This window comes from Malania oleifera, chromosome 2 (genome assembly GCF_029873635.1).
Source record: "Malania oleifera isolate guangnan ecotype guangnan chromosome 2, ASM2987363v1, whole genome shotgun sequence".
In the NCBI taxonomy this organism is placed as follows: domain Eukaryota; kingdom Viridiplantae; phylum Streptophyta; class Magnoliopsida; order Santalales; family Ximeniaceae; genus Malania; species Malania oleifera.
In genome coordinates this window covers 101,862,451-101,934,539 of record NC_080418.1, presented here as the reverse complement: position 1 = coordinate 101,934,539, position 72,089 = coordinate 101,862,451, and the positions used below count along the sequence as shown (strand labels likewise).

The window sequence follows — 72,089 nt, the reverse complement described above, 5'->3', positions numbered from 1 at the left end:
AACTTTACTTTGTTATCATCAAAACCAAGAGTTTGTAAGCCTAACTAGGCCAACACTGGTCTATAAAATATTTGTAATATCTGTCTAATAAAAATATGTCTGGTAAATATATCTGTCTATATATATACACTATAAATCATGATATTCTAAAAAACTACTTAGATTCTGTATCAAGCAAATATCTACTCAGACCACACAAATAATACAACTCATATTCTGGAAAAACTGAACAATAATATATATATATATATATATATACACATACATACATAATTTTTTGGTAAACATTCTAAAATTTCTAACATAGCATATTTCTCTTACCTAATTTGTAGTAACCCGAAGAATAATAGTATTTTAATAATAAGAGAGAGAAAATAGATACAGAAACAGAAGGAGGCCGTATACTTCATCGACGAACGCGGAGCATTCGTCGATGACATTGCATTCTGGAGATAATATTAAATAATAATAATTTTAAGAAAATTGCTCAGCTTCGTCGACGAACACAGGGTCTCATTGACGAAGGTCTTTAGAATTTAGTCGACGAACACAGGGCTTCGTCGACGAGAAAATACTAAGAGGCAGTTCGGGCCTCTCTGAATTTCGTCGACTAACACAGGGTCTCGTCGAAGAATTTTGTGAAGGGCTCGTCGACGAACACAGGGTCTCGTCGATGAACCTAGCCCTATAAATAGTGGAAAGACGAGATTTTTATTCATTTCTCTCACCACTCTCTCTCTCCTACGACTCTCTCTCCCTTCTCTCTTCATTTTCAGCCCCACCAATCGCCGGATCTACGATCCGAAGCCACCACGACGCTCCTGGCGGAGTTCTCTACGCATCTACTGGAGCGGATCGTCGGGAAATCAAAGTTGGAAATCATCCCAAATTCAGGGTAAAGCCTTTTAGTCCCCTTTTGGCCTTATGGAAGTTAGAGAAAATGTTATAGACGGAAAAATACTGATGTTTAGTTCTGGAAAATATTGGTTTTAGGGTGTTTTGTAGGAGGTCCTGCGGGTATCAGGCTAGAATACAATAGGGGCTTTTCAGAGTTAAGGTGAGGGAAATATGCTATGCTAGAAAAGTTCTGAATATTATGCAATTTATTTATTTACGAAAATTATGTATTTTAGTATGGTGTGGATTATGATTATGTATATGGTACAGGGATATGTTTATGAATTTAGTTTAATGATTTTACGAATTTCAGTATTATGATTATACGCATTTCAGTACCATGATTATACGAATTTCAATACCATGATTTTACGATATTTCAGCACCATGATCTTATGAATTTAAGTACCATGATAATACGAATTCCAGTATTACGTTATGCAGTATCATGGTTATTTCATTACTTCAGAATCATGGTAAATCAGATAGACATGTATATAGAAATATATTATACGATATTAGACCATGTTGGACTTACAGCTACAGAGCACGGTGCCGTTGCTATAGATACTATGTTACTTTATGAGTGCAACCACCTATTCAGATATACGTGGTACGGTCGACCACCTAGGCCCTTGAAGAGGTTAGGCTCCCCATCCAGATATGGGTTAAGGTGGGCAGGTCGACTGACGGAGTTCAGTGATTTATTCCTGGTTGGCCAGTCAGGGTAAATCCAGCCTACGGGCCGCACAACCTTGTCATGAGGGGCATGTCATGACACAGATAGCCACAGGGAACAGTTTCAGTTACTATTACTTACGTATTGATTTACAGAAATAGGGATCCTACTATATACACTAGAAGTATTTTGAATTATAACCATAATACTGATATGTTAAGCAATAGGGAAAAAGGGGTGTTGAGCTTTATTATTTATATTGTACTCTTGTACTCAGTTATTCATGTTTATATGAAACAGATTTCATAATATATAGTAGCTCATTCGCCACACACTAGTAATAGCATATTTTCTCTTACTGAGCATTGACTCACCCCAGTGTTGATATATTTTTCAGGTGATCTAGGTAGGTGAGCAGATCAGGCTCGCAAATAGAGGGCGTCTGTAGTGCCCCATCAGAGAGTGAGTATCATTTTTGGGAGTGATTTTGTGTAGCCCTAACTAGTTGAGGGCATTTTTGGGGATACAATTATGTTGTATATATATATATTGCAAACATTTCAGAATTCTAGTATTGAATGTAATGGTTCAGGTTATGTTTACATGATTATGCTTCTCGCTGCTTAGGATAATGTTATGGTATCAGAGTATGGTAATTATTACAGTGGAAAAAAAATCAATTAATTAAGTAGGTCATTACAGTTTGGTATCAGAGCAAAGTTTTGCTAGGTTCTGTAGACTTTAGAATGCAACAGAAGTCATACCAGAGTATAGGAAAAGGATTTGAGGTTTGTTCTGTGTCTGGGTACAGGATTACCGTAGTGGTTTCTGTGCTTTTCTTGGGGTGACGATTTCAGGAAAACCATAGTAAACTATGGTCGGGTCGTGTGTCTAGGTGACAGAACTAAATATTAGGTAGAGACAGGGAAGATAGTTAATTGTGAGTTGGTATAGGATAGGTCCTTATAGGGGCTAAGATGCTTAAGTGTGTTTCTTGTTTTCAGGATGGATTTAGCGGTATGAACGCTGGGAGGGATGGAGCAGGTCCTTCCAGTATGGATGGAGGAGACTCAGATGCTGTGCTACGCAATGTCACTCAGTAGGTGATGGCTCAGATGGCTAGGAGCTCTGGGGAGCGTGGCTGTTCGATAGAGCAGTTTACACGTATGAAGCCCCCATCCTTTGCTGGAGATGATGAGCCGATCATAGCTGAGAATTGGGTCCAGGATATTGAGGAGACATTGGTGGTGCTTCCATGTATGAACGAGCAGAAGGTAGCATTTGCCACATTTAAGCTGACAGGGGAGGCAAAGCACTGGTGGAGAGCAGCGCATTTGATAGAGGAGCAGAGACCGGTTCCAGTTCCAGTGACGTGGGATCGATTCAAGGAGTTGTTCTTCGACCGATATTTTCCTACTATCGTTCTGAGTGCGAATGCTGCAGAGTTTCTGCATTTGGTACAGGGGCAAATGACTGTATCCCAGTACGCGGCTTGGTTTGTCGAGTTGTCGCATTTCGCTCCACATTTAGCGCCTGATGAAGAGAAGAAGGCGAGGAAGTTTGAAGAAGGGCTAAGACAGAATTTGTTTGAGCAAGTGATTGGTTTCAGGGCTCAGACATTTACAGAGGTTGTAGACAGAGCTGCGGTCATTGAAAGTGGTATTCAGAGGGGTGTGGTAGCTCAGAGCCAGAGGAAGAGGCCTGCGCCTCAAGGTTTCCAGGCTGGCACTAGTAGAGGTCCATGGAGAGGTGGTCGTGATAGGGGTGACCAGAGGCAGATGGCAGGACCTCGTGCGAACCAGGGTGCGCAGACTTACCCAGTTTGTCAGACATGTGGGAGACATCATTTGGGAGAGTGTCGGGCAGGCAGAGGCGTATGTTATCACTGTGGGAGACCAGGTCACGTGATGCGTGATTGCCCAGGACAGCAGGACCAGGTCTCAACACCCAGGCCTTATCAAGGAGGACATCAGGCAGCTCGTGGAGGATACCAGGCGCCTCGGGGTGGCCAGCAGAGGAATGTGGCCCCAGCACGGGTATATGCTTTAACGCCAGGAGATGCAGAGGCTGCTATGGATGTGGTGACAGGTACGTTTACTGATTCATCATACCCAGTTATTGTTCTCTTTGACTCGGGTGCTACTCATTCTTTTATCTCTGCATCTTATGTTAAATTATGTGAGAGTGAGACCTAGTCATTAGATATAGCACTATTGGTAGCTACACCATCAGGATCAGTGATCAGATGTTAGAGGGTACTTAGAGGCTATCCGATAGAAATTCAGGAGAAAGTGCTACCGGAAAATCTAATTGTATTTGATATGTGTGGGTTCGATATAATGCTGGGTATGGACTGGTTGGCTGCCAATCATGCTAGCATTGATTGTTTCCAGAAAGAAGTAATTTTCAGACCTCTTGGAGAGCAGGAATTCAGATTCATTGGTTCACGGGTACGTGCTCCAACACAGCTGGTGTCCGCTGTGCAGGCGGGCAGATTACTCTTGGATGGAGGTCAGGGGTTTATCGCATTTGTGAAAGAAGCATCTGAAAATGAATTGAAAATTGATAGCACTCCAGTGGTACGAGAATTTCCAAATGTTTTCCCAGAGGAGCTCCAAGGTTACCTCCTGTGCGTGAGGTAGATTTTCCTATAGATTTACCTCCAGGTACGGCGCCGATCTCTAAGGTCCCGTATCATATGGCTCCAGCTAAATTGGGGGAATTAAAGGAGCAGCTGCAGGATTTGTTGAACAAGGGGTTTATACGACCCAGTGTATTTCCATGGGGAACTCCAGTACTGTTTGTAAAGAAGAAAGACGGGTCCATGAGGATGTGCATTGACTACAGAGAGATAAATAAAGTTACTATCAAAAATGAATATCCTCTACCCCGTATAGATGATTTGTTTGATCAGCTCCAGGGTACGTGGTTATATTCCAAGATTGACCTCAGATCTGGGTATCATCAAGTGAGAGTAAAAGCGGAGGATGTCGCGAAGACAGCCTTCAGGGCCAGGTATAGACACTACGAATTCCTCGTTATGCCGTTTGGTCTGACGAATGCCCCGGATGTGTTCATGGACTTGATGAACAGAGTTTTTCACCAGTATCTAGATCAGTTTGTAGTAGTTTTCATCGATGATATACTGGTGTACTCGAAGAGTTTTGAGGATCATGAGGTACATTTGAGGCAGGTGCTGCAGACTCTCAGGGAGGAGAAGTTTTATGCTAAATTTAGCAAGTGTGAGTTCTGGCTCCAGAAGGTGACATTTTTAGGCCATGTGATCTCAGGGGATGGTATTGCAGTGGATCCCAACAAGATTGATGTAGTGGTAATTTGGGCTAGGCCTAGAAATGTGCAGGAAATCAGAAGTTTCTTAGGACTGGCAGGTTATTACCGTCGTTTTGTTGAGGGTTTTTCAGCCTTGTCAGGTCCTCTGACACGGTTGACTAGGAAAAATGCTAGATTTGTGTGGGATGAAGAGTGCGAGCAGAGCTTTCAGGAATTAAAGCAGTGGCTTGTCACTGCACCAGTTCTTATGATTCCATCTAGTGGCGATGGTTATGTTATTTACAGTGACTCGTCCTTGAAAGGACTCGGTTGTGTGCTGATGCAGCACGGTAGGGTGGTAGCATATGCATCCCTACAGTTGAAAGAATATGAGAAGAACTACCCTACTCACGATTTAGAATTGGCTGCGGTGGTGCATGCATTGAAGATCTGGAGGCATTATTTATATGGTGAGAGGTGTGAATATTTTCTGATCATAAAAGCTTGAAATACATTTTTACGCAGAAGGAGCTGAACATGCAACAAAGGAGGTGGTTGGAACTCATCAAGGATTACAACTGCACCATCAATTACCACCCGGATAAAGCAAATGTGGTAGTTGATGCACTGAGCCATAAATCAGGAGACACAACACAGTTAGCAGCAGTAGTTCAGCATCAGATTCGGATGGACTTCAAGAGACTCAGTTTGGAGCTAGTGGAGGATGATCCTCAGGCATTTATGGCCAGTTTGGTTGTACAGCCCACGTTGTATAAGAAGATTAAAGCTGCTTAGAGAGATGATCCAGAGTTAGTGGAGGTATAGCCAGAGTTCAGGATGGTCAGGGGGAGGAGTTTAGTATTTCTAATGATAGGGCTCTGAGATTTCGCACCAGATTGTGTGCGCCTGCAGAATATGGCCTCAGGAGAACGATTTTAGAGGAGGCACACAGGTCCCTATACATTGTTCATCCTGACAGTACGAAAATGTATAGGGATTTGCGAGATTCTTTCTAGTAGAGTGGCATGAAGAGGGGAATAGCAGAGTTTGTGGAGCAGTGTTTGACGTGCCAGCAAGTTAAGGCTGAGCACCAGAGGCCGGCTGGTCAGTTGCAGCCACTTTTCATCCCTGAGTGGAAGTGGGACCATGTGTCCATGGATTTTGTTACTGGGCTGCCGCCGGCGTTGCATGGTCAGAATGACATTTGGGTGATAGTTGATAGATTGACGAAGATAGCGCATTTTCTGTCTACTAAGGTCAGCTACCCTATGAACAGGTTAGTAGAGATATATATACAGGAGATTGTTCGATCCCATGGAGTGCCGGTATCCATAGTCTCGGACCGTGATCCACGGTTTACATCACAGTTCTGGAGGAGTTTGCAGGAGGCACTAGGGACTCAGTTAGCATTCAGTACAGCTTTCCACCCTCAGACCGATGGTCAAAATGAGAGAACCATCAAGGTATTAGAAGATATGCCTTGTGCTTGTGTGCTAAACTTTGGAGGTAGCTGGATTCAGTTCTTGCCGCTAGTTGAATTTGCTTATAATAATAGTTATCATGCTAGCATCGGCATGGCACCCTATGAGGCCTTATATGGTAGGAGATGTAGATCTCCTCTTTTTTGGGATGAGGTAGGAGAAAGGCGAGTTTTGGGTCCAGAGATAATTCAGCAGGCATGTGATAAAGTTCGACTTATTCGTGATAGGATCAGTGCAGCGCAGAGTCAGCAGAAAAGTTATGCAGATACTCGCCGCCGGGAACTGGAATTTGGAGTAGGTGATCATGTTTTTCTAAAGATAGCTCCTCTGAAAGGAGTTATGAGATTTGGAAAGAAGGGCAAGTTGAGCCCTAGGTATATTGGCCCTTTTGAGATACTTGAGAGAATAGGGTCAGTTGCCTACAGGTTAGCTTTGCCGCCAGCTTTGGCTCGTATTCATGACGTGTTTCATGTTGCCATGTCACAGAAATACGTCCCAGACCCATTCCACGTCATTAGCTATGTAGAGATAGAGCTTAAGGATTCATTGGCATACGAAGAAGCTCCAGTACAGATTTTAGACAGAAAGGTTCAGATTTTACGTACTAAAGAGATACCATTAGTTAAAGTTCTGTGAGGAATCACGACATAGAGGAAGCCTCTTGGGAGCTCAAGGAGCAGATTAGACAGGGATACCCACCATTGTTCCATGAGGTATAGTAGTTAGATAAGTTTTTTGTTGCAGGTACATGTATTGATTATGGTTAGTAGATGGGATTTTGTTTTGGGAGAGATTTTATTTTATGGCTGTATTCTCCCAGATCCACTCATGTAACCACGATATTCCTCCGCCATAAGTGAGGGTAGGTAATAAAATAAGTAGCCCCTTTTTCATTACAGAATGATGGAGAGTATAGATAGAGATTCAGATAGTAAATTTCGAGGACGAAATTTTATAAGGAGGGGAGAATGTAGTAACCCAAAGAATAATAGTATTTTAATAATAAGAGAGAGAGAAAATAGATACAGAAACAGAAGGAGGTCGTAGACTTCGACGACGAACACAGGGTCTCGTCGAAGAAGGTCTTCAGAATTTCGTCGACCAACACAGGGCTTCGTCGACGAGAAAATACTGAGAGGTGGTTCGGGCTGCTTTGAATTTCGTCAACGAACACAAGGTTTCGTCGACGAATTTTGTGAAGGGCTCGTCGACAAACACAGGGTCTCGTCGACGAACCTAGCCCTATAAAGAGTGGAAAGACGGGATTTTTATTCATTTCTCTCGCCACTTTCTCTCTCCTCTCTCTCTCTTACGACTCTCTCTCCCTTCTCTCTTCATTTTTGGCCCCACCAGTCGTCGGATCAATCATCCGAAGCTACCACGACGCTCCTGGCAGAGTTCTCTACGCATCTACCGGAGCGGATCGTCGGGAAATCAGAGTTGGAAATCATCCCAAATTCAGGGTAAGGCCTTTTAGTCCCCTTTTGGCCTTGTGGCAGTTAGAGAAAATGTTATAGACGGAAAAATACTGATGTTTAGTTCTGGAAAATATTGGTTTCAGGGTGTTTTGTAGGAGGCCCTGCGGGTATCAGACTAGAATACAGTAGGGGTTTTTCAGAGTTAAGGTGAGGAAAATATACTATGATAGAAAAGTTCTGAATATTATGCAGTTTATTTATTTACGAAAATTATGTATTTTAGTATGGTGTGGCTTATGATTATGTATATGGTACGGGGATATGTTTATGAATTTAGTTTCATGATTTTACAAATTTCAGTATTATGATTATACACATTTCAGTACCATGATTATACGAATTTCAATACCATGATTTTACGATATTTCAGTACCATGATCTTATGAATTTCAGTACCATGATAACACGAATTTCAGTATTACGTTATGCAGTATCATGATTATTTCAGTACTTCAGAATCATGGTAAATCAAATAGACATGTATATAGAAATATATTATACGATATTAGACCTTATTGGACTTGCAGCTACAGAGCACAGTACCGTTGCTACAGATACTATGTTACTTTATGAGTGCAACCACCTATTCATATGTACGTGGTACGGTCGACCACCTAGGCCTTTGAAGAGGTTAGGCTCCCCATCCAGATATGGGTTGAGGTGGGCAGGTCGACTGACGAAGTTTAGTGATTTATTCCTAGTTGGCCAATCAGGGTAAATCCAGCCTACGGGCCGCACAACCTCGTCATGAGGGGTATGTCATGACACAGATAGCCACAGGGAACAGTTTCAATTACTATTACTTACATATTGATTTACATAAATAGGGATCCTACTATATACACTAGAAGTATTTTGAATTATAACCATAATACTAATATGTTAAGCAATAGGAAAAAAGGGGTGTTGAGCTTTATTATTTATACTATACTCTTGTACTCAGTTATTCATATTTATATGAAACAAATTTCATAATATATAGTAGCTCATTCGCCACACACTAGTATTATTTCTCTTACTGAGTGTTGGCTCACCCCAGTGTTGATATATTTTTCAAGTGATCCAGGTAGGCGAGCAGATCAGGCTCGCAAATAGAGGGTGTCTATAGTGCCCCATCAGAGAGTGAGTATCATTTTTAGGAGTGATTTTGTGTAGCCCTAACTAGTTGAGGGCATTTTTGGGGATACAGTTATGTTGTATATATATATATTGCAAAACATTTCAGAACTCTAGTATTGAATGTAATGGTTCAGGTTATGTTTACATGATTATGCTTCTCGTTGCTTAGGATAATGTTATGGTATCAGAGTATGGTAATTATTATAGTGGGAAAAAAATCAATTAATTAAGCAGGTCGTTACATAATTGGCTAGGAGGCTTGCCTCCAACTTAGTTCTCACGGCATACTATTCCCCAAAATCCTAAAATAATACACATATGCATATTTCCAATAAATCAACTAGATTTCATCGAGCCTACATACTCGTAAATTTATGAATTATAATTTACCTAAGCATCTAAAAATACTCACTGGGGTCCCCGACCCTTATCTGCAGGGTCCCGAAATACCCTATTCTTGAAAATATAATACTTAAATTTTACTTCACAAAACTCCATTATATACCCATATAACTTAAAATCTAAACTCAAATAAGCTTGATACAACTGAAAATACTTGATTATTCAACTTACCCAAATTTTGGGATGGTACCCAAGTTGGCCTAACCAATGATCTACTCCAGTAGACTTGAAAAGAATCTTCCCAGGAGTAGCGTGGCGGCTTCCGATCGTCGAATTGGCGAAAAACGAAGCCGAAATTGTAGAGAGAAAGGGATAGGGTCAGTTTTGAGAGAGAGAGAAAAAAAAAAAAAAAAAGAGTTTCCTGTGTGACTTCTTGCTGAAATTTTTGATTTAGGCCTACTTATAGACCTCGATTCGTCGATGAGATACGTCACCTCGTTGATGAGTCTATGAAGGGAGTTCGTCGCCGAACACGAATCCCTCGTTGACGAAATTCAAGCTCTACAAAACCCCCTCTCAGTAAATTCTCATCGACGAGACACGTGTCCACGTCCACGATCCCTAGAAGAATACTCGTCAACGAAATCCTTGTATTCGTCGACGAGACCCTATGAATCCTCTTTGAAATTTTCCTTTCCTTCTTATTTTTTATTTTTTAATTACTATAAATTCTCCGAGTCTTTACATTCTCTCCTTCTTATAAAATTTCATCCTCAAAATTTATTATCTATACTGAACAACATCCATTAAAGAAAATAGACTACTTATTTTATTAATTACCCTCACTTGTGGCGGAAGAATATCGTGGTTACATTCAAGGTCCTGAGAGATTACAGATATCTACTCAAGCCACACAAATAATACAACTCATATTCTGGAAAAACTGAACAATAAACTGATATATATATATATATATATATATAGTAAACTTGCTAAAATTCCTAGCATAGCACGGTAGGGGGTGCTAATACCTTCCCCTTGCACAAATGTACTCCCAAACTCGTTTTTTGATTTTGTAGACCTTTTATGGGATTTTTATTTATTTTCCTTGTGTTTTCAAGAAAATAAGGTGGCGACTCCATTTTTAACTATTTTACCCCCTTTTCATCGAAAATTCATTCTTTCTTCTTTGGAGACCACCATTCCCTTTTCGTCGGCACCACGAGCAAAACCCAGTGTCGACAAAGCTAAAAAAATACTCTAAACCCAAAATATTTTTGCTAAAACCCCAAAAAGGTTGGGGACCCTATTTGATTGCTTTCAATTCACTTTTTCTTAATAATTGATTAATTATTCTAAGAATGAGCTCAAAATTTGATCTTGAAGACTCACAAAAGCATTCTAACTCCCTAGAATTTAGAAATTGGCGTTCATAATTAACATAGACAAAAATAGGTATCAACAATGGTTATAAATCACACATTCAGGGCATAAACCCTAGTCATAAAAAACATTAATCATAAATTCAAAAAATTTCCAAACATTAAGGAGCCTAAATGTTATAATTGACTTCTCCTTTTTGGTTTTGCTTAGCTCGCCCTTTTTAACTCCTTAGATGTTTGGACAATAAGTGATTTGCTTCGCCTAGGCAACCTTCCTTTTAGTCCATCAGGCGACAAGGTGAAAAGTGGTCCACCTTGCTTGGGTGACCTTTCCTTTCAATTACGTAGACGATTGGTCGACAAACAATTTGCCACGCTCAGGCAACTACCTTGTGCCCTATGCAGTGTTTTTCTTAGCCTACATCATTACACCTTTAGGGTATGGATAAGTGATTCATCCTCCTAATTTTCTTTCTACCACGTGGCCAATAACTGAGGGTCTTTATCATCATATTCTAAGGAAGTGCGCAAAGATAGCACAAACAAAAGTAAATTAAATTTCAATTACCAAATTGAACCCAATATACAAGTTTAGGGACCAATTAGAAAATTTACTCATGGATTATAACTAGTTTTAGTCATACATATCATGTAGGATCCAATTTCAATTAAAAACCCAAGATTATAAAGCTTGCCTAAACAACGTTGATAAATTATTGGCCTTGCAGTTTTAATGCATGTTCATCTGAGTTAAAGATGATGCATTTGCCCTCTACAATTGTTAATAAAAATTGCTTTTCTTTAGGTCCATCAAAGGCCCAATGGGCTTGACTTTTATAGCGAGTGATGGTCATGTCCCATCCAATACTTATCCTCACCAATTCTCAAAACTCAAACCTGAAACCTCTAAAATAAAAATCTCAAACTCTAGCAACATCATTTAACAGAAAAAATTATTATACTTTTAATTATTTTATGTATAATTTATTTAGTTTATTTAAAATTATCTTCTAAAGCTCACAATTTTGATAAGCAACATGGAAGGGAACACTTGCTCCACACTTGTATAGGGAATTTTTAACAAAGGGGTGTCAAAAAAATAAATAAATAAGAAGAAGAAGAAGAAGAAATGAATTAGACATGCCTAATTTTTAACTCCTCTTTGTCGGGACGTGCTAATTATTAGATTCCCATAATCTTGTTGGGAGACATAGGAACACATGTGAATATTCTCAAGGGTATCTATGTCCCCATGCTTTAAGTTCTTACTCATGGACATTCTGCATGTACGAAGGAGTAGGTCAAACTGCAAATCATTTACTAGGGCTTTCTGGACAGCTCCTTAATTTTAAGAGCATCATATATATATATATATATATATATATATATATATATATATATATATATATATATAACACTAGTTTTCGATGTGACTCACAAATACAGTTGTTGTTCAAGTCGTTAGGAATCAGCTCAATTCAACACAAGCGCAAAAGTTGAGGCTTGCTTTCTAGTCAAAAAATAGTTTTATTTTTAAATTTTTTTAAATAATTTTACAATATCATTTTATTTTTAACTTTTAAAAAAAATTATAAAAGAGTAGCAAAAAAATCTTTCTATTCTTTGTGATTTTTTAAAATTTTTTGTTCATTTTATAGGATTTATGTTTTTCCAATTATTCTCTAATAATTAAAAAAACTATTATATTATTTATTCATACATAGCATTGGACTACTAATCAAAATAAAAATAAAATAAATAAAAAACACACACACACACACACAAACACACACCTTTCAATTGTTCTCGAATTGAAAATTTCTCTTTCAATATAAGTAACTGAACAGTCTTTCATCCAATATTTTAGGATTCAATATGAAAAATGACAATTCAGAATTCACTTCAAATTAGGTCTAATAATAATAATAATAATAATAACTCAACATTCTGAAGTATTTTATAGAATTTTTAGAAAATATTGAGTGAAATCTAGAAACCTAATTTTGTTATTTGAATTTGCCCCCAAATTTTTTTTTTTTAAAAAAAAAAGAAATTTTGATTAGATCTCAAATCTTGTTTATTTGGACTTCTTCTTTGTCCCACATCATAAAATTAAGTGGAGGCTAGACAACTTATATGCATGGATGGGCCCAAACCTAATAGCTTAAACTTTTGATTTAAGTTGGTGCTCACTCATATACACCAAACATGCATTGTATCTTTTTTATTCTAATAAATGTATCAGAACTGATGGTTCGTAGCTCCAAATGGGAAAACAAATCATAAATTGTAAACGATTTAGAATTTTTTTTTTCTAAGGTGTAAGAGAAAAATGCTCCTCGTGTGCTAACAATTGGAGGAACTAGCATGTGACCAATGCCAACAAGGGTCATCTCAACTAGGCAAATGGATTTGAATAGGGTGAAAACATTGGTTTGAAAGCACATGGAATGAATCCAAAGCACGTAAGTTATGGTGGTAAGGCCTACTTTAACAACTATTAGCGAATTGAATTGGTTCCCAAAGGAGACGATTCCCACTCAAGAGAGAGTTATAGAAACTCATAAGGGAGAGTATGTTGGAAATACACCTGTGAGAGTTGTCCCATGTCGAAAAATTAAGTGAAGTTAGATAGTTTATATACATGGATGGTTCCAAGACCTAATAACTTAAACTTTTGGGTCAAGTTGGTGCTTACGCATGTATATTAAGCTCATGTTTAGAGTTTCGATTCTAACACACATGAATATAGATCCACCCATGTTTTAGGCTTATAGGCCCATGACCGCTATATTCATTGCTGCTACTTACTTCGCTATTTAAAATGGGAAAGAAAAAATAATGCAATGTTATTGTTCAGTATTACTAGAATGAAGTAAATTATGATATCTTTCTTATCATAAGAACATTGAAGTAGTTAAAGTTTGATATTTTCATGTTTAAAGTTTTATGTTCAAATCAAAGAAAAAGTAAGAATGAATATGAAATGAGAAATAGACGGCCTTTTATTATGTATCCCCTGTCAAATCTGAGCTTTTAATAGACTAGGAAAAAAGAAAAAAGAAAATAAATTAGAAGTAAAATGAAGAAAAAATCATATGAGGAACATATAACCAATTTCATTCTATTTATGTGCATTGAACATTATAAAGGGCTATTCAATTGCAAGGAAATATTTTATTTTAACTTTTAATTTAAATAATTACAATACTATCCCTCTATTTTTAAAATAAAAAATAATATTTTTTAATTTTTAAAAATTACAAAAATAAAATTATTTTTATAATTAAACATGTCTTAGGATGAAATGAAATGGAAAGATGTGTACACTAAATATATGCATAACTTGTAAAAGAAGTCAAATGATAACGATGAGTTTTGAAGTAAGTTGGCAACTCAAATATCCCATGTTCAATTTTTTGTGACATGAAAGCTAAATTTATGTACACTTGTGAGAAGAAGCTGTCGTACTAACGCTGTATTTGGTAGCATAAATTTCAAACTTTGAATTTGGATTTTGATTGATTTGGACAAATTTTAATACATTTTTATATTACATTTTATCTAAATCCAAGGTCTATTCAGACATAGGCTAAGGATACGTTAAGGAACATGGATTTTAGACCTTAAATTTATATTTGAGTATATTTGAACAAGTTTCATATAATTTTGTACTATATCTTATTCAAATTTACATAAATTTAAATCCAAAAACTATCCCAAATATAGAGTAAGTGTCCGAGAGATGGTCGTTTGAAACCCTCCACCACCATCAACAACAACAATAATAACATAAGTTGTATGTTTCAAATCTTGGAGTCCATATATTGAATTTCAATTTGTGTAAATTTAGATAAAATGTAATACAAAATTATACTAACCTCATATTTGTGTGCTTAGATTTCAAACTATAAATTTAAACATATTTGAGTTTGAATGAAATGGAATATAAAACTGTGCTAAATTTCATTGAGATCCAAAAAAAAACCCAATTCAAAGTGTGACATACATGCTCTCAAACACAATCTAAGTTTCTGCCAAAATTACAAAAATCAAATCTGAAATCTAGAATTTAAACTCTCAAACAAAACCTAATGTTGTGCTTTAGGAATATGACTTTTAAGTCTTGGATTTAAATATATTTGAATTTGGATAAACTCATTATAATTTTGTAATATATTTTATCCAAATTTAGACAAATTCAAATTCAAGATCTAAGCTCCAAGCTCACAGAGAAAATGTAAATAATAAATTCCTTTCTGTTTCCATTCTTATTAATTCTGGTATATTCTCATGTCTATTTAGATTGTTGGTCTGTGGAATGCCTATTCTTTATAATATATTAGTTATGCAAAAAAAAAAAAACTATATTATTATCATAAAACAAATAACACTAGAAAACTTTTTATGAGTCCATGATGAGGAATGGATAAGAAATAGTTATTTTCAAATTTGACCATTGAAACGTTTATTCCTTTCTTATTCCATCAAAAAAGTTGCTCAAAGAAATAAATATACCACATCTATATAGCATAGGATAAGCAAAAGGCAATAAAAAAAATGAAAAGAACTAATGTTCAGGAGAAAAATTAAATATACTAGCTCTATATAGCATAGGATGAGAGGGGGAAAACACGATAGAAAAGAACTAATGCTTAGTAAAATGTTAGGATATGAATCCCGCCCAAGATCAAATAAGACACATACAAATAACACACAAGATTTATGTGGTTCGACCAATTTAGCCTACGTCAACAGAAGAGGAGTAACTTCACTATATATATAGAGGTATACAGCGAAGGAGGATGAGGATTACAATACACTCAACTCACTCACCTTAATACACACTCACAGTCTACTCACACTTATTATGTCTTCACTCATTCTCACTCAAATTTTTCTGTGTTTGTCTATCATTTTTACAATGGAGGAGATGTACTCCTTTCATAGGAGAAAGGGAGGAGATCATTGCAGCAGAAACAAACGTCACCATATCTTTCTTCCTTGGGGTGTGAGCCAACTCATAGCCAAATCTGACAACCTGAAAGTCTTTGCCTCCCTTTGATTTGTTATTTATTTAAGTGGCTACAACAACCTGCTACCATATCTGACCACCATGTGCAGCCTCACTCTCCTCTCCTTTTTATTATATGAGGTGGGCCCAACAAATCTCCCCTGCCCGACCCATGTAGAGAGTTACACCAAACCTGTCGTGGTTCTACAAGTTTCGAGATTTGACTGGGACATTGTCTTAATCAACATGTCTGATGTATTGTCATCAGTATAGATCTTCTCTATACTTAACTGCTTTGACTCCAACACTTCACAAATCCAATGATATAGAATATCAAAAAACTTTGACTTTGAATGAAAACTTGGATTCTTAGTGAGATGAATAGCACTTTAACTATCACAGTAGAGAACATACTTCTCTTGCTTGAGGCCAAGTTTCTCTAGGAACTTGTTCATCCATAGAAGCTCTGTGTTTGCTTCAGTGATGGTGATGTACTCTACCTCAGAAGTGGATAATGCAACAATTTTTTGTAGCTTTGATTGTCATAACACTGCTCCCCCTGGAAATGTCATTAGGTATCCTAAAGTAGACTTTCTAAAATCAACGTCACCAGCCATATCAGCTTCTGTGTAACCTTCCAACATAGGTTTGTCATGACCAAAACATAAACATAAATGAGAAGTACCTTTGAGATGCCTGACAATCCACTTGACGGCTCCCAATGTTCTATACTAGGATTTGAAAGGAATCGACTGACTACTCCAACTGCATGAGCGATATCAGGTCTTGTGCATACCATGGTGTACATTAAGCAACCCATGGCTAAAGCGTAAGGCACTTTCTTCATTTCTTCTTTGTCATTTTCACTTGTAGGATATTGCTTGGAAGTAAGTTTGAAGAGTCCTGCAAGTGGGGCAACTGATTGGTTTTGCTTTGCTCATGTTAAATCTTTAGCACCTTCTCAATATACTTTTCTTGAAATAACCACAACTTTTTATTTTTCCTATCTCAAAAAATATTCATTCCAAGAATCTGTTTTGTTGGACCCAAATCCTTCATAAGGATTTGCTTAGTTCTTTCTTCAACTTTCCTATCGTCTTAGTATTATGACCAACAATAAGCATATCATCCACATAAAGCATGAGAATAATAAAACCATTACTAGAAAATCTCTTAATAAAAACACAATGATCAGATGTGAACCTGTTATACCTGTGCTCCATCATGAATGAATCAAACTTCTTGTACCACTGTCTCGGTGACTACTTGAGGCCATGCAAACTCGTTGTCATTTTGCACACCAATCGTTCTTTTCCCTTGACCTCAAATCCTTTAGGTTGTTTCATGTAGATTTCTTCTTTCAAATCACCATGGAGAAATGCAGTTTTTACATCAAGGTGCCCAATCTCCAAATTCAGGTAGGCAGCCAATCTGAGAATAATTCGAATAGATGACATCTTCACCATGGGCAAGAAAATCTCTTCAAAATCAATGCTTTTTCTTTTACCAAAGCCTTTCACAACTAGTCAGGCCTTGTACCTTGGTTGTGAGTTTCCTTCTTCATTTTTCAATTTAAACACCCATTTGTTGTTGAGTGCTTTCATTCCCTTCGGTAATTCTACCAAATCATAAGTGTGGTTCTCATGCAAGGATATCATCTCTTCTTGCATGGCCTTCAACCACTCATTCTTGTGCTCATGTGACATGACAATAACATTTTGGTTCTCCCCCGTCAGTTAGCAACATATACTTATCTGATGAGTATCTACTAAAAGGTTGACACTCCCTAGTGGATCTTCTTATATAGGATTCTACTGCTGGAGCTTCTTGATCACCTTCAGCTATTGGTTCATCACTCGCATCAACTTCCCTATTATCATCATGCTCTTCTTGTGGTTGTGATGGTGAATCTAAAATCAGCTCGATTGGATTCCTAAGAGCATGCTTTGGATTATCGGCCTTCTCACAATCGTCAATAGTTTGATCTTCAAAGAGCACTACATCTTTGCTTCGGATAACTTTTCTATTCTTTAGATCCCATAATCTGTAGCTAAATTCATCAATACCATAACCGATGAAGTCGCACTCTTTTGTCTTTGCATCAAGTTTGGTCCTTTCATCCCAAGGAATATGGACAAAAGCTTTACAACCAAACACCTTTAAGTGTTTATAGGATACATCTTTCCCAGTCCAGATCCTTTCAAGAATGTCACTTCCTAAAGGAACTGAAGGAGAAAGGTTAATGAGGTTAAATGCTGTCATTAACGCCTCACCCCAGAAGGATTTTGGTAGTCTTGAATGAGAGAGCATGCAAATAATCTTGTTGCAAATTTCTATACATTCAATTTGTAGTGCCATTGTGTTGAGGAGTCTTGGGAACAAACTTCTCAAGCCTAATACCATGAACTCTACAATGCTCTTCAAATCACCCAATGTATTCACCACCATTGTCTGAACAAACATATTTGAGTTTTCTTCCACTTTGCCTTTCAACTTTGGCCTAAAACTTCTTGAACATATCTGACACCTAGTTTTTACTTTTCAAAGGATAAGCCCACACTTTTCTAGAGTGGTCATCAATGAGAATAACAAAATATAATGATCCACAAATACTTTTATCATTCATAAAGCACACATCAGTATGAACTAGATCTAGAATATGTTTTCTCCTAAATGGGGTGTTTTTTTCAAAATGCAACTCTATGTTGTTTACCAACTAAACAATGAGTACAATTCTTTAAAAATTACTTGAGAAATTTGAGAGGAGCTTTTTCCATGCAAGAATCTGGAGTCTCTTCTTGCTCATGGGCCAAGTGTGTTGTGCCATAACTCACCGGTGACTTCATGTTATGTAGCATTCACATCTCTTGCACGGAGTTTCTTAACTCGAGTGTAGTATAAGCTAGCATCCTTCCACCACCAAATTTCCTTTTCTTGAGCTTCCAGACTCCATTACTAAAATAGCTTTCATAACCCAAGTCATCAAGTTGACCTGTGGATATCAAGTTAAGGAGAATTTCTGGGACATGCCGAACATCCTTCAGTAGTAGCTTGCATCCAACATTTGTTTCTATCAACACACCTCCTTTACTAGCAACTTTGCATTTGAATTCATTTCCCATCTTAACAAATCCATAACCACCACATTTGTAAGAGAAGAAGTCCCTTCGTGTTGATACATGGAATGATACTGCAATGTCAATCGTCCATGTTGTGTCTTGGCAAAAGAGGTTAACGCATCCTTCCTCACACACCAAGTAAGTTTCACCTTCATCAAAAGTCACAGCTGCACTACTTTTGTCCTCCTCTTTCTTGTCTTCACTAGTTTGTTTTGCCTTCCATTTTCAAAAGTCCTTTTTTATATGTCCAAACTTATTACAATAATAGCATGTGAAAGTGAGTGGGCAAGCCTTGCTCAGCTCTTCTCTTGCCTTCTCTAGTGATGCTATCCTTCACCATACTCAAGGTTAACTTTCCGTCTGGTGCTGAATTACTGAGAGCTACCACCAGTGTCTCCTAGCTATTTGGCAATGAACTCAATAGGATCAATGCTTGTATTTCATCTGCAATAGACAACTCCATATTTGTCAGATTATCAAGAATTTAATTGAATTTATCCAAGTGATCTGAAACATTTTGTCCATGACTTAATTTTAAATTCACAAGCTTCTTATCATAAAGGCATTGTTCTGCGCATACTTTGGTTCATACATCACTCCCAAATGTTGCCAAAGTTTGTAGGAATCTGTTTCTTTGGCTGTATCACGGATTGCCCTCGGCTCAACCCCCTATCTTATAACACTGATAGCTTTTCTGTTGAACTTCTTCCAATCGGACTCATTATTTCCACTTGGTATGATCCCTTTGCATTTAATAGGATCAAAAAGATCTTTACAATATAACAAATCTTCCATTATTGTTTTCAAGATGGAATAATTTGTCTTTGTAAGTTTGATCATGGAACTGCGGCCAAGGCTTGTACTTTTCTCCATTTAATATGCTCTAGTATTGTACGTGGACAAATGCAGTGAACAATGTTGTTATAGTATAATCTCAAAAATTAAGAACAAATCCAGTCATGAAGACAGTTTTAATACACATCAATAAAACCTGTCATCATGGCGGCATTAATACACAACAATAAAACCTGCCATTTAGGTGGTATTAATACATAGCAAGCCATCAAGGCGGTATTAATACACAAAAATAAAACCTGCCACTAAGGCAATAAATTAGTAGTTCTGATACCAATTGTTGGGATATGAATCCCGCCCAAGATCAAATAACACACACAAATAAAAAACAAGATTTACGTGGTTAGGCCAATTTAACCTATGTCCACGGGAGAGGAGTAACTTTACTATATAAATATATATGGGTATACAGTAAAGGAGGAGGAGGATTACAATACACTCAACTCACTCACCTTAATACACACTCATAGTATACTAACACATATTGTGTCTTCACCCACTCTCACTCAAATTTTTCTATGTCTGTCTATCAATCTTACAATAGAGGAGATGTACTCCTTTTATAGGAGAAAGGGAGGAGATCATTGCAGCAAAAACAAACATCACCATATCTTTCTTCCTTGGAGTGTGTGCCAAGTCATAGCCAAATCTAACAACCAGCAAGTCTTTGCCTCCCCTTGATTTAATATTTATTTAAGTGGCTACAACAACCTACTACCATATCTGACTAATATGTGCAGCCTCACTCTCTTTTATATTATATGAGGCTAGCCCAACACAGAAGAAGTATATTCACATACCAATGTAGGAAATAATTCAAGTTTTCTATCATTAATTATATGGATTTCATCTACTTTTGTTAGTTAGGGATGCTCAAGAGTCACTTGATTCATAGCATTTTTTAATATTTTTGAGAATATTTTTTTATGATCAATTGAAAACCCATAATGGATTTGAACTACAAAATAGGAGGAAATTCATTTCCCATCTATATCCTTTTTTATCCCTTTCAAGATTCAAATCCGAGACCTCCAAAACTTTAACATCTAATTTCGATCCTCTCCATGAGTAAGTTTTTTGGGAATCTATTTCTATGGAAATCTAACTCTTGGACCAAATTACCTTTGTTATTATGCTGAGTTAGACAATAATGCCTCTATAATCTAATATTTTTACGCTCTATTATTATATTTTAAATAATAAATTATTAATAAATTTTAATATTATTATTGTATTTTAATAATATAATTCTATTATTAATATTTAGACCCCATATCACTTCATTTGTTTCGATTAATTGAATAACTTAAGCGATAATTTTTAAAAAAAATTATGATTTTTGGGAATTTTATGACATGGATATAATTAGGTAGATACTCATAGTAGTTATTTGTGTTAAAATTTAATTATTCTTCATATATTGGGTATACACATATCAAGGGTATAACTATCATCTTCTTGAAATGCTTGCTAGGAGTTTTATACTCAATATAATATTGACATTAGAGTTTTGTGTACCATTCTTGTGAATCTTACAATGCAAAATAAACAAAAATATTCTCACTCCTGGGAATGAGATCGCCAAAAATGTTATTTCACAAGAATAATTTTAATGTCACAAACCAAACACCCCCTACAAGTCTTTTTTTTTTTTTAAATGGGTTTTTTGTAGTTAGTCCGGTGTACGTAGGAAATTGTAGGTATTTAAGAAGTGTTACGTATGTGCCTCCGTAACACTTGACGGCCATTATTTGTATAATGACGGAACTGCTCCTAAGTATTCTAATGAAATATTCCTCCTCAATGAATTAATTTCCTAAATCCACATCTTGTATGAGAGCCTGTTAATCAAAATGGCGATTCAATGTCTATTTTCTAGATGCAATGAAAAAATAAATTTTAAGCATTGGAGATATCAGCGCAAGTATCAAACAGTTAATCCACAATATTTGAGAAGGTTGTTCACAAAAAAATTGCAAAGGAGGCACAGAACAGAATGCATTTTTGAAGTCATACCAAGATATTGAAAAAACTAGAAAGGTAAAGGTGTGGTTACAAAGTCTACAATGGTAGTACAAGATTTTACCTATGGATAAACTAAAAAGAATTTCTTACTATTTCTTTTTTGTGGACATTAACTATGGTCAATCAGATGGGAGCTGATGACAAGGAGGTAAAGGAGATTATGATTGTAGATAAAATTCTTCGAACTCTTACAATCTACTGTGAGTATACTGTGCCCGCAATTGAGGAGTCTTAACAATTTGAACATAATGATGTCAGAAGAGTTATCGGCATCACAAACCCATGAACAATATTAAATGAAAAACTACAAGTTAAAGTAGGGAAAAACTACAAAGTAAGTCACCAGAACAGTCGCAATCATACTAAAGAAAACCAATTGCTCGAATGAAGAGAGGGAAAATTATATTTCAAGTTTCGAAAAAGAATGCAACGATGATACCACACGAGCAGGATAACATTAAAGTACACTAATGTAATTGCAATATATATGATCATTACAAATTAGAGTGCTGGTATTATGAAAGTAATCACAAGAAACATCAGGTGAAGATTGCCAAAAAAAAAATGAAGAAAAATTGAAAACTTCATTATTGGTGTGCTATGGAGCAAAAGAGGAATGTCAGAACCCATAGATTCTTGATACGTGTTGCGACAATCACATGTGGGTAAGAATGATATGTTTTTGAGTTAAATGAATCAATCTGATCAGGGTTAAAATTCATAATAATGCAATAGTGTCAATTTTAGTAAAGGAAGAATATCCAAAACTGGAAGAATGGATCTTGAGAATCAATCTTAGATGTATTTTATGTTCTTGGACTTCATCATAATTTGTTGAGTATAGAACAACTGTCGAGACAAGGTTATGACATGCACATCTACAACCGGATGCAGACTAATATGAAAGTAAATATGACTCGAAATCAATTGTTTCTGCCTAATACTAATTGTGAAAATTTACCTTACTTTAATTACGTTATTTCTTATGATAATCGGTTGTGGCATAGGTGCTTTCGACACTTGAATTTTGCCCAATTGAAATTTCTTGCTAGAAAAAAGAAATAGTTTTAGTTTGCCATTTGTTGATTATTTGGGAAAAGTTTGTGAGTCATATGTTTTAGGAAAGAAACATATACATTACTTTCCTAAATATAATTTTTGGAGAGCAAAGAAATTGTTAAGAGTTGATTCATTCAAATTTTTGTTCTGTGAAAATTCCTTCTCAATTGAAGGTATTTTGTTGCACTTTTTATTGATGATTACTATTGGAAGGCATATGTTTATTGAAAAATAAATCTAATTCTTGTGATGCATTTAAAATATTTAAATTTTATGTCAAGAAACAAAATGGGAAATCAATTAACATTTTGAGTATTGATAGAGGCATTGAGTATACTATTTGTGATGATTTATTTTATATATAAAAATAGCATTAAACACCAATGGACAGCTTGTTACTCTCCATAGCAAAATAGAGAAGTGGAGAAGATGAATAGGAGATTCATTGATATGGTTAGATCTATGATGCACTCAAAAAAATTGTCTAAAGGTTTTTAGGCAAAAGTCTATGTTTATGCTATTTATTTTTTAAATAGGTGTTCTACTAGAAGCATTTATAGGAAGACACCACAAAAAGCGTAGAAGCCAAATATTCCACGTCTTAGGGTGTTTGATGCATTGCTTATGCTCATGTGCCTAATGCTTAGGAAGAAGCTGAATGATAAGGAAGAAAATATATTTTTATTGGCTACCGTCATGAAACAAAAGAGTATGAGCCGTTCATCCACTTATCCGAAAGGGAATATTTAGTCAAGATGCCATTTTTATGAGCAAGCTACTTGGAATTGGTCTATTGAAGAGTTGAAATTGTTGCCAAAGCCTTTAGTTATTTTTTTATAGAAATTTAAATAAGTAGGAAGAATGCTATGCTAGTAACTCTTTACCTTCTACAAATTTGTTCACTCTAGCATAGTCATCTAGTCATCTGCAACATCAACATCACTTGTCCGACCAAATTGTAGGATTATGTTATTAATAATAATACTGATTTAACTTACAAAGATGCCATGAATTTTTCCTTATTTGCAAATTGTGAGTCATTACCTTTTGAAGAAGCTACTAGAGATGATCAATGGGTTCAACCTATAAACGAAGAAATTCAAACAGTTGAGAAAAATAATGCTTAGGAGCTCACTACTCATGAGAAGAAGTCCATTAATGTAAATGGGTGTATAAGACAAAGTACAAGCCTAATGGAGAGGTAAATCATTTCAAACGTATTTGGTGCTGAAAGGCTATAAAACAAAAGGTAGGCATTGATTTTGAGGTATTCGTACCTATTTCCCAATTTTATATTTTGCGAATGATTATTTTTATTACTGCTTATAATTTTTAGAAAATTTTTTAAATGCATGTAAAACTTGCATTTTTTTAAAGTAGCATTTTTGAAGAAGAAATATATATTGATTATTTACAAGTTCTATTAGAAAAGGTGAAGTAAATAAAGTTTATAGACTTAAAAAAACTTTGTAAAGATTGAGGTAAGTCCAAAGAGCGAGGTATAAATGCATTGACTCTTATTTCCTAAATCATGGATTTTAAAAATGTATTTGATACATTGAATCTAATTTCTAGGGTGGCATTCTTATCATATGCTTATATGTGCATGATTTAATTTTTATCAGTGATAATCAAAAGATAACTACGGGTTTTAAAGAGGTCATGATTCATCATTTTGAGATAACAAATATGGATTCGATGTTTTATTTTCGTGGTATTGAAGTTGTTCTAATGAATAATGGCATACTTATTTCCTAGAAAAAAATATGCACATGATATTTTGAAAAAGTTTTGAATAGAATCTCGCAAACTAATTTCGACTCCGATTGAAGACAAGCTAAAATTTATGAACAATTCTGGTATTTTAGTTGACTCTATTGATTTCAAAAGGTTAATGGTAGTTTCTAATAGTAAACTTCCACTAGACCCCTTTTTTTTTTTTTTTTTTTTTTTTCTTTTTGGAGTTAGCCTTAATAGTAGATTCATGGAGTCTTCACATGAAATATATATATATAAGCAATTAACCATATTTTGAGATATATTGAAAGTACACATTCTAATGAAATATTTTATTCATATTATTAGCAAAGTGGAGCTTGTTGGATATAGATAGTGATTAGATTGGACACACTTAAAACTCGGAAGGGTACTTTGGGTTATACCTTTCAACTTGATTCCTGAAATTTTCTCTTCATCTTCTAAAAAACAACACATGGTTGCTCTTTCTAATGTTGAAGCAGAGCATATTATATTGCTATCGGTGGTAGTCCTACTCATAGAGTTTGGTTGCACAGGATATTTAGTGTACTACAACACCAAGATAATCCTACAAAGATTTTTTTATGATAATAAGTATTCTAATGCTTTGAAAAACAATTCAATTTTCCACGATAGAAGCAAGCATATCGATATCAAATATCATTATGTTCGGACTTCGTTGCTTGAAATAGAAATTATAATTAAATTTTGTTTGTTCGAAGGTCAAGATATAAATATTTTTATGAAATCGCTTAAAGTGAATATTTCTTTCAACCCCAAAGAATTAATGGAAATGATGAGTTTTAAATAACTTGATTAAAGGAAAGTTATGTAAGAATAAACTAAATTTCTTATTATTTATTATATGAGTTTCTATATTTAATCTGTGTTAGAAAATTGTAAGTCTTTATTTGTTATGTGTTTCCATATTCAATCTTGTTAGTAAACCCTAAATACTTTAGTAATGTTATGAATGTATATCTCCACAATATTTAGCCTTGTGTATCAAAAATTGAAAGAGTATTTTTATCTATTGTATGTGCTTTCAAATTCGGTTTAGTATGAGTAGGAAACTCTAAATATTTTAGTATTATGTATGTGCCTCCACAATTCTTGATGACCACTCTACATTAATAAAAAAATAAAAATAAAACATTGCTCTTAATTAAAACTATTCACCTTTGATGCATTAATTTTCTAAATCCTGCAATGAAGCCAAACCTCCTAGAAAAATTGACAGAAAATTATATGACATGTGCGGAACTGCTGCGTAAAGCTAGAGGCAAATAGAAATTGTTCCATGAGAAGTTGAAAATAACTTTATGAACAATAAAGACAATCACGAAAAAATTATTACGAACCCATTAGTGATGTTCAGTAGAATTCAACCATCTTTCTTGGAAAGACATCTTAAAATCTATTCTGCACAAGCATTAAATTGAAATTAAATCATAACTTGGGGGAATTGTTCGAGAAAAATTAAAATTCTCAACCATCAAATTGGCAGTACAAGAAAGCTTTATGGAGGCTTTCTTGTACTGCTTGACATTCAGCTCATGAGTTTTTCATAATTTGCATGTTCCTGTTGCCTGATCGAACTGACTAACCATAAATTTAAGATTAAAACAGATAACTGGACAAGATATAAATTATTTATAGCCAAACAGACCCAACCGCTTAATACATAGAGCAATCAAAAAACTGTGCCATACACAGAAATCATTAAAGTTTTTTTGAATAAATACACGCTTCAAAATTTATTTGAATTTTTCCTCAGCAAGAAATCAAAAAAATAAAGCATTAACAAGAATTCACACTCAAAGGAGAAATCGGGCATAATGTCCATCTCAAAAATGGCTGTTAGTTTGAACAGAACAAATACCTTCAGTAAAGCATTCTTTGGCGTTATTGTCAATGATAATATCTTCAAATAACAATCATTAGCCAGATCATGTTGGCCAAGCAAAGCCCGGCAATGGTTGTTCAATATCTCGAATGTTATTACCTACGTATAGAGAACACGAACTAACAAGAATCGCACAATCCCTGTAATCCCAAAAAGGAAAATTAGCCTAAATTACCAAGGCAAGATAAATTAAAGAGTAGATAGCTAAGGATCGCAAACCTTAGAAACCACTTCCTGAAGTACTGCCTGATCTATGAGTGCCTGTGGGTCCAATACTTGGTTTGCTAATGATCCCCTTCCCAAAATACTCAGCTATCACAGAAAACCCATCCTTTGAACTAGTCACTTGCTGAAAAAACAGATCTTGGTCTTTGGAATTTTGCTCCAAGTTTCTCTTCATTTCCAGGACAGATCGGTACTCGGGAGCGCATTCGGGGCATTCCTTCTCGTTATCACCAAGGCAACGCTGATGGAATGAATGCATGCACATAAAGTGGACTGCCGGGAGATCAAGAGTGAAAGTGCAAGCAGTGCATTTGCTTAGCTGGAAGATCCTGGCATTTGTCCTAAGATCCTGGATTTCTTTTCTCATTGCTAATGTTTCTTCCTGCACAATTAAAACACTAGTTGGGTGTTCTCTTCCCATTGAATAAACACTAATCCTATATTTGGGAGAGGCCTTGGATATGTATTTGTGTGGATTTGGACAAAATAAATATAAAATTGTATTGAATTTTGTCCAAATCCATCCAAATCCAAATCCAAATTCAAGATCTCAAATCCATACCCCCAAACACAGTAATTGTCATAGGATGAAGCTGTCTGTCCTTCAACATAACAAATTTCAAAAATACATCCATTTAATGAGATTGCAGAAGAAAAGTGACGAAGATTCCATCATTACTCTTCAAAAGTCATGGAGTTAAAAGTTATCAGTCATGCATGTCAAGAATTAGTCAAGGCGAAAAAAAAAATAAAAAAATAGAGGCAGCCAATACGCAAGTAAAATATATTTCATATTTCATTGGTCCTTGGGCAGAACACAGCCAAAAGAAAAGGAGTCAAGCTCAAGGAACCCACCATTTTCAAGCACCTTAAAAGAAGCTGCACCATAAAAGTGAACAATTTCATCTGAAAACACCTGATCTACAAGAAGTGACAACTAAAACATATAAATGCTCTAGACTCGAGACATGGTCCTAACAATGTACAGCCATAATACGTAAAATAGCAGAAGCAATTGCCAGTTGCAAACCAAATAAGAAAATTGCTTTTATGTTGCCATATATCCAGCACTAAATGAGATAGTTGCAACCAAACTCTACGGGGCCTTATTAAAAGGCTCCCAATAAAGGCTGTCCCAACCTTAACTACAAAATGCAATGATGAAAAATTTGGAAATAAGATTAAACAAACTAAAAACTTGAAGATAGCTCCAATATTCAAATGCTAACCTGATATTTCTCAATAGATCGCCTGTCCTCTTCAATGAGCTTGGATTCCTGTTCAAGCTTTCTAGCAATATAATCCTTGATAACAGAGAGGGTGAGGCAAGGATTCCTGGACAGTGTCTGAAGAACAATAATAGGAGGCACGATATCATCCCTTTCGATATAAGTTAGAACTTCTTTTACTTCCTTGGAGCATTCTTCCCCAAGTTCACCGAAGTAATTTAAAAGATCTGCCCACAGAAATGGATCTCCTCCCCTTTTTGCATCCCCCAGCCTCTTGCAGCAAGCAATCAACCCTTCATGGTCATGGGCCTGCATGTAGCAGGCAACCACCTCTTTATACAGTTTCATCTTCTCATATAGATACAGAAGCCCTTCTTTAAATGCATTCATTTCACAGAGAATTATAGCAAGATCGACATCATAAAGTGGATGTTCCAAGTCAGATGGCCATGCATTTTTAAGCAAGCATAGTCCCTTCTCACGTCTTTCCAAAAGATCTTTTTCCTCATCCAAGTCTTTCTGATTGGCAATTAATTTCCCATTGGCCTCTGCTCTAGATATCACAGCTACACCAGACGGCCTTTTTGCTCTAAAGCTAAGATCTCCATTAATGTTGGCTTGGGAGATTGTTGGGAAGTTTAGGTCATTAGGCAGGTACAACTCCAAGAGCGTATTGTGAATTTCTACTTGAGCAGGTGAATCCTTTATCTTATTAGTGTATTTCTCAAGGAAATCCATAAGAGACCGAGGATGATGGATAAAAATGTTGAGAAAATCAACAGGTGATGGCAACATGGGTAAATATGTACCATTTGGGGCCCCTCTCTTAGTTGATTCTCCTTCCTCAGTACAAAGCCTCAGGAGTATCTCAATTGTCTCAAATGGCTTGTGCTCTATTAGAATCTTACCATACTCTTTTACTGTTACCCCAGCTTGACTTGGATCAAGACTTGAAATATATTGCAATGCTTCTTCATATCTACCCAGGTCTTCAAGTAAGATTTTTAAGTACCACTCATGCTTCCCTGCCTTTTTGGCAACATACATTGCATGCTCATGATAATTGGCAGCACGGCATACTCTTATTGCAGTCTCCACATCAAATTTATGCTCCCCGACACCATCCTCACTTTTAATGAAGACATTCAGCTTTTCAACATCTTTCAATTTGGTATAGCAATTTAACAGAAGAGTTGTATGATCTTTAGATGCAAGCCCCTTCTCATGTAGTTTTTCCAAGTAATTGGTAAGGTTGTAGATTCTTTGTGCATCAAGAAACTTCTGTATTACATATGATGGTTCAAGGTGACCAATGGTGTGGATATACTGAGCCATAGCTTCATCATAGTCCTGTTTGCCATATAAATGGTCCCCATATTTCCTTAACACTTCAGCAGTAGCAGCTGCATCAGCTTGCTGACTTTGAACAAGATTAATGGCAATTGTATAAAGATTCTTCTTGAAAAGCATATCTAACTTGCTTTCCATGTCCTTCTCTCCAACACATAAAGCTGATTTATCACTCAATATTAATATTATGTTGCCCCATTCACAAAGCATGTGGGAAACTTCTTTAACAACAAGACTCTGGGCAATTAGACGATTCTTCAGATCATAAATATTGAAAGTATTCTTGCCATTTCTTCTATCTGCAATAACACACAAAAGATATCCACGAAACCACCCAAGAAACTTTTTCTCCCCTTCAAAAGCCCAACAAGGACCACGTCCATCAACTTCATAGAAATAGACAGCCTCAGGTCGACCAATTATCAGTTCCTGATTACAGGACAATGATAAAACTGCTAGTTGATAGAATGAATATAAAATGCTCTTTTTAATGCAATATATAAATAAAATAATGAAGGGCACCCAGAATGGCATACCGAGAGATCACTCATAGTAACACTATTAATGTCGCATCCAATCTGATCTAAAGTTTGCCGCCTAGGTGGTTGATACTGAAAACTAAACAAGCTCACAGAGGTTTGAGTTACTGCAAAAAGTTGCAGGGCTTGACCATCAACTCGAAACCCAAGACCAGTAATAGAAGAATGGCTTTTGTCCGATATATTATCCACCTGAAGCTTAAAGCGTGTGATACGTTCACGTGCAATGTCTCCTTTGATGCAGTAAATGCAACCATTATCTAATCCAATAGCAATGAGTAAAATTGGTGGAGCTTCTTCTAAGACTAAAAATGAAGTAATCTGCAGAACATCAAGGTTTGGAAATCTTTAAAACATAATCAAACCTGCAAGTACTGATATAAGCATTTTATTTATAAATGGAAATCACTTGGAAAAACAATTTCTAGAAAACAACTGGGCAAATGAACAAAAAATGATCCAACAATGGACAAGTAAGGTTAACACCTTGGCTTCAGGAAACTGATTAGTGAATATGCGCAATATTTGTATACATTCTGGACTTGTCGTGCTTGATCCCTCTGGCTGCATCTTATCAAGATCAAAAACTTTCAAGCACAAAGCCGAGAGCTGAGGAGATACTTGTTCATCTTCTCCAATAGTTACTAGGAAATTTCGTTGCTGGTTTATCAACAAAAAGAAATTATCCATCAACATTGCCATTCATAACATACAAGAATCCTCATTCAGTAAATCAAGTTGATATTAACAAAATATTCCGAAAATAAAATTTACATTCAAGTAATTTATGCACATCTACATGAAACACAGAGATTCTTAGATATTGAGTCTTTATGAAGCACCAAATAGAACACCAAGTTGCAGCTAACATGCAGAACTATAAAAACCTAATTCTATCCTTCGTCAATGAAAATCAAGTCTTCAAGACAGGACACATTGATGTTGTCAGAAATTAGGAAATAGCATAGCTCACACACACACACACGCACAAAATAGGTAGCTTTGCCCACAACTCGATGGAATCCACTAAAGAGATACAGAAGCAAGGAAACCCACCACTCTAGATATATATAGCTCACCACTTGGAGATAGAGTTCAAAAAATTAAGTTCACCACTCACAATGGAGATATAGAACTGAAGAGAAACAAGGCAGGGGCCAAAGTCTAAGATTTTCATTCAAAAACATCCTATGCTCTGTCATATGCGGCGTAACTTGGAACAGCCCCTCCAAGCATAGGAAAAATGCTAGTTCACGTTTTTGAGAAGAAATAGTTGATTTATAAGGACTCAAAATACTCTCCTTTCCATTTTTTTTTGCATAGAAAATAAAAAGACTCGTAGAAAGCTAAAACTGGCAAACTGCAGAGTCATATTCAAAAAACCATAACCTCTAGTAGAAAACTCTAATTGATGCATAATTTATTCTAGTAGAAGATCACATTCTCAACTTGGAATCCATACGTGGTGTGAATATTTTTTCAACTTTAGAACCTTCACAAAATGGGGCTCAAAATTGCGTCAAAACCTGCCCCAAAACTTCGAGAAGTGAATATGTTTGCATGTCAAGTCATATTCAAGCAGCCAAAATTCACTATAACTCTTTGACAACACTATTATGTCATGCTCCTAAGACTTGTCCACAACTCATTGCTATCATCACCATTTGCAAAGTGTTGAATCAGCAACATTGAAAGTGTCTAAACATCAAAATTTTCTGGTAGTTCAAATCAGTATGCATTCACCAATCCACTAGAGAACATTGACAATTAGCTCTTTGCTCAAGCTTTAAAAACTGGCCTGAAAAAATCTCCCTTTTCCAAGATGAATCCAAACCAAATCACCTACTTTGAATTCAACAAACTTATGATGTCTGTTAGCTTGAGCACAATACATCTCATTTTGCTTTGCAATCTTCCCATGAACACGCACAACTTCTGAATTGGTTTGGCTCTTTCTTTAGCTTCTCCATTAAAGTTCTAAGTAGTTGGGGAAGGAACCAAATCTAAAATGGATTCTAGCCATAAACCGCATGGAACGGACTACAACCAATACTTTGCCTAGTCAAGTAATTGTAACCAAATTCAGCTTTTGGCAAAATAGGACCTCAATCCCTGATATTCTTCTTATCCAAGCTCCTCAAAAGACTTCCTAAACTCATGTTTACAACTTATGCTTGACAATCAGGCATCAGCTTGGAGATGGAAAGCAGTGATTGACAATGAGTTGCAAGCTTTCTCCAAAGCATGGTTTTAAATAACAGCCGCGACTGTTACATAACGGTTTTTTGGGTTACCAATACCGTTACACATCGCGAAATTAGTGAGAAGAAAAATCATGGCTGTAGTGGCTGTTACGGACCACGACCATTACGTAAAGGCTGCTACGGCTGTTACGTAACCGCTACAAGACTGTTACACCAAAAATTTATTTTATTTTTTACTTATTCTTCTCACTTTTCCCTCTCTTTCATAAATCATTCTCAATATACCCTGTGGTGAGAGGGGGGAAAAGATTATAATGAGGATGGTAATGATACAAAATTTACTATTTCTTTAAATACTCACAAGAGATGCATTATTTAACAATTTGAAAATACTAACTTTTTAGGAAAATATTTTATTTTGATAATATTAGTAATGTGATATTTATATTCTATATTTTTCAACTTCAACCTTCTTTCTTTTCTAGCTATTTTATATTTGTATTATTCGTATGTCTTATGCATCTAATAGATTAATGGAGAGTATAATGTATTTTTTTTTATTAATTAATTAGCACACATAAGAATTTATCATAGATAAGAACAATGAGAAGTATAAATATGCACACACACGTAATTTTTCTATCAATGGTGGTTTAAAACAAATGTAAACTTGTTGCCCTTACCAAATAATTTAGTTACTCAAACTAAAGGATCCAAAATACACTAAAACTCTTTCTAAGAAGGGCTAAAAGCTTAAAACATACAAGTACGCTAATATGCACAAGGTTGTGTGTGCTTCAAAAAATTTCACGGTCATTACACCCACTTCCCATTATGTAACATCTGCTATTCCCGCTTCCTGTTACACCCGTTACCGTTACATTACCCTACCCACTACCGCGATTTAAAACCATGTTCCAAAGTGTGCCAAAAATGACTCATAAACTTGGAATCCCAATGTCAAGTGATTGTTTTTGGAATGTCATGTAACTTGCCAATCTTCAACATCAGTAGCATCTAGAGTCTTGCTACATGGAACAAAGTGTGCTTTTTAAAGAAATAATCAACCACCACCATGAATGAATCTTTGCTCCTCTCCAAGACAATCCAAGGAGAAAAATCTGTACTCTCCTCTTGCCATGGAGCTTTACCTACTAGCAATGGAGTATACAATCCTGTATTCTAACGACGGGTTTTGGCTAAATAGCAAGTTTTTTGCAACACTAAATAAGCCTGGTGTCATATTTATCTATCTTTAACCAATAGTAATTTTCTTGAACAAGAGCAAGTAACAAGACCTCCTTTATGAAATTCAAAGATAGTGTCATTCCTAAAGAACCTTGTGAAACGCACCGGTTCTCCTTGAAATAAAAAAAAAAAAAAATTCTAGAAGATTCATTTGCTCATTTTGCCCAAATTAGCTTGTACAAATCTTTCAACACTTCAAAAACCACAATTTCACCTGCATAGTAGTTAGAAAAGCAAGCCTGCGATTCAAAGCATTAGTAACAACAATCTAAACTCTAGATTTATGCTTAATGGAAAAGCTAAAAGTTTGAATAAATTCAACCCATGTTGCATGGCACTGAGTTTCTGCTTGGCTATGAAGAAACTTCAATGCTTCATGATCAAAAAGAGCACAGATCGCTTAGAGTGCAAAAACTGGCTCCAATGGTCCAACGGATGAACAATGGCATAAGAGTCTTTCTCGTAAATAAAATATTTTCCCTAAGAATCACTATTCTTTTCACTGTAAAAGCAATAGGTTTACCTCCTTCGCCAAGGACTGCACACATTCAACTTCAAGGATTTGATAAAATTAGATAAACAAAGAACATGTGCACTTTGCCACCTTCTACTTAATGAGTTCAAAATTCTTCTAGATCTCATGTGTCCACTTTTTCTAGTAATGTGGGACTACAGATCTCAGACATGTGCTTCAAGCCCACCCTAATGACACCAAATCAGAGGCAGAGGCCCACCCCCGCTACACATGCTCAAATTGGTAGAGGAGGGAGGGCCTTGGTGAGGAATCGAACCCCAGGAGACTGCATACCATGGGCAATCCCCTAAAGTCTGCCAACACCAAACCCAAGTGAAATTGCCTCCTTTCCACTTGAAATTGCCTCTTTTCAAACATTCAGTAATTGGAGTAATAATGGTGTTGAAATCCTTGATAAAATAAGGACAAAAAGATGCAAGACACCATGAAAACTCCAAACATTGTGGAGTGAATACGAGATGAGATAGCTCAAAATTGCTTGAATATTGCAAGGAATCATCTTCATTCCATCATTGGAGAAAACTTAGGCAAGAAAACTATGCTGTTAGTATAGAATTGGCACTTCTTCAAGTTGACATACAACTTCTAATCTCTAAAGCCTAAAACACAGCTTGCAAATAATCAAGATGCTCCTCCTTGCCTTTGCTGTACACATGATCCCTTGGTTGCAAAAAAGTACTAGGAACATCAAAAAGGCCAAATGGCATAATCAACCATAAGATCATCCCTTGTTCTGAAGGATGTCTTCCATTCATCACCCGGCCTTATTTTGAGATTAATACTTGAAAAGTAGCACCATTGTAGCTGATCTCATATATCAAAGAGAGGAATAGGAAAGTGATAACCATTAGAAATCCTGTTCACTGCTCTGCTATCTATGCACATTCAACATGGTCCATCCTTGTTGGGCACAAGAAGAGTCAGCGGAGCACGTGGCCTCTTACTTTCTCTCAAGAAGCCCTCTGTGACAAACTCATGCACTTGCCTCTATAGTTTCATGCTCTTTTGGACTCATTCTATAGGCTGCCTTGTTAGGAAACATCGAAACAAGAGCAAGACAAATGCAATGTGGAATGTCTCAGGTTGGAGGAAAACCTCAGGAACATCTTATAACTCATCAAGTGAAGGAGCACTTTAGGGGGCAACTCACTTATTTCTGTATTTTCTTCAAAAGCAACAAAAGCATATGCTCTTTCTACCAAGACAATTTTTCACAAAAGAATAAGTATTTCTGTAACCATCATGACCAACTCTCCTATCATACTACCATGTATGGCCAAGCTACAAATGACATGCATCAATAGGTTTAACATCATACCAATCTGATCATTGTACTCCCTACCACAAAAAAGACACCTTATGGTTACCTTTATCCAACCACCTAGTTTGTAAGGATGAGGATGCACTACCATTTTGAGCTGCAACTTGTTCACCAGTTCCTTAGATACAACATTAGCACAAGCTCCACCATCAATATAACATCACAAATCTTCCCATTAAAACTACATCTAGTGTGAAAAATGTTGCATCGAACCCAACCTTCATCTTCATCATGAAAAACACTTAAACTCCTCTGGATGACAAGCAAATCTCCGTGGCGACATAACTCACTTCTTCCTTATACGATCTTCATCTTCCATCTATTCCTTTGTACTAGAGAAGATTTTGCAATTTGAACAATAAAATGAAATATATTCATACCCCAGACACTTAAAGCACTTCTTTGAAAGAGCATTTGATAAACTAGCTAACTTAGAAACAGCTCTAACATTACCTCTTTATGGTGCCTTAGATGAAGAGGATTTTGTTGTTGTATTAGGCTTAGAAATGGCTGCAGTCCCCTCAGTTCAAAGAGTGCTCCTTGATTCCAATTTTGAAGCCACTCCTCTGAACTCTTGTCTATTGATTTTCTACTTTTAGGTCAAGTTTCCTCATATCATTAAAATTCGTATAAGACTGTAAACTAACCATTTGCTTATCTCCTCTTTCAACCCACCCAAATAGCAAGATATTATTTGTTCTTCAAACAAAAGAGTTTCTAACCTATAGTGTTTTGGCAAGAATCTCCCTTTTATCTCCCTTTTCATTTTCTTTCATGACCTAATATCTTACTTCCTCCTGGATGAGCTCTCTGCTTCTTGAGATTTTCCCACCATAAAGAAGCATATTTTCTAAGTTTTAGAGCAACCAGCTTCACTTTACATTTATCCAACCACTCCTTGTTGAAGCCAATCAATGAACTCATCATGTCGTTTCTTCCTTATCCATTTTCACATCAGAATCTCTAGGAAACTTTCAATCTCTTCATCCACATGATGACTAAAAGAGACGTCACTTGAATCATGATCTAGAACATGAAAGGATTAACATCATAATCATCATCATCATCATCATTGCCGGAGGAACAACTTTTGGAATCAATTTCATCACCAACATGATTCTCATAATGTTCAACATGTTTCTAGAGCTCCTCTATTTGCCTTCTCATCTCATCCACTTAAAAATCATGAATATCTTTCTTATGTTGTTCTTGTGCACAAGAACCAAGAATAGCATGACAATCTTGGCTCTAGGACCAACTAATACCGAGTTTTTAGAAAGTAGGAACTAGCAAATCACACATACACACACACACAACAGGTAACCAATTTCAGCCTTCATGCTTTAAATCCAATTTTGTCCCCATGTTTTTTTGAAAAATTAAGAATTAGAAAATCACACAAACACACACACACACACACACAAAATAGGTAACCAATTTCATCTTTCATGCTTTAAATTCAATCATGTCCCATTTTTTAAAAAATAAAATAAAATAACCAATTGATGAATCTAAACACTTTCCAGGAAATTTTGTTCTTGCCATCACCAAGTCACGAGCCGAACTTGTTCAAGACATTATGCTTGTCTGTGACTGCTTGTCTCATGCGTTTGGGATGGGTTTCCATCATGTAAATATTAGTGTAGGAGTACTTTCCAAAGATAGTTTGTCCCTAGGCTAAAAAGGGGAATATGACTCCGCGATCATATTGATGTTTCCTAGTGCCAGAGTGAGAATAGCATCGAAAACCCTTTAAGGGAGGGTGAGTGTTCATCAACTTGTAAAATTCACTAACTATTGTCAATGTGTTTAGCCTACTTGCCTCCCCCGCTAGACATACATTGTTAACAGAGGTGTTGATAATGAATTACGTTGCTTCAATGTTTACTTCTTAAATGCCACTGCTTTCATAAGTTGCATAAAGTTTCTACTAATATTTGCTTGAATGACACTGAAAGTGTTTTTTTGGTGAATTGCGGTAAACGCTAGGCTGGCTAGCGCCGCATGGTCCTTTTACAAAAGTGTGAAATATTCGGCCTATCACACCTGGTATCAGAGCTCGATTCGTTGCTACGTGAATTCATTGGCCTTTGTCGTGGGATTGGTAAAGCTTTGGTAAATGACCATGTCGTCCAATGCTCAAAGAATTGGGGTACTGGAAGCATAGGCTGAGACAATAGCCAACAATGTGGCCGTCGAGATGGCCCGACTGACGGAACGTGTCGATGAATTGGAGGGATCACAAAAGCATCAACAAAGTTCGATGGTGGAAATGTCAAAGGACTTTCACCACAATGTGAAGACCTTGCAAGCCCAAATAGCTTATTTGACTACAAAGATGAATGTGACGGTTCTTTCTATGGGAAACTCTTAACACTCTGGGGTTTAGCAAGACCAAGGTACCAGAACCCAAGACGTATGGGGGTGCCCGTGATGCCAAGGAATTAGAGAACTTCTTATTTGATATGGAACAGTACGTTCACGCTTTGAGGACGGGCTCAGAACAGGTGAAAATGGATACTACAACTATGTACTTGGTTGGTGACACCAAACTGTGGTGGCATACTAACTACAATGAAATTGAAAATGGATGTTATGTAGTTGATTGTTGAGCATACTTGAAGAGAGCTCAATGCCCAATTCTTTCCCGAGAATGTTAAGCACAATGCTAGGAGGAAGCTGAGAGACCTCAAGCAAACTAGGTCAATCATGGAATATGTGAAACAATTTTCTGATTTCATATTGGATATCAGGGCCCTATTTTATTTTCTTGAGGGGTTGAAACCGTGGGTAAGAACAAAACTTCATAGGCAAAGAGTTCAAGTCTTTTCTACCGCACAAGCGGTTGTCGCGGAACGCTTGACTAACTATGTTGGTGATAATACTGCTTCATCCAAAGAGAGTGGTGTAGGTGGAAACAGCGAAAAGTCTTTCAAGAAGGGCAAACCCAAAAGTGGGGGAGCCAATTATAAGGCATCAACTTCAAAAGAAGCTTCATCGTTTCGAGGTTTCAACACTCATTGGAAAGGGTATAATTTCATGCTACTTATGTCAAGACCCTCACAAAGTTGTTGAGTGCCCTCATAAGGCATCACTCAATGCCTTATAAGCTTCCATCGCAGAGCAGGCATTGGAAAGTGATGAGGAAGAGGAGGATACCTCGAGGATGAGTGCAATGCAGCTAGTGAACACATTGGAAAAGCAGGTGAAAGCACCGAAAGTTACACAAGCGAGAGGATTGATGTTTGTGGACTTGAGGAACAATGGGAAGAGTAACTGTGCTATGGTACCCATAATCTTGTTTCACAAGCAAAAGCAAGGAGACTCAAATTATCCTTGGAGAAAGATTCAGAACGCATGAAAGCGGTGAATTTTATATCCCAACCTACTCTAGGAGTAGCCAAGCAAGTGACTACGAAGCTTGGGCAATGGGCAGGTCATACGACGGTGCCATTAGATGACTTCCAAGTCATTTTGGGAATGGAACTCCTGTGGGAGACTAAGGCAGTGTCGATGCCTTTTGCTAGTTCCCTGTGTCTAATGGGAGATCACCCTTGCATGGTGCAAGTCGTTGCAAAGAAAGGAGACGATGAGAAGTTCCTTTAGCCATGCAACTCAAAAAATGATTGAGAATGGGTGAGCAGACAAATCTAGCCACAGTGGTGGTAAAGGAACTAGTAGGCCAAGAGTTGGTGCCTATGACCATCCAAGCTATGTTGGATGAGTACAAGGAGGTGATGTTGGATAAGCTGTCTCACAACTTGCCTCCACGATGGGGTGTGGAGCATGAGATCGAGTTGTTGCTAGAAGTGAAACCACCTGCTAAAGGGTCATATCGAATGGCGCCTCCAAAGCTAACAGAGTTGAGAAAACAACTTGATGATTTGTTGGAAGCGGGATATATTCGCCATTCCAAAGCACCGTTTGGAGCATCAGTGTTGTTTCAGAGGAAACATGATGGCAGCATGCAGATGTGTGTGGACTATTGCGCGCTCAACAAGGTGACAGTGCGGAACTAGTATCCTATTCCATTGATTGCTAATCTGTTTGATCAGTTGAGTCATGCCAAGTACTTCACTAAACTCGACTTGAGGTCAGGCTACTATCAAGTGAGAATTGCTAATGGGGATGAGCCGAAGACAACTTGTTTGACGTGGGGTTAACGAATGCGCCTGCGACATTCTGTACCTTGATGAACCAGGTATTTTGTAAGTACCTTGACAAGTTTGTCGTGGTGTACCTAGATGATATTGTTGTCTACAGTTCCACTCTAGAGGAACATAAAGAGCATCTACGGAAGGTGTTCAACAAGCTAAAGGAGAATAGTCTATACGTGAAGAAAGAGAAGTGCTCTTTTGCTCAGCAGATCATCAAATTCCTTGGTCATGTGATTGAGCAAGGTCATATCTGGATGGATATAGAGAAGGTGAGAGCGATTCAAGAATAGATGATCCCAACGACAATGAAGGAGCTGTGTTCCTTTCTTGGTCTTGCCAACAACAGAAAGTTTGTAGAAAGGTACTCGAGGAGAACTGCTCCTTTGACAAAACTACTGAAGTAGGGTTAGAGGAAGAACTGATCAAAGAAGTGCTAGGGAGCCTTTGATGACTTGAAGGATGCCATGATGAGAGATCCAGTACTTGCTTTTCTGGACATCATGAAACCCTTTGAGGGGCAAATAGTTGCATCGGACTAAGCCTTTGGAGAAGTCTTGTTACAGGAGGGACATCCTATTGTGTACAAGAGTCATAAGCTTAGTGAAGCGGAACGGAAGTACATAGCTCAAGAGAAGGAGATGCTAGCAGTGATGCATTGTCTCCACATGTGGCGACATTACTTACTTGGGTCAAGGTTTGTGGTGAAAACAGACTAGGGTGTTAGCCACTTCTTCACACAGCCAAAGTTGACACCCAAGCAAGGTCGGTGGCAAGAATTTTTGGCATAATTTGATTTCTCATTTGAGCACAAGGCGGGGTGCCTGAACCAAGTTGTTGATTAACTGAGTAAGAAGGCCGAGTTGGTGGCCTTGCAGATGCTAACACACTCGATTGTGAGTACCGTTACCACGACGATGTGGGAGCGCATTAAAGAAAATTTAGCCAAAAATCCAGTTGCGCAAAACTTTATGATGCTAACCAAAGAGGGGAAAGCACATCAGTTATAGATGGAATACGGATTGCTGATGACCCATGGTAGTCGACTCATTGTGCCATGAACTGGAGATCTAAGGAAGACACTATTGAGAGAATGTCATGATACCATGTGGGTCAGACATCCAAGATGGTAGCACACTTTGGCATTACTGAAGTAGAGGTATTATTGGCCGCACCTGCCTCATGATGTTGTTGATTATACTCGGACTTCTCTCACCCGCCAACAAGACAAGGTGGAGTGGAAGAAGATTGCAGGGCTGTTGGAGCCCCTACTAGTATTACCCAGACCGTGGGAAAGTGTCTCACTATACTTCATCATAAACCTACCTAGAGTGGGAGATGCAGGGTCTATATTTGTACTTATAGACAGGTTTTCAAAGTACGATACATTTATACCCACACCAAAGTACTGTTCGGCAGAGGATATGGCACAACTATTCTTTAAGAATATTGTGAAGTATTGGGGTATTCCCCGAAGATATTGTCAGTGACCGAGACTCCAGATTCACCGGCAACTTCTAAATAGAATTTTTTAGAATCCTCGGTTCACAAATTGACATCTCTTCAAGCTATCATCCATAGATAGACGGACAGACGGAAAGATTCAATGGGCTACTAGAAAAGTACTTGCACCATTTCGTCAACGCCAACCAAAAGAATTGAGTGCAACTAATTGATGTGGCTCAGCTCTGTTTCAATGCCCAAAAGAGCTCAACAACCAACAAGAGTCTTTTTGAGCTTGTTACAGACCAACAGTCGTTGTTACCTCACACAATGGATGAGTCATACAGAGGAAAAAGTCCCATAGCGTACATCTACACCAAAGAATAGAGACAGAATACAGAGATTGTCCGAGCCTACCTGGAGATAGCTTCTAAACGGATGAAGAAGTGGGCAAATCAGAGCGCAGCACCTCAACATAGGTGACTTGGTGCTTGTTAAGCTCAATCCTGAATAGGCCAGGTCATTATGGGGACGAGATAGGAGACTACTTCGTAAATATAAAGGACTAATCCCCATCTTGGCCAAAGTCGAGAAGGCTTCTTACAAAATTGACCCTCCGACTTGGATAAAAGTATGTCTTGTGTTTCACGCTAGCTGCCTCAAGCCGTTCAACGCCAATACCAAATATCCAAGCAGAAGTCAATCAACCAAAGCAGAATTGAAGAGAGCACAACCCGCATGGTCCTTACACAAGGGTGTGAAATATTCAGCCTGTGACACCAAGACACGAGTTGTATACTCGTATTTTACTAAAAACAATAAATAAATAGTGAAAGAGTTGCCATTAAAAACCTGAACTACTGCCAATGTAGAGAATATTCTTGCACATTTGAGAGAGAGAGAGAGAGAGAGAGAGAGAGAGAGAGAGATAGTGTCTGCAAGTTTCTTTACAATCACCACGAGCAAGAGATGACCCTCTTAAACTGAGCTGGATCAATCTAGGAAGATCAAGTATTAGGGCGAAGTATGATCCTCTTTAGTCCAAAGATTTCAACTAAATTGCTCAAGGTTGCACCTAAAGCATTAGTTATTCTGGTAATTTTCATAAATGAATAATGGCCCTCTTCAAAATGGAGATTTGGGTAAACCCAGAGATTGCATCAGACATTGCTGCCACTAGGGCAGCTGGTGGTGCCACCCCTAACAGTCTCGTATGCATGTGCGTGGGTCAGTTGCTAGAAAGCAAGTCCAAGAGTTTTGGAGATTTGAACACAAAAACAAAGAAGAACAAGAGTCTAAGATGCTGAGACAGAAGGAGAAATCAAGGCATAAACTTAATTTCAATTGTGAAAAGCATTTAAAGAAAAAAGGTTCATATCTCCATCACTCTATTGGTTTTTCAATTATGCATCTATTAGTGGGCTGCTTCTTGATATCCCTTGTTTTGGTTCGATTATGGCTACTCCTTCAGTCCATCCCTGTGTGTTCGTTTGTATCGACTGCACTAGGGGTTCTCCTTGCTTTTGCTTTTTGGGAATACCCTCTATTCCTTTATGCTTAAGTGTCTCATCTCTGTTTTTGGGAACGCTTCTGCCTATAGTAAGATAATGTTGCAACAATCAATACTTACACTATATATCAATACTTCACATCGGACTACGGTGAAAAAAAAAATTTATATAATAAAAGAAAAATTCTTCAATAGAATAAGAATATAACAGCTAGGAGAATAAGACATCTCCTTAAAGTCTAGAAAATCCAGATAAAAAAACACAAAGGAACAACCTACAGACTAAAGAACAAAAGAGAAAAAAACCATCATGAACTAACACTCCAACACATAACGCCAGTCATGCTAAATATCATAAAAGCTCACCCCCTGCCCCTCTAAAATTTCCTTGTCCCACACACCAAAGAGAAGTTAAATAATTTATCTTTTTCCCAAACCAGCAACTGAACTGACTTCTTCCCTAGAAAAATGTGTGCACTACACTCCATTCACGGCCCCCAAAAACTGCCAAAAAAACACATTTCCGAAGTGCTGCCCTTTCCTTTTTCCTGCCAAAGCAAAAGTCACTGCCAAAAAATCCTCCATTGTCTTAGAACTCACCAAAAATTCACCTAAATACCAAATAACTTATTCCAAACACTCCAAGCATAGTCACAATGAATGAACAAGTGCAATAATGATTTTGAACAATTGAAGCAAAGAACACATATGTCTAGAGATATAGCCTTCAAAGGTCTCCTAACTTGCAGCAAGTTATTGGAATTAATTCTATCAAGCGCAACCAACCAGATAAAAGCCTTAATTTTAAAGGAGGCTTTGACCTTCCAAATGGAACTATAGAGAGGAAAAGAAAAATTTGACCTATTCAAAAAATCACTAAAATATTTGCATGAATAAACCCCCCGAAGGATCCAAAGACCAAGACCACCTATCCTTCTCTAAAGAAAAAAAACAATTAAGACCAGCAAAGAGGATAACTCTCCCATCTCCCTATCATTTAATGATCTACGGACATGGAAATCCCAAGAAGGCAAAGGACCACTTGAATCAATACAAAGAAGAAACAGACTCATCCTGCCCTGAGCTTAGGCGAAAAAAGAGTGGAAAAGAGGTGGACAAAACTACATTCCCCAACCAAGGATCTTTCCAAAACTGGGTATTACTACCTCTATCCACCGAGAATTTAATAAAGGGAATGAAGAGGGGATAACTCTGAGAGAGCTTTCCACGAACTCTCCAAAGAACATCTAATTCTCAAATTAGTATCCCACCCATTCTCGTCTGATCCATACTTACTTTTTTAACAACCAAATGCCACAAAGAGAAATTCTAACGAAAACCACCAAAGCCATTTAACCAAAAGGGCTGTGTTTCTAGACACCAAATTTCCAATTACCAAGCCACCCTCTGTTCAGACCTTCCCACCACCCCCAACTAACCAGTGATCCCTACTACTCCCTACACCTGACCACAAGAAAATCCCTCATAATCTTCTCAATCATATTAGCAACCCCTGCAGGGATCTTAAAAATCGAAATAAAATATGAAAGGATACTAGAAAGACAAGCCTAGATAAGAGTAATTCTACCTCCAAGATTAAAAAAAAAAATGCACCTTTCCACCCATCCAGTCTCTTAGAAATCCTTTCCACAACAGGATCCCAAAAGCTAGCAGATCTAGGGTTACCCGCCAAAGGAACCCCAAGATAGGACAGTGGTCATTACAAAACACTACACCCAACCTCCACAGATAGCTCCCTAACATTCTCAACAGCCATATTGATAGCTGCAATACTGCTCTTACCCATATTAATCTTAAGCCCACAAACCTTCTCGAAATGTGAAGGAGACCCAAAATATTATTAAAGGATGGTTTATGATCCTCTAGAAAAAAGATATTATCTTTAGCAAACTAAGGGTGCGAAACCTTGACCCCCTTTCTCCCCACTTCCAAGCCTTTCAGTAAACCTTTATCCACTGCCCTACTCCACCATCCTACTCAAAGAATCAGCCACTAAAACAAACAAAAATGGGGAACAAGGGTCACGTTGCCTAATCAAGCACCGTACTCAGCCTATTAGCTAACACTATAGTGATGATTTTATAAACACTGGAAACTAAGCTAACAAGTCTATTGTTTGAAATGTTAATAGATTTATTCTTCTTCGGCATAAGAGTTATGAAAGTGGAATTGATACTAATACTTAAAATCCCATTCACGTAAAATTCATTAAAGACCTTAAGCACACTATCCTTAACCACCTTCCAACAATCTTGGAAGAAAGTCATATTAAAACCGTCCAATGGAGCTTTATCCCTCTCCATCTCAAAAACTGTGGCCCTCACTTCCTCTTCCTTGAAAGGTCTTTCCAACCAACCCATCTCCTTGCCAAATAAAGGGTCCCACTTTAATCCTTCAATCATAGGTCAACTAAAATCCTCCTCACAATACAAATTAGAATAAACTCAGTTTTTTCAGCAGCAATTTGGTTCTAATCGGTTATAATTACCCCCCATCCACTTCCAACTCTTGGATCAATTCTTCCTTATTTTCCCTATTGCTATCCTATGAAAAGATCTAGAATTACAATCACCATCTCTGATCCATTTAAACTTCGTCTTCTACCTTCAACTTCTCATTTCCTTGAAAATCACCTCTTCAAACTCATTCTTCAAAGATACTCTTCTCATCTATTCCTCCATCGATAGAGTATTATCTTCATCCTTCCTATCTAACTCAACCAATTCTCCTAAGATACTTGCCTTTCCAAACCTTATGTCTCCAAACACCTCCCTATTCCATTCTTTCAACTTCTCTTTTAACCTTTCAAGTTTTTTCATGAATCTAAAGCCTTCCCAACCCCTCTCCACATCCTCATTCCAAGAATTCTTGTCGAAGGGCTAAAAGGAATCATGATCAAACCACATATTTTCAAACCAAAAAAGAGGAGGTCCCCGAGCAACCTTTCTCGATTCCAACAAGATGGGAAAAAGGTCAGAAATGGGCCTAAGTAAAATAGACTGAGAAAGATTAGGGAACTCGTACTCCCACTCTGTACAGAAAAGGAATATATCAAGTCTACTTGCCACCACTCTACCGACCACATAAAATTAGCATTATCAAGAGGAAGGTCTCTCAAACCACACTCCCTAAAAAAAGAGTCAAAACTCAGCATAGTAGCAGTAACTCTATCGCCTCCTTTCTTCACTCGAGGAAACCTCACCACATTAAAATCACCTCCCACAATCCAATTAGGAGCACAAAACCAAGATCATCCCAAAAAGAGCTCCCAAGGGTTGGACTAGAAGGACCATACACTGACAAAACCCACCAATGACCCTGGCCTCGCACATTTACTAAAACGGAAAGAGAGAAAAAACCTCCTAGACTATCCACTTTAACAATAGAGTATCTCATATTACCAAAACACCACCCGCTGACCCTCCAGAAGGTAAAAAGGCCCGGTCCTTATTGCAACCTTCCCAAATTCCTCTAACAACCCCCGTCACCCCCCCCCCCCCCAAATCAACATTCTCAAGTTTGGTCTCCTGGATCAAAACCATATCAGGGGAATATCTAAGTAGGAACTCTTCTATTAACCTCCTTTTCTACAATCTCCTAGCCCTCTAAATTCCAGCTGACGATCTTCATAATTTCACTCCTTTACCTACCTTCCCAACTCCCTCCCCCCCCCCCCCAATAGTTAATAGAAGAAACTAAATTCTTAAGTTCATCGACACCTTTTTTTCCGCTCATAAGTTCTAGGACACACTAGAAATTTCACCTTAATCCCTACTAGACTAACTAATTTCAAACCCCAAGTCCTCAAGGAGTTTATTTGGATCTAGAATGTCTCTCTCACTTACTCCCAAGCCAATACCAGAAGTGCTATCCCTATAAGAACCCTCCCTGTGGCATAAAGTGTTAGAAGCAATAACGGATTGAACAGGAAGGGGAAGAATACCTTTTACAGATTTGGAATAGGAAGGGGAAGAATACCTTTTACAAATTTGGACACATTCAAACCAACCATAGAAAAAGTTGCCTCTTCAATGTTACCCCCTTTTTACCAAAGGAATATCAACAAAGTCCATCATATCATAATTAGGCTCAAGGATAGGGGAAAAAGACTCCTCATCTATCAATTCTTTCATCTAGTTTAAATTGTGCTTAAAATCATTAGTACCTCCTTGCATAGTTTCAGAGAACAATTGTATACATTCTTCCCCATACAATTATGTGCTTTGTGTAAGTTCATCACCCTATCCTAAAGCTTCAACTCCCTCTCTTTCGAAGCTTTCCTCTCTTAATTGAGCCGGGGCTTCCTCTTCATACAAGGCTAAATTAGCTCTCAATTGATCCACCAACAATTCCTTATCAGATTCCCAAAAGCTACTCAAGTCATCTTCCATACCTGATACCTCCTCTAGCCCCCCCAACTCTTAGGAATCTCTAGCTCCCTTTATGATGTTCCACCAATTGAATCGAAAGATAGTTGTGGCTCAATATCAAACAGTGCAATCCTTATATTCTCCTCCATCACCTTCGAGTCTTCCAAGCACTATGTTTTTAATACCTCTCCATTCAATTTTCCTCGAGAGCTTTGCCCGTCCTCCCATTCTAACATCCTCCTCCCCCCTCCCCCTAGCCGACTCCATTCAACCTAACTTACTCATCTAACCGCTAGAAGGGATACACTCTTCATTAAGTCTGAAATTCTTAGGTTCAGAAGGTCTCATTTCCTCCTCCTAAATCAGTTTTGATACCATGTAAATTTGACACTTTTCAACCCATCTACAAACAACCCTTCTCGACCCGTTATTTAAATGCCCATGTTTGCAATCCCCACTACCATCATTAGGGGAGAAATTACTACCAAATTGCCCAATACTTCTTCCCTTTATCGGATGCTCTTTGACAACTTCAAAGATTAATCTATTATGCAAGAGCCTCTAAAACACATTTTGTTTCTCCAAATTATGCTCTCGAAGAACTATGTTCTTGGAGCCACAATCTACACATCTTGTAATTCAATATCCCTCAAAATCAATAGACAACTTCAACAAGACTTCTAAAAATTTGTGTCATCCCCCATTTTGATTTCCTTTTCGAACACGGAGTGCCTGCCTACAACCTCTAGGATGCCGCTTTTCAACACAGAATAAGCCTACCCCTTTCATTGTTTCTCAGTGCTATACAAATCTTGTCTCCCTCTCTAAGGGAAAGAGCATCCCCTACTTGCCCATTAGCTAGCTGCTTCTAAAAGACCCAAACACATCACCCCCAGGGATCTCAAGATACATAAGAGCTCCTCCCTTTTTAGTAAGATATAAGAAAGGAATCTCCATGCAAATTCAGACAGCTTGAAAGTTAAATTGTTCAAGTGGTTAGCATTGAAAATTTTTCTCTCAATCTTCACAGTAGCATGTTTGACTATCTCCTTCCCTTCCCCCATACCCACATCCGATTAGGCAGCTAGAAAAACAGACAGTATTCCACTAAGAAAGAAAGCATGAATCACCAGCAAATTACCAAAGCAGCACATACAATAAATAACCAAAAACAACCAACCAGCCCAAGGCAAGAAGTCCGAGAGCCTCCCAAAGCGAAGGTAGGAAGCTCGCAAAGCCCTGCTGATGATTAACAAGAAATATGCTGGGGTTGCAAGAGCATCCTTGATGCTAAAGAAATCCAAGCAAACACAGTCGAAGGAAGGACCATCTCTGATGCTGAATGTCGAATAGGACAACCCAACTGGGAAACAACCAAGATCAGCTGATGAAGGGGAACCAATACAGAATAGACATAGACATTCTAGTTCGCAGTAGTCTCAGACAAGCAAGAGTTGCAAAGATTGGAACAATAGAGTCGCTAAGATTCACTGCTCTTGTTCAATTCTAACAACCAAGGAGGACTTGCCGCAATAATACGCTAGGGTTTAGAAGTGGAATATCTCTGGAGAGGATCGAGAAAAGAGGACAAAGCAGGGTTGCAAAGAGTGGCCCCTTTGATTGACTATAGTGAAAATGTCTTCAATGTGCTAATGCTTTATATAACTTTTGCAAAACGCTGCTAGCTTATATTACATCATTGAGGTCAATTTGTTTGAAGTTCCAACTGGTGTATCTCAGTGAAACCTGCCCTATCATCAAGGAAGAGATAAAGAGATTGAAATACTAAATTATAAAAGAAAATGTCCAAAATTGTGGATACTTTGGGATATCAAAGACAGCGATAAGGTACATTATATGGTACCTGGATTAGGGGTAGATAAATTTTCACCTTATTGTATGATGGAAGCCGGGCAAAATCCAATAATTACCATGTTGGAGGAGACTATAGAGACCATGATGATAATATTATAGAGAAAAAAGGGTGTGATAATAAAAGCAAAGACATTCAAATCTGTCCAAGAATAAAAGAAAGCTTAACAAAGCAAGAGAGGGAAGAGCTTGACAAAGCAATGGAGGGAACAAGAATTGACAAGGTTGTTAGGGGGTGAAATCTGGCTTAGGTCAAGAGAAGTTTGTAGTGAACTTGAATGATAAATCATGTTCTTATAGAACTTTGAATTTGTCTGAAATTCCATATGCACAGGCTATTGCTGTTATATGGGACATAAGGGAGCATCCTAAGGATTATATTACTTCATGTTTCAGAAAGGATCAATGCTCAAAGCTTATGCATACGCTTTGGAACCTATTAATGGAGAAAACAAGAGGTCTAGGACTAGAAAACCTCTTATAACCAACCCAATTGTTGAAAAAGATTTTTGAAGACCATGAGTCAAAAAAAAAAAAAAAAAAAAGGACAAGATTGATGAGCCAAACAAATGAACAAGGATAAGCAGAGAGGATTAAAGTCACATGCTCAAACTATGGTAACCTAGGCGACAACAAATTGTCATCCAAAGGAAGGCATCAATGCTTAAAGCGTATGCACATGCTTTGGAACCTATTAATGGAACAACAAAGATGCCTCCGATAACAACGCCATTGTTGGAAAAGATTTTTGAAGACCATGAGCCAAAAAAAATTAAATAAATAAAAGAGGTAGATGAGCCTAACAAAGGAACAAGGATAAGCAAAGAGGATTAAGTCACATGCTCAAACTATGGTAACCTAGGCCACAACAAATTTTCATCCGAAGGAGGGCCCCAAAAGTTAGCAGCAAGCACCATTGAAAATCCTTTATTTTTTCTTTAGTGATACTTAACACTGCTAGTGACTTGAAATAATGTCCTAATTCAGTCTCGTGTAGGTTAAAAGAAGCACAAGAGGTGGTACAAGGTGAAGATAAAGCAAACAACAAAGTAGAAATGAGATTGTAGAAAAAGGAAGGATGGGAGGAAGAAGCAATCTTGAATAAATGGATATGGAGTACCATTAGATTCAGATGGAGAGATGATTGTTAATCTAAGAATTTGTGTAATACCACTCCCGTCTTTTAATCGCTGCAAAGCTGAAAACTAAAAATAGTGTATCTTATTCAATGAGATTCCTAATGATGGGCACAAGAAGTTACATGAAGCATAATTGGGCAAAGTACAAGGGTACATGCTATTGACGCAAACCCTATGATACAGTCCTAGGACATGGACATGGCATTTCAGCTCAAAATTCAAAATCAGTAATTCTATGGGGGTAATCTTTGCTGTATAGATATGACGGGGGAACTTTATTTGTCGTTAATGACATCTGATTTTAGGATAATATAAACTTTTTAGACAGTATGTAATTGAACAATTAAGTTTTTTAGCTGAATGGATTATATTTGGGCTTTGCTAATAAAATTTGAGATTAGGTTCATCTTTTTTAATTGGGCTACAGTTTTTATCTGCTTCGAATGTTCAAGCAGTGCTTGAATGTTTGAATTTTGGGTTCATCAAGACAAAATGGCACTAATCTTAGAATAATCACCAGAAATCTGCTCCAATATTGATCCCCAAAGCCCCTTAACTAGCTTTGTTCTATGGTTCTTCAGTTTTTCCCCCCTGGTTTGTTAGTGGTGCTTAGCAGACGAAGGAGACATTTTTCTTCCAGCCGCTGGCACCAGCCATTCATATTTGACATTCAGTTTGGGAAAATGGGCAACCAATCAGTTCTACTGGTTGCCAGCAGCAGGTAAGACAAAAGGATAGTTTTGTTCACACTCTTATAAAAACTATAATTGGGGATTAAAAAGGCCAAAAACAAAATAATTGTTCCTATTTTAGTTGCCAGAGGGAAAAACTTGCACGAAAATTGTTTGGGTTCCTAATTCGTAGTTTTAAAAGAGTTGAAGGATTAAATAGACACATATAAAAGATGAAGGATGAAATTGGTTTTCACACCAAAGTTTGAGGACAAAGTAATTCTTTTCTCCGTAAATTGTCAAATATCAGCATTCAGTTATACGAATGACAAAATGAAAATAAAATGCGACAGAAGACAACTACAACTTAACAAGTAGTAGAAACTGACACAAATGAATGGAAACACAAACCTTAAGCTGCTGAACAAATAAAACGGAGGAGGAGTGAGCCTGGAATCCATAGTTGAACTTCAGCCCGCGATCTAGCAAATTCACTGTGCCGTCATCACAACCGACCACGATCTTCCCTCTCCCACTCGAACAGCACTCGACTTTTCCTGTAACTTCGTCGGGAATCGAGGACTTGCCGGCGAATTTTTCCTCGAAGAACTCGAATTTCCTCCACTGGTACATTCCTCAAGCATCAAATCACGAAGGAAAAACCAGAACAACGGCTCTAACTTGACAAATCACGATCACTGACGTTCTCCGCTGCAGAGACGAGTCGCGAAATGGAACCCTAGAGACCAAATTACAGTCGCCAGATATCACTCTTTCTGTGTTTGCTCGCGTCTCCGCGTGTCTGTGTGAGGTGCCGGAGAGGTACGCAGAATGAGAAAGGTCCGTAGATGTCCCGTCCAGCTTGCCCCGGGAATACATTTTTGCCTAGGCAAGGTTTACTACAGCCAGCGATAGACGACGCCGTTTTGAGTCGGTGTAGGCCTCCAAATTCTAACCTGGAAGCCAGGAGGAGCGTAAGAGCATGCAATGAGTCACGCTTTTAACCGGGGGAGTTTTTCTTCCCCCTTTCTTGCTTCACCAAAATGGATTTCTCGAGGAAAGCAAAATAAATCCTATGTTTGAATAACATTAGATTTAAGGTTGTATTGTAGTTGATAAAATAAAATAGAAAATTATATTAAAATTTGTTCAAATTCATCTAAATTTATACACTTAAACGCAGCAACATAGTTTTTTAAACATATTATAAAATTAATAATGCGCAAATGCTAAACTTAATTTAAATATAAGAAATAAATAAAGTATGATTTTACTATACCAAAAATGTCGTTGAATATTTGTTATTTTATCAGTACATATATTCTACACCTTTTATTAAAAATGAGTCCGGTGCATTTTGAGTGCCCACCTATTTTGGTCTTTTTTTCCTTTTTTCCTTACTTTTGCCCTCCTTAAAAGTGAGTGTTTCCAAGTCAATCGGTGATTTTTAGTGTGTTGTCAATGGAGTTTTTTTCTTAGAAAATTTTGCCCTACTTAAAATCATTAACGATCTAAAGATGGGCCTCCTGAATGTAGGACACATTTGTTATCACCGGAGGAGTCCATAGGTGTGCTTGATATACATGGGTGGGCACCAACTTAACCCAAAAGCTTAAGCCTATTAGGTCTTGAGTTATACCATGTATATAAGCATCTATCATCTACTCACTTTTTTCAATGTAGGATAAACTCACAAGTGAAATTATTAACAATCTCCCCCTCACTTATGAGTTCCAACTGCTTCCCCTTAAACGGAAGTTCCACCACTCATGAGCTCTAACTACTCTCCCTTAAATGGAAGTCATCTTCTCCCTTATGGGACTAATTCTCCAGCAGTTTGCTCAAGTGGGGCTTACTACTGCGTCTTACGTGTCTCAGATTGTATTCCAAGTGAGACCTCCAAACCAATCTGACCTCCATTGTCTTGACCCTATTTGGATCCATCTTGGCAACTCAGATGATCCTTCTTAGCCTCGGTCACACATTCCCACACCCAAAGTTATGAACTGTCGGCTTTGATACCACTTGTTATCACCGGAGGAATCCATAGGTGTGCTTGATACACATGGGTGAGCACCTACTTAACTCAAAAGTTTAAGTCTATTAGGTCTTAGGCTACACCATGTATATAAGCACACATCATCCAGTCACTTTTTCCAGTGTGGGATAAACTCACAATTGGAATTCTTAACAACATGTGCATCCATCATCTTTGGCGCATCTTCTTTGTGACCTCTTTGTGTCATCCATTCAACTCATGTTCACTATGTTCTTACCTGCTTGGGAGAAGATTCAACAACATCATAAGAAACGCAAGCATCGGGCAGGTGGTGGAAAAGAAGACTCTAAGTGCAATGTGTGTCTTAATAATACAAGGTATGCCTCTCTTCCCCTTGGATTATTCTCCCCCCTTCATTTAATCTTGTTGTATTTTCTTTCTAAAACTAAACTTATTTAATTGTAATTTGGTAGTAGAAAATTAACCATCAGTTTTCCCTGATATTTAATTCCCTCTCTGCCCAGTTACTATACCTAGAAATGCCTCATTGTTCTCTTCTCTATCCAAGCAATGGCTCCTTCCTTCCCTCTGAAGTACCTAAAAAGTCTAGTTTTGTTCTTTATTTAAAATTAGAATCTCTTCATCAAATTTATCATTCATATTTCATATTTCAAATTTCTCGGATTTTTGCAAGCATATGGTTGAGTTCTACGTTCTCATTTCATAATTTCCTTCCCCCAATTAAACATTTAATGGGTCAATTTCAGTACTTTGCAACACTCACCCTCAGTCTATTTTTTTACATAACAAAGGAAAGCAATATAAAAAATTGGTTGTCTTCTACTATAGGTGTTCCTTTAAAAAAAAATTGCATGTATTTAGTTTATTCTTTGCACACTTTTGTTGTTGCACAATGAAGGTTATGATCCTCGTCCTACCTGTGTCAATATTACATTGGTTGTTAGTTGTCCGTTGATAGATAATTTGAGTAGGTTAAGGAAAGTGTTTTTCCCTTTTCTTGCATTTATTTGTTATTTACTAATTTTATGTTTGCCTACATAGACAATAAATGAAGCCTAGACTGTTTTTATTATGCTTAAAAGGACAATGCCTATACTATATTTTCCATGTCATTAAAATTTTTCATGGTTACTTTCACAACCCTTTGTGCTCTACTTTTTTTTATTCATGGCATTCATCCATGGATAAATTCACGAATATTGTATAAATTATGTCCTATAACAAAAACTTTGTCTACATGCTCATGCTCTACCTATTATTTCATATAGTTTAGCTTTACTTTCATGGTTCAATTTCATTTTCCCACCAATCCCATTTCCCACAACTCCATAAATCCCCACGAAATGAGTCTTATAGTGGTAATCCTTGTACTTGTTAGCCAAAGTGGGGACGTAGGCAGTTGCCGAACCTCGATAACATTTCTGGGTGTCATCTTTATTTACAGCTTTCTTGTGCATGCTTGGTTAATTTAATTGTGCAATTTAATTTCCATTGTATATTTAAATTAAGTTAATTTATCTGCACTAGATTGACCTTAGGGTTGTGTAATACTGCTGTTAGGGGATTGACCTAGGGCATCAATTTTGAAAATACCAATTTACCCCCCTCTTGGGATTACGGTAAAGCTAACAAAGTGAGTGTTCTATTAATCAAATAAGCTGCAATGAGAGGAGCATGACCCCAAAAATGTTTAGGCATATTGGCCTGAAAAAGAAGGGCTCAAGATATTTGGGTAGATTTGAAGGATTGTTTTTACCAAGTCATTGGCCCTCGCATGTATCACCTTGAACAAGAAATTCATAATCTTGTTCAAGGCAATACATCGGTGGCTATATATTTTACCAAGTTGAAGCTATTATGGGATGATCTTGCATCACTTCAATCCCATATGTTCCAAGAAGACATTGCTCTGATACAATGAAGAAATTCAGAGTCCAGAAATTCATAGAGGGAAGGTCTACCAATTTATTAATTAAAAAAGACATGTTAGAAAATAATATGCTAGATAAGAGTAGTTATTGTAGATGTTGATAAAGAAAGCAATGCATATTATTGTTCACCCAACACCTAGTTGTTTGTTTTTCCCTTAAAACTCTATTTAAAGACACTAGATAGCAAAGATTTTGTGTTGAAAGGGGCAAGAGTAGAAAATGAATCAAATATAAATTAAAAAAAAATGAGTTAAATATAAATTAAGGGATTTAATTCATAAGGTGTCAACCATCTTTCTATTCTTGGTATATAGGTAAATGTAAGCTCAATGATGTGTATTTTTGTGCAAGCAACAATCCACAAGATATGATCACCAGAATGTTCAAGAGTGTTCTAATCAAGTCATATCTTTGAAACAAGTTATATCAAATCTCAATAAAGAATCAAGGTTTCAAAGATGCTAATCAAATATTTAAGCTAACTCAAAATATTTTCCTTCAATGAAATAAGCACAAGAGTAGTTTGAAAATATTATAGCTTGTAGAAAAATATTTTACACAACAAAATCAAAGCTATAGGAATCTTGCAATGACAATGTAAAGATCCTTAAGCTTGTTAGTTTATCTCAATACAAGATTTATAATGTTCAAATATATGGGATAAACTTAACTAAATTCCCCCAAAATCAATATCAATAAACAATCAAGGCAATGGGAGTCTTAGTAATATTTAACAAGCACTAGCACAATCAATATGCTCTCACAATACTAAAATGTATCAAGGGAATGAAGAAATAAGAGTATTTGGGCAAAATAGAGAAGATTTTTGCTAATGATTTTTGTTAATCTATTACTAATCCTCACAAATGAGCTCATATATATAGACCAAGACCTAATTATGACTTTTTAGGACATATAGGGCATTATTAGATTTTTTTTTAAATCAATTTAGAAAAATTAACCTTGTTTAACCCCTTTAACCATGGTAAATTATTAAGTAACCCGAGAGGTTTCGGGTGGCTGAACTATTGTTCGGTCGCCCGAATTGACTCAACTAAAAAAGCCATCTTTTAAGGTTTGGGTGCCCAAGTTCAAGCTCGGTTGGCTGAACAAAAGTCAGAAACTTTATGTCTGTGGTTCGGGTGCCCGAAGCTAAGTTTGGTTAACCAAACTCAAGTGTTCGGTTGCCCGGGGCCTATTTTGAACTAAAATCTTTGGTGGCCCGAGTTGGTGAAAAGTTTCCTCTTAAGGGTTCGGTCGCCCAGAGACGATATGCTCATTTCTGGTTCGGTCGCCCGAAATCAGGTCAACCCGCTGACTTCCCAACGATTTGGGCGCCCAAGGTGTATTGAACACCACATGTTTGGTCGCCCGACCTCTCACAAAATTTTCAATTAAGTCCAATTTATTTCAATTTTGATTCTCTGATTGTGAATGATAATGGGGACTTGTTTGTGCATGAGTGTTGGGACCTAATGTAACGCCCCAAACCCTTAAACCCGGGTCCGACGCGTTATACCTGATAAAATCCCTGATAATCCATAATCCATGATATACGCAGCGGAAAATATAAACATAATCTCCATATAATATAAAAACCATAATCAATAATAATAGAGTTTACTACCCCCTATATAGCATCCATACTATCCATCCAACACCTGCATTACCATAAGTACATACCTCTCCAAACATTCCAGTATTTTCACAATCATTCCTTTCATAACTGACTTAAAACATAACGACATAAAACATAAAATATATACATCCCCAAGTATTAACAAACATATACCCTTTCTCTTTATGTTCCTCAAAAATGCTAAATACCCTCGAGCTCCCTAAACTCGACCTCGAGGATGTCCTGAAAAAGAAATAATCATATTCAGGTGAGACACATCTCAGTAAGGGAAGAAATACACATATTAAAACAACGTGTGGCTAACATGAGGTATATGAATATCATTTTAAATACATTTGTTAATCATTAACGTAACACTGAAAACATTCTCTGAATTTAATCAAACACATGTAGAGATTTAATCCACAAGATTACCTAAGGATAGGGGTGATTACCCGCCCATACAAGTAGCACCCCTCTCCTCTGATACTTAGGTAACCCTAAGGTCACTACTGAAGCATATCATGCACTCACCTTACTCAATAAGCCCTCAAGTGTTAGATTGATCTCGTACTCATACATTAAACAATGGTTTACTGGCAAGGCTCTAAGGATAGGGAAATCTACCCACCCATACAAGTAGGTTCCCTCTGTCTTAGTACGTTATGCAGCTACTGTCACATCTAAAGTTACTAGTGCACTCGCTTTTCTCAGCAAGCCCTCAGGCAAAGAGTTTGCCTCACCCAATCATAACATGTTCTACATACATAGATATTTCTACTACCATAATACATTATTCTTTTCTGTCATTATTCAATCATACACATCAGTTCATATTCATAGCTTAAACATTGCATTGCATTTCACTTTACGTAATCTTCATTATTAAATCGTTCACATTTGTCATTTCATACCATGTCATTTCATTATCATTTCATAGCATTTTCCTTTCTTTCCTTCATACTACAGCTGGTCTTTGGCCATCATCAGTTAGTCTACAGCTCCTTTTAGCTCATCAGTTAGTCTACGCAGAAGTGTGCTAGATCTGCTAACATGGCTGTCTTTAAGCTGCCTTACATTTACATGGTTGCATTTAGCATACACAAGCAACATGGTCCGTATCATATTTTATTTTCAATGTTTTACTTATTTAGCCTGCATCTCATACATTTAACATATATTTGCACAGAATCTCATGCCACACAGTTTAACAGTAAAATTCATACATAATCTTGAAAAATAGGTCAACCCACATTTAACATTTATATGCTGAAAATACATTTCATTTCTTACATAATTTCTTAGAAATTACTTTTCACTTTCATTCGTTTACTTTCACATATACATAACTATATAAGCATTCCTAGGCTCAAAAAACATGGTTTTACATGGTTGGCATTTTAAATCCACATAAAAACATATATATAAATAACACATAATCCATTTTAATTCATGAAAAACCTGATTTAATACATAAATTTTCCCCTTACTTGACTTTCAAGCTACGCTGATAGGATCCCCGAACTGATACCCATAGCATTCACTTGGACCCTGAATTCAAAAATCCTATTTAATTAAATAAATTCCAATTAACTCAAATCTTAAGAAAAACACCTATTTACTACTTTCTAGGCTCCAAATAACATTATTCATTAAGGAAATCCTAAAATAACTCACTTACCTTAATTTTGGGATGTTTTCCGATCCCCTCAATCCAACGATCAACTCCTACAGCCTTGCAAAGAATGATCCTATGAACCCCATGGTGGTTCCAGATCGTCAAACCGGGTCAAATCCGGCCCGAAATCAAAGAGAGAAGGCTGGGAGATCGTTTCTTAGAGAGAGTAAGTGAATAAGGTTCGTGAATTACGGTGAAAAATGAAGAACAACCTATTTAAAGATAGGGCTTCATCGATGAGACACGTGGATTCGTTAACGAGGCATTGTAGAGACTTCGTCAACGACAAGATACCTTCATCGACGAAATTCAGAGTTCCAAAATATGCTCTCTCAGGATTCCTTCATCGACGAGCTTTAGAAGGACACTCGTTGACAAGGATAGGACATTCGTCGAGGAGGCCTGCTGTTCCTTTTAAAAATTCTTTTCTTCCCTTATTATCCATTAATCCATTCCATTTATTATATTTTCTAATTATTTTAATTTTCGGGTCATTACACCTAAGGTCTCACTAAAGTCTTGCTGAGCTTACCATATATCCTATATGCATGATATGCAGATAATTATTACAGACCTTTTCTCTTAATTACTATTACAGACCCTCATTGAATGAAAATGAATTACAACATGAAAGTAGTCTTCAGGGTCTTCATGCTTTGCTTCAAGAGCCATTTCTTGATCTGCTAATGAAAACCTGCACATACACTTGATAGCCATCAAATACTAGAGTATTTGTCATTATCAAAACCGAGTGTGACCTATAAGGTCAACATTCTCCCCCTTTTTGATGATGATAAATACAGCATGCAAAAAGTGGGTATGGCCTTGAAAGGCTCCCCTTGACAATGTGCATAATGGAAAAAATTTATCAATGCAAATTCAGGTACTAAATACTATCAATTTTTGCCTCATCTCTATCTCCCCCTTTTGGCAACAACAAAAAGGGCTAAAAACATTAGTAGCCAAAGGCATTGGGTATTATGCATTAATACACAAGATAAGTTTAGGAAAATTTTTTTAAAAAAAAATTTGGCAGCATGCCATTTGAAAATAGGACATTTTCCCAAAAAATACCTGTATAAAAATGACTTGTTTTGAGTTTTAATATTAACAGTTTATCTACAACTACTTAACACAAACAGTTCCAGTATGATCAAGACGTAAAACATAAACACAATCATCATCATGCAGTAGATATGAGAATTATGCATTGCAAAATACAAATAAATTCATAAAGTCTAAACCAATGAAAGATACCAATAGTTATATCAATTATTAGACTTGAGATTTGTTATAGAGCTCCCCCTAAGTTGATGCACTCTATCAAATGTCTAGGAAGCATCTCTACTATGCATGAGACCTTGTTCACATCTAATTTGTATGAAACTATCTTCTGGAAGTGGTTTAGTGAAGATGTCGGCCCATTGTTCATTTGTGCACACAAACTCAAGTGCCACATCACCTTTTTGCACTTGATCACGCAGGAAATGATGTCTAATCTCAATGTGTTTAGTTCGTGAATGTGAGATAAGGTTCTTTGAAATATTGATTGCACTAGTATTATCACATTTAATCGGTACTGTATCGTAGTGCAACCCAAAATCCATAAATTGTTGTTTCATATAAAGAGTTTGAGCGCAACAACTTCTAGCTGCAATATATTCTGCTTCAGCTATGGATAAGGCAATTGAGTTTTGTTTCTTAGAGAACTAAGAAACTAGAGATTGTCCTAAATAGTGACAAGTGCCACTAGTACTCTTCCTATCAACCTTGCTACTGGCAAAGTCAACATCAGTATAACTAACAATCTCAAAGGTCATATGCTTAGGATACCATAATCCTAACTCTATGGTTCCAACTAGATACCTAAGGATTCGTTTAATTGCTAATAAATGAGATTCCTTAAGAGCAGCCTGAAACCTAGCACACATGCACACACTAAACATAATATCAGGCCTACTAACTATAAGATATAGAAGACTCCCAATCATGCCATGATACAATTTCACATAAACAGGGATTCCTTACTCATCTTTATCAAGTTTAATGGAAGAACTCATAGGAGTACCAAGAATTTTACTATCTTCCATATTAAATTTCTTTAGCAAGTCCCTGACATATTTATATTGGCATATGAAAGTTCCATATTTAGCTTATTTAATTTGCAGCCCTAAAAAGAAACTAAGTTCACTCATCATGCTCATTTCAAATTCACTTTACATGCATTTGGCAAATTCATTACACAACTCATCATTAGTGACTCCAAAAATGATATCATCAACATAAATTTGTACGATAAGCAGATCATCATTTTTGGATTTGATGAAAAGTGTAATGTCAATCTTGCTATAGGAAAACTCATTTTCTAGTAGAAAACCACTAAGCCTCTCATACCAAGCTCTAGGAGCTTGCTTCAATCCATACAAGGTTTTAGACAGCCGGTATACATGATCTGGATATTTATGATTTTCAAAACCGGGTGGTTGTTCTACATACACTTCTTCATTAATATAACCATTAAGAAAAGCGTTTTTAATATCCATTTGAAACAATTTAAATTTTTTAAAAGCGACATAAGCAAGTAGCATATGAATGACTTCCATCCTAGCAACAGGAGCATATGTTTCATCAAAATCTATCCCCTCCTCCTGATTATAACCTTGAGCAACTAGTCTAGCTTTATTTCTATTTACTGCCCCATTCTCATCTTTCTTATTTCTATATACCCATTTAGTTCCAATAATTGTATGATCATTAGGCAAAGGAACTGAGGTCCACACTTTGCTTCTTTCAAATTGATTACGTTCTTCTTGCATGGACATTACCCAAGACTCATCCTCTATTGCTTCTTTAATATTTTTAGGTTCTTCTTGGGACAAGAAAGCATAATGATTCACTAGGTTTTTCAAGGAGGAGCTTGTGGCTACACCATGGGAAGGTTCACCTATGATTTGATTTATAGGATGATTTCTAATGAATTTTCAATCCCTAGGCCACTCCTGAATTTCATTGTCATTGTTATTATCTTCAGATGATTTATTATTAATTTCTGATTTCTCACTTGCATTATTTTCAATAGATAACTTGTCTAAGCATTTTCTAACATCAATGTCATCTTCATCATTTTTCTTAGAAAATGAATTTGATTCATCAAATACAGCATGAATAGATTCAATGGCAGTTAAGGTTCTTTCATTGAAATCTCTATATGATTTACTATTAAGAGAGTAACCTAGGAAAATGCCTTCATCAGATTTAGAATCAAATTTTCCTAAATGCTCATTATCCCTAAGCACAAAGCATTTACAACCAAAAACATGAAAATAAGAAATATTAGGTCTATGATTGTTCCACAAATAATAAGGGGTTTTATTTAGTGAAGGTCTAATCAACACCCTATTTATGACATAACATACAGTATTTATGGCCTCAGCCCAAAAATATTTAGGTAGTTTATGCTTATTCAACATAGGTCTACCCATTTCTTGTAATAACCTATTCTTTCTTTCTACCACACTATTTTGTTGAGGGGTCCTAGGTACAGAAAGTTGTGTGATATACCCTTTAAGTCACAATAATCTTCTATGCCTTCACTTTTAAATTCAGTACCTCTATCACTTCTTATGTGAGTTATCTTATAACCTTTTTCATTTTGAATTCTCCTGCAAAGCTTAGTAAACTATTCACATGGTTCATTTTTATGTGAGAGAAATAGCACCCATGTGAACCTAGAAAAGTCATCAACAATGACAAAAGCATATGATTTACCACCAATACTTTGCATAGAATTAGGACCAAACAAATCCAAGTGAAGCATTTCAAGTGGTCTAGTGGTAGATATAAATTTCTTTTTCTTAAAGTTAGATTTTGTTTGCTTACCCATTTGACATGCATCAAAGATTTTATCTTTCACAAATGGTGTTTTAGGAAAGTGTTTTACTAAATCTTTTCTTACTAGTTTTGACAATAAGTCCATGCTAGCGTGTCCTAAGCACCTATGTCATAACCAACTAACTTCATTTATTGCAGAAAAACAAGTTACTTGTTCTGAAGCTAAATTTTCAAAAGTAGTAGTATATACATTTTCATGCCGATCTGCAGGGAAAAGAGTTTTATGATCTGATTTATTCTCAACTATACATTTATCATTTTCAAATGAAACCTTATATCCTTTCTCACACAATTGACTAATGCTCAACAAATTATGCTTCAAGCCATCAACTAATAGAACATCATCAATAATTAGAGAAGGATCCTTACCGACCTTACCTACTCCAATGATGTGTCCCTTTGCATTGTTGCCAAACATCACGTACCCACCATCTTTGGGAGTGATTGAAGCAAATTTTGCCTTATCGCCGGTCATGTGACGCAAGCACCTGCTTTCCAAGGACCACTTATCCTTGGAAAAGGACAATCTCAAACACAACTACAAGAGAGACTAAGTAACTGACACTGGTCCCCAAATTCTGTTGGGTCCATGGGGGTTAGTGGTTGGATCACCCTTAACTACCCACACCTTTCTAATTTTTACATGTCTATTTCTAAGTGGGCAATCAAATTGAATACGACCGATTTATTTGCATTTAAAACATTTCATTCTACACTTAGGATCTTTAGGTGGGATTTGAAATTTTGATTCACGAGTGAAATGTCCCAAGTAAAGATTAGGTCGTCTAACATTCTCAATGCCATTAAAACCAAGACCCTCTTTACTAAGAGAATTTCTTTGGCCTCTAAATAGTTTTTCAAAATTGCGTTGGCCCTCGGTGAATTTAAAAACAATTTTGGAGCTATCCTCCAATTTTCTTTCAAGCACATCAATTTTCAATTCCTTTTCTTTAAGACTCGAAGCATGAGAATTTTTTGCCATTTCAAATAATTTTGACCAATTCTCGCATTTCTTTTTCAGAACATAATTCTCCTTGGTCATTTTATTCAACAGTTTAGATACAAGAATATATTCAAATTGCAATTCTCTAAAAGTAGGCATGCTATCAGATTCACAATCATCAAAAGAATAATATGAAGATAAAGAGCAAGAAGATGATACCTCATCATCATGTGCCATCAAGCACAGATTAGCAACCTCTGAGTCACTACGGTCTGAGTCTGAGTCACTGCTACTTAATTTATCCCATGAAGTAGCTGCTTTCATGACTTTCTTCTTTTTCGAGCATTCTTTTTTAGTAGTGGGCAATTTGATTTGATATGCCCAACTTTGTTGCAATTGTAGCATGTGGGAGCATTCAATTTTTATTTTCTTTTACTAGACTCTCCCTTCTCAGATGCAGACTCCCTATACCTTTTGTATGAATTTCTATTCTTCCTGAAGAATTTGTTGAATTTTCTAGTTAGCATGACCATATCATCCTCAGAATCAGGTTCGCTGCATTCACTAGATGTATTAATTGAAGTTTTCAATGCAGTCATCTTCTTCACCTTATTATGTTCATTAAGCCTCTCATTTACAGCTAGTTCATAGGTGATCAGTGAACCTATCAATTCATCTAATGTTATGGCCTTAAGGTCTCTACCCTCAGAAATGGTCGTAGCCTTAGCTTCCCAAACAGGAGACAAGCCTCTAAAGATCTTCATAATCATCTCATATGTGGGATAGGTCTTACCTAATGCATGCAGTGAGTTTATAATGTGCGTGAATCTAGTGTACATACTCTGAATGGTCACCTACATTCATCTTGAAAGCCTCATATTCACTAGTCAGCATATCTATCCTACTATCTTTTACATCCCTAGTGCCTTCATATGTAACCTCTAATTTATCCTAGATTTCTTTTGCAGTAATACATGTCATTACTCTATTAAACTCTTCCACGTCAAGACCACGATACAAATTATTCATAGCAGTGACATTTAAACTAACAACTTTCATATCATCATCATTATATTCTTCCTTAATTTTAGGAACTCTAGTCTCACCCTCTATTTTCATAGGAACATAATTTCCCTTAGAGACAATTCTCCACACCTTTCAATTTATATTTTGAAGGTAGATGTGCATCCTCTGTTTCTAGAAAGTGTAATTAACACCACTGAAAATCAGAGGTCATGTGGAAGAGGGTCCCTGAGGGAAAGAGGTCACGATGCTAAAGAGGTCACGATGCTATAAGCCATCCTAGATTTTTTGCAAATTAACTATTAAGTCTATGCTACATGGCTCTAACACCAATTGTTAGCTTTACCGTAATCTCAAGAGGGGGGTGAATTGGTATTTTCAAAATTGATGCCCTAGGTCAATCCCCTAACAATAATATTACACAACCCTAAGGTCAATTTAGTGCAGACAAATTAACTCAATTTAAATATACAACGGAAATTAAATTGCACAATTAAATTAAATAAGTATGCACAAGAAAGATGTAAATAAAGATGACACCTAGAAATGCTATCGAGGTTCAACAAACTGCCTACGTCCCCGTTTTGGCTAACAAGCACAAGAATTACCACTATAAGGCTCACTTAACGGGTGGAGCGGCTGACCTCAACCTTTACAAACAATCCTTACTGGGCTGGATTACCGCCCCCTCAGGCCATGCCTGGAATATAACAGTATTTTTCACAGTATAACCGGTACAGTGATTATGCTTCTTAGTAAAGCAGATTTGGACCAAATGTAATCAATCACATGCACATCAACTATATAGTTAAATGTAAGCTCAGTGACGTGTATTTTTGTGCAAGCAACACTCAACAAGATATGATCACCAGAATGTTCAAGAGTGTTCTAATCAAGCTATATCTTTGAAACAAGTTATATCAAATCTTAATAACGAATCAAGGTTTCAAAGATGCTAATCAAATATGTAAGCTAACTCAAAATATTTTCCTTCAATGAAATAAGCATAAGAGTAGTTTGAAAATATTATAGCTTGTAGAAAAATATTTTGCACAACAAAATCAAAGTTATAAGAATCTTGCAATGACAATGCAAAGATCCTTAAGCTTGTTAGTTTATCCCAACACAAGATTTATAATGTTCAAATCTGTGGGATAAACTTAACTTAACTCCCCCAAAATCAATATCAATAAACAATCAAGGCAATGAGAGTATTAGTAATATTTAACAAGCACTAGCACAATCAATATGCTCTCACAATACTAAAATGTATCAAGGGAATGGAGAAATGAGAGTATTTGGGCAAAATAAGATTTCAAAAATAGAGAGAATTTTTGCTAATTTATTACTAATCCTCACAAATGAGCTCATATATATAGACCAAGGCCTAATTATGACCATTTAGGACATGTAGGACATTATTAGATTTGTTTTAAATCAATTTATAAATTAACCTTGTTTAACCCTTTTAACCACTGTAAATTATTAAGTAATCAGAGAGGTTTCAGGTGGCTGAACTATGGTTCGGTCGCCCGAATAGACTCAACTAAAAAAGCCATCTTTTAAGGTTCGGGTACCTCAGTTCAAGCTCAGTTGGCTAAACAAAAGTTAGAAACTTTATGTCCGTGGTTCGGGTGCCTGAAACTAAGTTCAGTTAATCGAACTCAAGTGTTCAGTTGCCTGGAGCCTATTTTGAACTAAATTATTCGATGGTTAAAGTTGGTGAAAAGTTCCCTTTTAAGGGTTCGGTCGCCCAGAGACGATATGCTCATTTCTGGTTCGGTCGCTCGAAACTAGGTCAACCTGCTGACGTCCCAGTGGTTCGGGCGCCCGAGGTATATTGAACACCATAAGTTCAGTCGCCCGACCTCTCACAAAATTTTCAATTAAGTCTAGTTTATTTCAATTTTGATCCCCTGATTGTGAACGATAATGAGGACTTGTTTGTGCATAAGTGTTTGGACCTAAGGTCTCACTAAGGTCTTACTGAGCTTACCATATATCCTATATGCATGATATGCAGATAATTATTACAGACTTTTTCTCCTAATTACTATTACATACCCTCATTGAATTAAAATGAATTACAACATGAAAGTAGTCTTTAGGGTCTTCATGCTTTGCTTCAAGAGTCATTTCTTGACCTGCTAATAAAAACTTGCACATACACTTGATAGCCATCAAATATTAGAGTATTTGTCATTATCAAAACTGGATGTGACCTATAAGGTCAACACACTCCTCTTTTGGATGAGAAATCTCCCTATGAAAAGCTATATAGTACCCCACCTAAATACGACCATCTTCAAGTATTTGGATGTCTTTGTTATGCCTCCACTCACTTTCGCCATCCCTCCAAATTTAATCCTCGTGTGACCTGTTGTGTCTTCCTTGGCTATCCATACAACTAAAAAGGTTATGAGTTGTATGATCTTACAACTCCTCAAACCTTTGTATCATGTGATGTAGTCTTTTACGAGGATCAATTTCCTTTTAGCCAAACTACCTCAGAGTCGTCCTCTACTATCTTACCTTATCCCATTAACTCTCTAAATCTTCCTTCTGAACCCTGTACCTAGCCACATACTTCCTATGGAGACTTGGAAAATTTTGCTCAATTTTTCTTATACCACTTGTAATAACTTGAATATTTTATATTATAATAATCACTGATATAGACAGCGGAAGACCTTAAATGCAAATTACCAGAATACTAAACTATCACAATATAACAATATCAATCCCATTATCACAATAAATATTTAAACTCATTTAAAAACATAAATAAAATAATACAATTCTACACCCGACCTTCTATCCCACCTACACTTCACTGCACTACTCTGAACATTGTTATACTCCACTTGACATCTGAAAAATATTGGATAATCATGGGGTGAGACACCTCTCAATAAGACGGAATAGATTATTATCAGCGTGTGGCAACATGATTTTTAGTGTAGTAAAAACACATCCAATAATTAACTTAACTTTAATTGAGAAATCATGTAAAACTATACTCACACCTATATATTTAAAAATACTTACTTTCTTCTCAAAACATGTTCTGGCTTAATAAATTTCCATGTATACGTAAATTCGCATATATGCATAAAAGAACCTCCCTAAATGGATAATCATATAATATCATGTAATCACCCCACATGATCGGGTTGTGCATCCCAAAGGCAGGACTTAGCCTTGACTGGCCTACCACCAAGCTAAGTCAAAATTCCTTGTCTGCAGTACGATTTTTCTACCATAGCCTGGTCTGGACTTTAGGGGTGATCCACAACACTTCTGTAAAGACCTGAAAATTTAAAAGGATTAAAATAATTTGAAAAAAAAATAATAAATAAAATAACAGATAAATAAATAAAAAGAATGGCGCGGGAAAAAGAAAAAAAATTAATTAATCAAAATTAAAGGAATTAAATTAAATTAAGATAAATTAAATAATTAAATAATTAGTAATTAAATTAAACATTATTACATTGGAAAAAAAAAACTAAAAACTAATTGAAATAAGATATATATATATATATATATATATATATATAAATAGGTAGGTTGTTATATAATATATACGTATATATATATATATATATAAATGTATAAGTTAAAGTTTTATATATATATATATATATATATATATATATATATATATATATATATATACATCTGTAAAGTTAAAAAGAAGAAGAAGAAGAAGTCAGAAGCAGCACACAAACCCCCCTGAAATTTTATTTTTCCTGCGACCAGCCACCTCCGTCTCCGTCTCTCTCCTTCTCTTAATTTCTCGATGAGTTTGCGACGAATTGGGAAACGGAAGGTGCCGTTGGGTTCCGTTGCCGACATTTTTACTGGAGCAGATTTTTCATGGGAATGACTTAGGCACTGCTCTTGGGGAAAGGTAATTTTTCCCCATTTTCTCAATTTCGCTGTTAATATGCGGTTAAATCGACGATCGGACACCACCAAGAGGTCCTAGTCGTCGTCGTCGTGATTTTGGCATAGGTAATTTTCTAATTGGGCTTTTCCAGGCCCCATTCCAAATCGAGAGTGGGATTTGGAAAATTTGGCAAATTAGTTAAATTTGCGGGTATAATTGTAAATTTGGGAATTATGGCCCTAAGAAATATTTAAATAATATTTTATTCAGGAATAATTTATTGGAGTTAGGAATTTAATTTTAGGGTCCGGGTGAGTGCCGCAGACATCTTTTCGGGGTCCCTATTGGCGTAGTTTAAAAAATCAGGTAAGGGGAAAATTTATATATTAAATCAGGTTTTTCATGAATTAAAAATGATTATGTGTTATTTATGTATATATGTTTTTATGTGGGTTTAAAATGCCAACCATGAAATTTATGTTTTCTGAGCCTAGGATTGTCGATATAGTTATGTATGTGTGAAAGTAAACGAACGAAAGTGAAATAAATTTTTCTAAAGAATTATGTAAGAAATTAAGTGTATTTTGAGTATATAGATGTTAAATGTGGGTTGGCTTATTTTATGAGAAATATTTATGAATTTTATTGCTAAATTGTGTGGTATGAGAATTTGTGCAAATTATATGTTAAATGTATGAGATGCAGGCTAAGTAAGTAAGACATTGTGAATAAAATATGATATGGACAATGTTGCCTATGTATGTTAAATGCAACCATGTAAAGGTACGACATCTGAAAGCCAAGTTAGCAGATTCTAGCGCATTTCTATGTGGATTAACTGATGACAGCTAAAAGAAGTTGTATTAGATTTTAGCGCATTTTTATGTGGACTAAATGACGGCTAAAGAGCGGCTGTAGTACAAAGGAATGAAATGAAAATGTTATGCAATGAAATGACAAGGAATGACAATGCAATGAAATAAAATGTGAAAGGTGAATGATACAAATGGGAAAGAGTCACTTAAAGTGAAACCCAAGAAAATGTTAAGTTATGAACATGAGAGAATGTGAATGATTGAATAATGATGGAAATAATGATGTATTATGATATTAGAAGTATCTATGTACGTAGAACATGATGTGATTGAGCGAGACATACTCTTCGCCTAAGGGCTTGCTAAGTAAGGCGAGTGCACTAGTAGCTACAGATGTGGTAGTAGCCGCATAACGCACTAGGGCAGAGGGAACCTACTTGTATGGGCGGGTAGAATTCCCTATTCTTAGGGCCTTTGCCAATAAACTATTGTTGAATGCGTGAGTACAAGATCAATTTAACACTTAAGGGCTTACTGAGTAAGGTGAGTGCCTTGGTATGCTTTAGCTGCGACCTTTGGGTTGCCTAAATATCAGAGCAGAGGGGTACTACTTGTATGGGCGAGTAATCACCCCTATCCTTGGGTAATCTCGTGGGTTAAACATTTGCATGTGTTTGATTAGGTTCAGGGAATGATTTCAGAAATTATGTTAACGATTTTCAAATGTTAAATAATATGTCATATGTAAACTCATGTTGGCCACACACTGTTTTAATATATTGTTTCTTCCTTTACTGAGATGTGTCTCACCCGAATATGAATTTATCTTTTTCAGGATTTCCTCGAGATCGAGCTTTGAAAGCTTGAGGTTTTTATAGCATTATTGGGAAATAGAAAAATAAAAGGGTATATTTCTATGTTAATTTTGGGATGCAAATATTTATGTTTTACGTCCTTATATTTTAAGTCTGTGGAGAAAAGAAAGATTGTGAAAATACTGAATTGTTTTGGGAGATATATGTAATTATGGAAATGCAGGTGTTGGATGGATACTTTGGATTATAGTTAGAATTAGTAAACTCTAGTATTATGTTATATGAAGATTTTGTTTATGTTTTCCGCTGCGTATGATATGGATTATGGATTATCAGGATTTTATTAGGTATAACGCGCCAGGCCCAGGTTTAAGGGTTCAGGGCGTTACAACTTCGCAGGCCAAATCGACTTCCATTACCAACACTCTTTCTGAGCAGTGTGGTTGCATTGACATATCTCTATAGCTACGGTACCGAGTTTATCTCTGGTCCATCAGGGTTCTTAAACCATATAATGCAATTTATATAATATTATATAATAATAATAATATAACGACCTCCTCATATCTTGCCAACGTTATATTACAATTTACATAATATTATATAATAACAACATAACGACCTCCTCATATCCTACTAACGTTATATTGCAATTTTCATGATAAAAATAGTAGCATGATTTCATTTTCACAACTCAATATAATACCGTCATTTCTCAAAATTCCACCATATTCTCAATATTTCCATTGATCAGTATAAAACCACATTCCTATATACAATCATAACTTAGTATAAACTTACAACTCTGCATATATTCACAACTCATTATAAAATTCATACTCAGTATAAAATCACATTTATGTGTAAAATCACAATTTCGCTGTATAATATCATAAAAGGTCCAATCGATTTAATTATGCAATTATAATAAATTGTTCTCATACCACACAATTTAAATGCTTACACCATAATAAAATAAACTATCCAAAGAAAATATATTTTTGCAAGAAACAAAGGTCTGATCATCTCCATAATTTTATTTAACTCACAATATACATTTTTCAGGAAAACGGGCGATGATTACCCAACTCACTTTGGTTTTCCCCAAATACATATATAATAACTAAGCAAAACATCATTTTCATATGCCTGAATAATTCAGAAAACTTGATATAATCAAATTCCCGCAGTTTGATTTAATTCCAAAATATTCCCAAAAATATGATATAATCAAATCCTCGTAATTTAATTTAATTTCACAATATTTCCAAAAATATTATATAATCAAATCTCGGTAATTTATTTTAACTTAGGCATATTTTAATTAACATAAAGCTAATTAAATTCACGTACTTAAATTTAATTGGAAGCATTTTAGAATAAACTGACATAATTTATTCCCCTTACCTTAGCCCTGGAGTGATGCTTACAACGTCCAAACGACGAATCCACTTGGGTTAAAATGTTTAGGATTGAAGTTGGGACTCGGATATGGTGTTCGTTTTTCAATTTGACTTACAGACGAAGAGAAATTGAAGAGAGAGAGAGAGAGAGAGAGAGAGAGAGAGTCATGGGGGGGGGTGCATGTCTCTAGAACTATTGCAACTGAAGCTTGAGGATATAATCTTATATGTATATATATATATCATATATTATAATATTATATTATATTAATATATTGTTATAATATATTATATTATTTAATTAATAATTTTTATCTAATTAATTAATTTTAATTAATTGATTAATTAATTTTTATTTTTCTTATACTTCCATGCATATTATTTTTGGGGTCGTTACACTTCCCCACTTAACGATATTCCCTTTTCTCCTACCCCACCTATCCAAGTTCGGCAATCCAAATGTTAGATTTAGGCACCTGCCTACTTACAGGATTTTCATGTTGAACAAGCACTCCCCATCTCGACCTATCCCATCATCTGACTTGGCGTCAGTTCGCTCCCCAAGTACTATTTATCCTCTCTCTAATTTTCTTTCTTATGATTCTCTTTCTCCTACGCACAATGCCTTCACCACTGCCATCTCCCTTGCACAAGAACCCAAGTCATTCTTGCAAGACATGTAGGATCTTAAGTGGCGTGATGCTATGTGTGATGAGATTGATATCTTGGATGTAACGCCCCAAAAATAATTATTACAGGAGGATGTAGTAATTTAAAAAAAAATAAAAAAATATATAATAATAAAAAAATATTATTAATTAATTAATTAATTAAACATTATTAAGTTGAATTAATTAAATTAAACAATATGATAGTTATATAAATATGTATAAGTATATAAGGATAAAAGTATATGTATATAATATTAATATAAGATAATAAAGAAAAGGTATTAGGAAGCTTAATGTTTAAGCTTCTTGGAGACAATTTAACATAACAGAGAGGAAAAAAAAAAACCCATGCCCACTCTCTTTCTCCTCACGCTCTCCTCATCTTTCCTCTCTCTCTCTCTCTCTCTCCTCGATTTCGTCAGCCTAATGAGCATCGATCGGAAATCAAAAAATACCGCTGGACTCCATTCTCCGCCACCAACATTTTTACTGGAGCAAATTTGTCATAGGAGCGGTATAGGCATATCCCCTGGGGTAAGCTAAATTCTCACTCTTACCTCAATTTTTTGTAAATCTTAAACCTAATTGACAATCGAACACCACCACAGAAATCTAGGGATAATTCTCTACAAGTCTAGCGGAACGAATTTCTCATGGGGTCATTGTAGGCATAACTCCAAAATTAGGATAAAGGGGGTTATTTAGAGATTAATTATTATTTAATTATTGTATATTTGGAATTGTTAAATATTGGACATTCTGAGGTTGAACTGGGGTTATTGGATTCAGGGTTCGGGCAAACGCCGCAGGTGTAATTTTAGGACCCTGCAGGCATAGTTCAGGAAATCAGATAAGGGTGTTAAATATTAGCTTAAATATTAATTTGGAGTATATGGAGCCTAGGGAAGGTTATATGGGTATTATTTTGGAAAATGAGTTAATTAATCTAGGGAGAACGTGAATTGTAGGATTTGAATTTCAGGCACCGAGGGCGTAGGATCTAGGTTTTAACAAGACTCTCAGTAAGCCAGATAAGGGAAATATGCTATACTAGTAAATTCATAAATATTATCAGTAAATTATAGTATTTGTTTATTGAGATACATGGTATAAATTATACTGTTTTACAAATTCCAAAACATGAGTTTTATTAATTGTGTGGTCTGAGTAGATA

The 72,089-nt window shown here is 36.4% G+C and overlaps 1 protein-coding gene across 2 annotated transcripts; it reads right to left on the bottom strand.

Moving 5' to 3' along the window:
• Nucleotides 1-26,130: 26,130 nt before the first annotated feature.
• Nucleotides 26,131-51,182, bottom strand: LOC131148813 (vacuolar protein-sorting-associated protein 11 homolog). 2 transcript variants are annotated; one of them, XM_058098739.1, is made up of 6 exons: nt 50,627-51,182; nt 30,214-30,387; nt 29,725-30,048; nt 27,839-29,617; nt 26,604-26,991; nt 26,131-26,524 (listed from the first exon to the last, which is right to left on the bottom strand). In XM_058098739.1, the coding sequence occupies exons 1-5, from the start codon at nt 50,846-50,848 to the stop codon at nt 26,605-26,607; spliced, it is 2,886 nt and encodes a 961-aa protein (XP_057954722.1). In that variant the 5' UTR covers nt 50,849-51,182; the 3' UTR covers nt 26,131-26,524; nt 26,604. The 2 variants fall into 2 exon arrangements, with proteins under 2 accessions (XP_057954722.1, XP_057954723.1); XM_058098740.1 differs by having other exon boundaries at nt 26,131-26,991.
• Between the last annotated feature and the right edge of the window lie 20,907 nt (nt 51,183-72,089).

Coding starts and splice junctions, on each gene's coding strand:
- LOC131148813 (XM_058098740.1), bottom strand. CDS start 50,848: ATGTACCAGTGGAGGAAATTCGAGTTCTTCGAGGAAAAATTCGCCGGC. Junction 30,049..30,213: donor ATCAGTTTCCTGAAGCCAAG/GTGTTAACCTTA, acceptor GATGTTCTGCAG/ATTACTTCATTTTTAGTCTT. Junction 26,992..27,838: donor GATCTATTGAGAAATATCAG/GTTAGCATTTGA, acceptor TTAATTGTGCAG/GAAGAAACATTAGCAATGAG.